This window comes from Rhinolophus ferrumequinum, chromosome 10 (assembly GCF_004115265.2).
Source record: "Rhinolophus ferrumequinum isolate MPI-CBG mRhiFer1 chromosome 10, mRhiFer1_v1.p, whole genome shotgun sequence".
Lineage (NCBI taxonomy): Eukaryota > Metazoa > Chordata > Mammalia > Chiroptera > Rhinolophidae > Rhinolophus > Rhinolophus ferrumequinum.
Genome location: NC_046293.1, coordinates 25,467,622 through 25,521,241, shown reverse-complemented (window position 1 = coordinate 25,521,241; position 53,620 = coordinate 25,467,622). Strand labels below are relative to the sequence as shown.

Below are 53,620 nucleotides of genomic sequence, written 5' to 3'. Positions count from 1 at the left end.
TAAAATCTGTTCACCTTTTACCTAGTACTTGTTTCTTAGTTTTTACCTAATGCCTTTTTTATTTAAAGATCCTATTCAGAATATCACAATACATTTAGTCTTCAGATCTCCTTAGAAAATTCTTTGCTGTGACACTTTCTCACTTTCCTTGTTTTTGGTGATCTTTGAAAGTGTTGAGGAGCGTTGGTCAGATATTTTGTGGAATATTCCCAAATTGGGAAGGTCTAAAGTTTTTCTCATTATACTTGGGTTATAGGTTTTTGGAGGAAGATGACAGAGATAAGTTGCCATTCTTATCACATCTTATGAAGGGTACTATAACATGGCTAATCACTGTAGATGTTAACTCTGATCACTTAACTGTGGTAGTGTTTGTCAGGTTTATTTATTGTAAAGTTACTCTTTTGTCCCTATTTCTATACTGTACTCTTTGGTAGGAAGTCAGTATGTGCAGCTCACCCTTAAGATGTTGAGAGTTATGTTCCACCTCTTTGAGGATAAAGTATCTACATAAATTATTTAGAATTCTCCTGCAGGGGGTATTTGTCTAGTCTCCCATTTATTTATTAAATCATCTTTGTCACTAAAAAACTCATTCACAATTATTTTATATTTTGAGTTATAATTCAATACTATTTTATTTATTTTGTTGCTCAGATTGTTCCAGTTGTGCCCACTGGGAATGTTTTCAGTTGGCTTGATGAGCTCATATTAATGTCTCCAACTCTAATACATTACAATATGGATCACGCTAGTCTCCTCCCTTGCGTTTCTATACCCTCCCACTCCAATAGTGAGAAACATGGTTACCACCATCACCACTCATTTACTTAATTGTTCAATTCCAGTATACATATTTAGTGGCTTCAGAATTGTATTCCATACCTTGTGGGAAATTACTTTATCCACTGCAATGCTTCTGTATTTTTCCTTTTGTCATTAGTCTTACAGTTAAGACTACTCGTTTCTAAGGTTGCTTAAATCAACAAAGTTTATCTCTGCATCCTTCAGTGAAGCTGTTTCATACATTTTCAATATAATCAGATTTTTCTGGCAGTTTCTACGTTCCATATTGGGGGCCTACAGCCTCCAAAATGTGTTTTATTTGCATATATTAAGATTCACTCTTTCTGCCATGAAGTTCTGTGGGTTTTGACTAAAGCATAATGTCGCAAATCCACCATTATAATATTACATAGAACAGGTTCACTGCCCTAAAAAAAAAATCCCCTATGCTTCCCTTTTCAACACTACTCCCAAACCCTGACAAGGTTTACTTTCTCTGCAGTTTTGCCTTATCCAGATGTCATATAAATGAAATTATATGGAACATAGCCTTTTCAGAATGGTTTTTATCAATATGAAATTTAAGATTCAAGATTTATCCACATATTTTTGTGGCTTGATAGCTTATTCCTTTTTTTGCTGTTTTCATCATATGAATGTATCACAGTTTGTTTATCCATTCACCTACAGAAGGACAACTTGGCTGCTTCCAGTTTGGGACAATTAGGAATAAATCTGCTCTAAACATTCATGTGAAGGTTTTTGTGTGGATATAAGTTTTCAAATCAGTTAGGTAAATAAGAGGATAGTTGCTACATCATATGGTAGACTATGTTCAGTGTTGTAAGAAACTGTCAAACTGCCTTTCAAAGTAGCCATACCATTTTGCATTCCCACCAACAATGAACGAATGAGAGTTCCTGCTGCTCCCCAGCCTCACCAGCAATTGGCCTTGTCAGTTTTTTGGATTTTGGCAATCTAATAGATGTCTAGTGATATTTCATTGTTTTAATTTGCATTTCCCTAAAGACAAATGATGTTGAGCATTTTTTCATGTGCTAAATGTCCACCTAAATATTTTCTTTGATAAAGTGTTTTTTCAGATCTTTTACCAAATTTTCCATTAACTTGTTTGTTTTCTTACTGTTAAGTATTGAGTTCTTTTGAGTACAAGTTCTTTTATCAGATACGTGTTTTCAAATATTTTCTAGTAGTGTCTGGCTTATTTTTTCATTCTCTTAAAAGTGTTTTTAGCAGAGCAAAGTTTTTAATTTAAATGAAGTCCACCATTTTATTTCATGGATTGTACTTTGGGTGTTGTATCTAAAAACTTCTCACCAAATCAAGGTTATGCAAATTTTCCTGTTTTATTCTAGAAGTTTTAGAGTTTTGCATTTATAAATTTAGTTCTATAATATTTTTTGAGTTATTTTTTATTGAAAATGTGAAGTGTATGTCTAGGTTCTTTTTTTTTTTAACAGATGGACATCCAATATTTCCAGCACCATTTGTGTATGTGTGTGTATATATATTATGTATATTATATATATCATATATACAGTATATGTATATATTATACATCTTTTCTCTATTTAATTGCCATTGTATCTTTCTCAAAAATGAGTTGACTATATTAAAATGGATCTACTTTTGGGGTCTCCATTTATTTATGTGTCTATTTGTTCACCAATACCATGCTGTCTTGATTACTGTAGCTTTATAATAAGTCTTAAAATCAGGTAGTGTGAGTCCTCCAACTTTGTTCTTCCTCAGCCTTGTGTTGACTGGCCTAGATCCCTTGACTTGCTGTATTTTTAGAACAGAGAACAGAAAGCAAGGAACTTGAGAGTGTGTACTTAGCCAAAGGTATTAATAAGTCTACTCTGAAGGGGAGAAGAACAACGGGATAGTAGCTAGAGAAATATGTATGGTCAGGGGAGACGATTTTTTTTGTCTATATGGTGGGTCCTAGGGCATTTTGATGGTAATGGAAATGAATCAGTGAAAAGGGAAAAATTGATACTACAAGAAAGTGGGAGAAGATTAATTGCTGAAATAGTGTTTGCATAGAAGATGGATTCCAGAGTATAAGTGGTTGGGTATTATTTCTACTGTGACAGTAGAAAAAACACATGTAGATAAAGAATTTAAATATCCTTGGTACATAGAATATGAATTATCTTATGTTTTGAATTCTAGGAACATTTGGTTCACTCTGCTAAGTTGTGCTCAGGTGCTCTGTTGTGCTCAGGTGCCTAAATAGTTTTTCTACATCAAAGAAAATTAACTGTGCAAAGTACCACAGTCTCTTCCTTTGCTGCCACCTTATTTCCTTCAGCAGTGGTTATGGCATTTCTTTAACATATTTTGAAGACTGTGGTCTACCGAAAACTTTATCATGTATGTCCTGTGGTTTCCTCATTTGTTTCAAATTCAGCACAAAAAAAATAATAATTTAGACCAGCATACATAAAAGTAAATATGAAGCAGCAAATCGACAGCTTGGGAGACAAGTATATTATCAGAAATATTGCTATGAAAAAGATGTTTGGAATTAAAAAAGGAGTTCCTTCAACAGCATGTATACATGAAGAGATAATTCTCCAAAGGGCTGGAAGGGAGTTGGGGGGAATAGAAGATAGAATATGGCAAATTAGTGAGGAAAAAAAATAGTGGCCTAAAAAGAAAGGAAATGATAACAATATTATTGCAATAGAATTTACAATAATGAAAAGATCAGAGTAAAAAGCTAAGGGTGATCTCAAGATTATTCAGTAATGTATGAAATTTTTTATCCTTGTACTTACCATATGGATATGGGAGTTAACCTGTGTAACTATCAAGGATAGTTTCATTTTCATCTTTGGATTTACATCACCTAACAGAATGCTGACAAATGTAGCGTTAAGAAAATATATGTGTAAAATAAACAAATACATAATGGTGTTGATAAACTCAGATGATGCAAAGTGTAGTTTGATTACATAAACACACTTATAATTGGAGCCAGGAAATGAAAAAGATGAGATAGATATTCACCTATTTAGAAATAATAAAAAATAAATGTTTTTATGATTTGTGTCATTTATTTAAATAATAAATACTTTTTAAATTGTGTTGAGTACTTATAATATTAAAGGGATACATGTTACTTCATTTACCATTCGAACCACTCTTTGAGGGCTATTATCCTCCTTTTATAGATGAAGAAACTGATTGGCAGAAAGAACAAGTTACTTAATGTAGCATTGGAACTAGAATTCGGATCTACGCAGTCTGATGCAGAGACTGGACTCTTAAAATATGTGGCTATATAACTTCTCAATTTTTTTCTCAAAGATATCCATTCTATACCACCTAATAGTCTTTAGTTAATTGCACTTTAATCCATGAGAAATTTTACCAAGTATTGTGTGGATAATCATCTTTTTAAACACCTACTGTGAATTTGATTCAACCAAGAAAAATATCCTCCTAATTACATATTACTGAGGAAACACTATTTTGAGAGGTAAAATAGTCAAAATAATAAAATAAATTAATATCAATATAAAGCTATTAACAAATGCTTTTTGAGATCATTGCAGTGTGGGAAAGATATATCTTTATTTGTGATGAGGAACGAACTGCACAGAGGAAGAGAAAACAAATACAGGAGAGAATAATCTGCTGCGCTTGAGACTAAAAAAGTGACTTATAAAGTGTAAGAATGTATAACCTAAGTACTTAGAGAAACTTTTTAGTTCTGAAGGAGAAATCAAAAGGTGTTACTAATGGTTTATGTAGAAGAAGTAATAGAATAGGAGCCCAGATCAATTAAAATGTGCTGAGCCCACGTAAATTTATCAAGAGACTCTCTGAATTTGTATTATATATCAGAATATACAGAGAAGGTAAAGATCCAATTGTTCCTCTTTATGACAGTTTATCTATAATTTGAGACCTGAAAAATTCATCATACTACTGTTTCAACATTGAAATAATGTTCCATTCATTTATTTATTTTACTTCACTTCTTAAAATTTTATTCAGATGATGGGAGAGTTTGATACCTGTTATATATTAAAATTGGTTTCATGCCCTATAAATAAGTTAGTTGGAATAAATGTCTTTCCTCTCATAAACTTATTAAAAATATCTGTTACCTATTTTTCTTCGATGAATACAAATTCACATCACACAGATAAAACGACTGTTTTTAATTATTGGTTTATAGTGAGGAAATATATAGGATAAGACAGAAATATACACACTTTTTTTTACTTTACCGAACATGTTTATTCAAATGTAGACACATAACAGCAATGTCTTATAGTTTTAAGAAAAATAAAATCTGTGGATATATAAGTCTCAGGTCAGACATGAGCAACAGACTTACTAATTTATGTATTTTTTTCTGAGTAAACAAGCACAGATAACTTCAGTTGGATTCTTTGGTCATTACTACATAGCCTGAATAATCTTACAAAAGATAATTATGTGGTCATTTTTGAAACAATACTAATTCTGAATGAAAGAATCAATTATTGCGGTATTAAGGAAAGGAAAAACTCATCAGAGATTAGGTACAATTTCTGTGAAAAGGAAAGATAACATCCCCTGTAACTTGATTTTATCTCTACCTGATCATCAGAGAAAAGCAGAGTTTAGTCAGAAGCTACACAGGATTTGGTCACTGCAATTAACCATACATTGTAAAAATTTCTTTTATTTGTTTGCTGTGTGTGTGTGTGTGTGTTGATGAAAAATTAATGCAATTGAAAATAAACCATAAACTAATAGAACTAAAACATTTTTAGGGTTTTGCCTCATAAACATACGTGCTAGAGCTAAAGAGGGAAAAATAATAAAACTTTAAGATTTTCACATAGCAAAACACAGTTTTTATCCATTCAAATAAATACTTACAATATTTAATCAGTATCTACTACGTGCCAGGCATTATCTTGGGAATTGAGGCTATAAAGCTCAAAAAAACTGAGCTCTTGTTTTAAAGGAATTCACATAGTAAATTGACAGAGAGAGAGGCTAAAAATAAACACCTCTCCAACTGAGAGTGATCTAGTGGTGGCATGAATTAAACATGATTGGAATATGTGAAAGTGTTCCTAAATCTGCTGCAGGGAAGCAGGAAGGGATTCCAGAGGAAATACTGCGGCTGAAACAAATAGTTTAAGGAATTTGCCAAATTAAAAAAAAAAAAAAAAGAAAAAGTAGGTAGATCATTTTCAATGTAAATGGTATTAAAAATATAAAATTCATAAGAATAAATCAGAAAATAAAAATACACATGCAAGAAGTAAATAGGGAAAATAATAAAAGTTTTAATGAGAGGCAGTGAAAATGCCTGCTGAAGTAGGCAAAACAATGCCCTCCCTGCAATGATGTCCACACCGTAATCCCTGGAACCTGTGAATATGTCATCTTCTGTGGTAAAAGGGACTTTGCAGATATGATTAACGTTAAGAGATTATCAGAGATCATCTGGACAGACCTAATCTAATTACTTGAGTCCTTGAAAGTGGGTGAGAATGAGAGAAAAGATAGAATGTGAAAAGGAGTCAAAGAACTCAACCCACCCTTTTCTGGCATTGATGATTGAGGAAGGGACCAGTAAGCCAAGGAAGGCAGCTGCTTCTAAAAGTTAGGAATGGCCCTCAACTCATAGAAAGTAAGAAAACAGAGACCTGGTCACCTAAATGGCAGCATAGGAGACCCTAGCCTCAGTCATCCCACAAAAATCAACAATCAGACAGCTATCATGTAACAAAAACAGCTCTGGGAAAGATCTGGGATTCACTTAAGAAACTTCTGTCACACAGTGGAGGAAAAAAATGAGAGAATGACTGCATTAAAAAAGGGAAAAAGAACACCTTCCTTTGATTGCATCATCCTGTTCCCTCAGGGTGACGTTATTAGCACCAAGAGGGAACCCCCTGCAAGAAAGAGTTCCCCTCACTGGGAAACAAAGAGTGTAGTGAGCGACGTCCTTTGGTTTCACCCTAGCAGAAACCAGCAAAGCTGAGAACTATTAAGTTGGCTAGGACAAGGAAGAAGACCAGTGGCTACTAGTATCAACCACACAGCAGAAGTGACTGCAATTCCCAGTGACCTGCTCTGCAGAGAACTCCAGCAGCCTTTGCCACTGAAACAAACAAGGGCCAGCTCAGCCACCACAGACCCACTGATTTTCATCCCACAGTTTTTCAGGTTCACACACCCTAGCCTCCTGAGTCCTCCCCGCCTTCCTCTTCCCTTTCTGACCTTGCTGGAGCTGAGGACCAACACAGGCAGCCAGCCCAGGCCTCTGTGGCTGCATGACTGCAAAGCCAGGCTAGATCCCCATGAATGTCTCCCACCAATGTGTGCACTCAGAGCTAACCCTTTCAGCTGTGCACCTGAGCACCACCGGCTCGACTCCCATCACTGGCTCCCATCACTGGCTTCCATCAATGTGTGCAATCTCATGGATGATCCTGCAGCCATGGAAGTGCACACGGACAACAAAGGCCCTCATACCTGCTTGTGGACACCAAAGGAGCAACTCTGGCTCCTGTTGCTCACCTGCACCACAGGGCTCCCCTGCAGCTAAGCCTCCAGCTGTATGTTTGCATGCCCCAGTCTGAATTTCAATACCAGCCTCCACTGCTGTGCTCCCAGCTAAGACCCAGCAGTGCATGCCAACAGCCAGGGCTCCCACTACTGCCAGTGTACCTGCATCTGGGCCCCACTCTTGCTGCTGGCATTGGCCCCCACTACTATGTACATGTCTGCAACTGGGCCCTGCCACTGCACAGGGGCCTGCAGATGGCCCCAGCAGCCAAGTGTGTGCACACCACTGTCTATAGCCACAATCTCTGCTTGCCCTGGTTCCTAGCTGCTGGATGCCTCTGAGAACCCCAACAGCTTTTGCAGCCGCTGAGGACCTTTACAGCACTCACCAGGGACTATGCAGTTGTCAGCGCTGTGTACCTCAGCAATCTGAGGTGTTCTACCAAACAGGTAAAAAAGAATCAATGCTAACTCTTCTCAAACTATTCCAAAAAATTGAAGAGGAAGGAATACTCCCAAACTCATTTTGTGAGGTCATCATTACCCCATATCAAAGTCATATAAGGACACTACAAGAAAAGAAAACTACAGGCCAGTATCCCTGGTGAATACAGGTGTAAAATCAGAAAATATATTTGTAACACTTACAATAGACAATGGACTAGTATCCAAATGTATTTTAAAAATTAAATAAACAAAATATAGGATATAGACTACCCACAAGCAAAATTGGGCAAGAAACTTGAAAAGGATTTCACAACAAGAGTATATCTAGATAACTAGTACCCACATAAAAAGGTGATCATTCTCAGTCACACTTAGAAAAAACAATGTGAACTTTAACCATCAAGAAATATAATTATATAGCTTTTAGATTGGCAAATATTAGAACATTCTGACATTACCAAATATCGAAGAAATTGTGGAGTAACAGCAACAATGATCCATTATGAGTGGAAATGTACAACCATTTTGAAAAACAGTTTGGTATTAACTGATAAAGTAGAAGATAAGCTTTCCCAAGGAACAAGAAATTCTACCTTTGGTCTTTTTCCTAGAGAAACTAGTGAAGGACTTGTAATTACATTCACCAGGATACAGGTAAATGGTACTCACTGTAGCTGTTTTCATTAAAACCCCCATCAACAGGAAATATTTCAAGTGTTCATCCAATGAAAATTAATTTAATTACTATTGTAATAATTAAAACTGATGATCTACATAGCTACATGTGACAACAAAATTGAACCTCGCCAATAATACTGTGTTAGAGAAGAATGTCACTATTTATACATATATTCTGAATTTTATTATAATTTTCCTGGCTTTTGTTTTTCTTGTGCATTTTGTGTTTTGACCACATATTATTCAAAAAGTTGTTTTGAACTTTATTTCTTTAACTATACATTCAGAATAGTGGTAAATGTGGGGGGAGGCACAGTTGATGCAAAGACACAGAGTCGAAAAATAAAGTATGTACCTAATCGTGTGAAATCATTTTAGCAATTTCCAAATCTGCTTTTATTTTTTTCTTAACTAAAGCAACATAATACGTACTAGAGGTCCTCAAAGTACGAGAATAATTGGTACCGGGAAAAGGCCACTTATATAAACTGACTTAAAGGAAGGACTCCATTTCATAATAAATGGTGGGGTGGGCGGGGCAGTTAAGTAGATTTCCTCTTGAAAAATAAAGCAAAATATTTTTGAAAATAAATGTAATCAAATACTTTAAAAATTTAAGCTACAATTGTGTGTTTTGAAGTTAGTTCTTAGGATGAGAAAAGAATCAAGTTTGAGGTTTTTGGAGAGCCACTACTTTTCAAAAAAAATTTTATAATAGCACAAAAGCACAACTGTACTTCATTTGATTTTTGTAACATGATAATATAAGGTCATATTTTTTTTAAAGAATACTTCCCAGATTTCAGTTTTACCAAGAGTGTCTCTTAACACTTTTTTCTTCAATTCATTCTCCTTTGATGCGTCTATCAATCTCTTTAGTATCTCTATTGGTTTTCTACATTTAAATCATAAACTTGTGCAACTGTGATGTTCTCCCATTTGTCAGTGACTATTTTGCTTTTGATTTAAACAAATCTCTATTACTTTCATGGCTATCATAAAATCCGAACTATTTTTAGAGCAATTTTGATTTGCATAGTACATTACATTTGTGCTATATTACCAAGTTTTAGCATCTGACAGCTGGTGAAAGACAGTTTACAATGTCCTTGATGTCATGACAGACATAGAGGCTACTGCCAGGTGGAAAGGGAAGATGAGTGGAAACCAATTTTGTGTCAGTTCATCAGTGAATAATTTTGCTTCCATTGCTTTTAACATTTATTGTTTTCTCACACAATCTAGTAACTGCTGTAATTCTGTGAATGAAAGTTTGGAGAATGAGGACTTCCTGTGTGATATGTTTAAGTTAAAGATGCTTTAACACAATTCTTAAGTGGTTTTCACAGCTCTCATGGGATGTGGTCAAAACAGACATTATTATTTCCACTCAATACTCGACCTAAAAATGTTTCATGGTTTGTTCAAAGTAACGGAATTTTTGAATTATATAGTTAAGACTTGTACCCAAATCTGTTCCTGTACCAAAGTCCTGTTTAATGTATGGTATTATGCTGCCTCCCAGTGGTACCAACTTATATTCACAGACATGTGTAAATAAACAGTTATATTTTTTCTCTTTCTTGTGGATTTGAGAAGATTGAAGATGTATTTACTTATTCATAATTAAAGTAATTTTTCTGCATACCAGGGGTGCTCTTTTTCAACATTCACATCTTTTTGAATTTGTATAATTTTATGCTTTGAACATGCAAGGAGGAGTTAATTATATGAAAAGTTAACATGTATAGTACTTATTTTATCCCAGGCTTTGTACTATGTACCCTAAAAGTTATGGAACTATTATTACTATTCCTACTTTAGTAGTAAAATAAATGAATCTCATAAAGTCTGCATAACTTGCTAATATCACACAGCTGATAGTGGCCAAGCCAAGGCTCACACTTGCTTGTTCCTCTCCAAAGCCATCCTTGCAAACATCACTTACACTTCCTGCTATAGTTTTTCCCTAACGAGAATATTTGTTCAGGCTCTGTTCTTTCACTATCTGTCTTCCACTTCTCCCATACAGTATCTTCTGACCGACCACAAGCACAGATATTTTGACATAAATGCTTTCATAATAATACCTTGCTTGGGTGCTAATTTGTGTGAGCATAACAAATAAACAAATATCTGATTGATGCTTATGATCTATAAATGTATCACTTTTTCACAAGAAGTAACCAAGAGTTTATTCTGAAATATTTGTTGATTTTGTCACTCTACAGATGACAAAGAAACTGACGATGAAAAACTCTTCTCTACATTCTTTAATGCCCAAATCCTAAACATACCTAAAGCTGCTGTCTAATATAGTAGCTATTAACCACATGTGACTATTTAAATTTTAATTAATTATAATTAAATAAATTTTTTAAAAAATTTAGCCACTCCAAGTGCTCAATAGCCACGTGTGGTTAATGGCTACAATTTTGGGTGCACTGATAACAAAATATTTCCATCATTGCAGAAAGTTGATTCAACGGTGCTGGTCTAGAATAAAGGTAACAGTTTTCTTCCAAATGTCGAACAAAGGAACTCCAGTTAATTTGTTTTCAAACAATGAACAATTTATAACTCAATACTTTTTATGGCGATTATAAACAGTAGCCCTCTTCAGTGTATGTGTTTGTAAGAAGTGTAGAGGTTACAATCCAGGTGAAGCAAGACTGTATATGGTGATGGTGTTTAAAGAGAACCTGAAAATAGGAGAGCAATGCTAGAAGAGTGAGATCATGTAGAGACCTTTAAAGCAAACAGTAGCACATGTCTAAAATTGGCAGAGACTTCTGGTGAAGGATTATTTTTTTTTCCCAACCTCTTGTTAACATACCCTGTGATACATATGAGTTGAGGAAAGACCAGAATGGTACCATAAATTAAATTTTCGAATGAATATGTCAGATTATCTACAACTATGGCAACCAATGGGATAGAATTAAACAAGTTCTTTAATGGCCAGTAGGAGTTTTCCCACCTGAGCCATGACAGAGAACAAAGAAGGGATTTGAAGAAAAAAAAAAGTAGGCTTTGAGCATTTCTAATGACAGTCTTTAAAACAGACGTGGAGAACTGAGGGTGAAACTGCACACATGAGAAAAGCTACACTAATGTAAGAAATGACATCAGGAAAAGTACAGGAGGCCAAGGCAGAGCCCCTGCTTGAGATGAAGAGTCTACTGACCTTTGCACGTTGACTACACCACCACTCTATAGAGGGCATAAATAGGTCACAGAATTCTCACTGTTGAGGATGGAAGGTAGCCCATACGTCCATTGAGAGAGCTGGAATACAGAGGTCAGCAAAAGACCCTTTGCATCACTGCTGGTTTGGAGCATCCGTCTTGTCTAGAGTCCTGCCAAGAGCAGTAACACAGGAGGCTCAGGCCTGTGTGCCCTGCATGCTTCCTCCTCTGAACCAAAAGCACACTTCATGGTCTTCCACTGGCCTCGAGAAGCCACTTGGCTTATCCATGGAGAAAAATAGCAGCATTTGGTGTAACTGTCAAGTACTAGGAATTATAATATCATTGTATGACCAAACTGTTGGCCAGTTTGATATTAGATATGTGTATGCTGAAAGTTGCCAACTCTTTAATGAAAACATCCAAAAACTGAGGGCAATCCTTTCAGATTTAATGGTATCTCATTTGATAGTAGGATATATATCTCCATTCAAGGATGAGGAAACAGAAAAATACGTATTTTATGAATACATCCTTTGTGCAGAAGAGAAACAATATTATATGAAGAAACAGAAGAAATGTATTGCTCTGAAAAATGTTTACTTCAGTTAACTCTCCAAATTTGAAAATATATTAAATAACATGTGCTCAGGATAGTTGAGATAAAGAGAATAAACAACAAAATTTCAAAGATAATTCTGAAAGGAGTAACAGAGTAGATTCGGTATTCTCATCAAATATTACACGTTTCAAAGCTTAAACATTTTTTTGTGTGAATTTGACATAAGAAACATATAAATGAAACAATATAGGTAATCTATAAATATATATTTTCATGTAAAAGTATTAAATCTGTTTTAAAGATGGCAAAATAAATCAATAGAGAATAAACATATTACTCAATAAATGTGTTGAGCCCAATGGGTGACAATTTTGAAAAAAAAATCTTTTATTTTATACTATACAGCAAAATAAATTCTAGATGAATGAAATATGTATGTGTTTATGAATCTAAATGGAATTTTCTATGACTACCAATGCAGTGTCCTTACAAGCTAAAAAAACAAATTGAAAATTGTATGATGAGAAAAATATTTATTTAACCTCAATATATTTAACTCTAGAAATGAAAAACTAAATTTTAAAATAAAATAATAAATATTGAAATATTTCAATGACTACTGCAAATAATACATTAATTATATGAACAACTTATACAGGATATGATGGGATTCTGGCTGTGACATCAGCTATGCATTGTTTGCTAAGATTCATTTTGGCCAATCTGGATGCCCAAACAATTGTTCTTTTTGTTTATCACTGCTTCATGACATCCCTCCCAAAGACTTATACTTGGTTGAAGAGGAAGTTTTTCTGAGTTGGAAAAAGTCCTTCTTTAATTTTAATGCTCTGCCTTTCCACATTAACATTCCCCTTCTGTACCGCAGAACAAGATTTTTAAGTAACAGACAAAAAGAAAAAGAAATCAATATCCCAATAGATTTGTGGTGAAGGACATCAGGAAATTATTAGTAAAACAGGAAATATAAATAATGATTGAATATATTTATATGGAATGTTATTCAATCTAAATAATAGATTAATAATCAAATCAATAAGCTAGCAAATTAGGCTTTGTTTCTCTTAACAGTTCTAGCTTTAATATACATATGTTCTAGAAACCGTAGCTTTAATTCTAATAAAATGATAAATTAAATTACTATGCAGTTTCAGATGCTACTATTCCAAATTTTATATAAAACCTTTTTCTCTTTATCCTTCATTCATCATGACTAGGTTTGTGATATTTGCCAGAAATCTTGGCTGACATCCATTGTGAAATTATGTAATGGTTTTATCATTTTACTATAATTAAAATCAGCATTTCTGGAACGCCCAATAGTTTTCAATTTTTTTTGTAAACAATTTATTTTATTAGTTTCAGGTGTACAAAGCAATGCAATAAATGTTTGAACCCCTCCTAAAGTGATAACCCACCCCCCAAGCTACTACCCCTCTGATATCTTATATAGCTGTTACAATACCATTGACTATATTCCCTATGTTGTACTTCACATCCCTGTATATACCTATATATTTAGTTATAGTTGACATTCAATATTATTCTACTTCAGGTGTATAGCGCATTGGTCAGGCATCTACACAGTCTATGACGTGATCACCCTGATAAGTCCAGTGCCCATCTGGCACCTGACATTATCTTTACAACATTGTTGATTATATTCCCCATACTGTATTAACTATCAATTTATATTTCTTAATGCCTTCATCTTTTTCACCCTGATCCCAACCCCATTCCCATCTATCACGCTGATAGATCTAAAAACCTATCTGCCACCATACCTAGTTATTAAAATATTGTTGGCTGTATTCCTTATGAAAGGAATTAAAATATTGTTGAGTGTATTCCTATATAACCTACATCCCCATGACTACTGTATAACACCCAATTTATTCTTCTTAACTCCTTCCCCTTTCACCCATCCTTAACCCCCCACCCATCTTAAGGAAGTCCTTCAAAGAGTCCTTGTAATACTGGTTTGGTGGTGATGAACTCCTTTAGTTTATTCTTGTCTAGGAAGCTCCTTATCTGTCCTTCAATTCTAAATGACGGCCTTGCTGGCTAGAGCAATCTTGATTGTATGTCGTTGTTTTTCATCACTTGGAATATTTCCTGCCACTCCCTTCTTTCCTGAGAAATCAGCTGACAGTCTTATGGGGGCTCCCTTGTAGGTAACTAACTGCTTTTCTTTTGCTGCTTTTAAGATTATCTCTTTGTATTTAACCTTTGGCATTTTAATTATGATGTGTCTTGGTGTGGGCCTCTTTGGGTTTATCTTATTTGGGACTCTCTGTGCTTCCTGGGCTTGTATGTCCATTTCCTTTACCAGGTTAGGGAAGTTTTCTGTCATTATTTCTTCAAATAGGTTTTCAATTCCTTGCTCTCTCTCTTCTCCCTCTGGTACCCCTATAATGTGAAGGTTGGTATGCTTGATATTGTCCTGGAGGCCCCTTAAACTCTCCTCAGTTTTTTGGATTCTTTTTTCTTTTTGCTATTCTGGTTGGGTGTTTTCTGCTACCTTATTTTCTACATCGTTGGTTGGATCCTCTGCTTCATTCAATCTTCTGTTGATTCCCTGTAATATATTTTTCGTTTCCATTATTGTATCCTTTATTTCTGGCTAGTTCTTTTTCATGGTTTCCATCTCCATTTTTATGAGATCATTCAGCATGCTTATAATCAGTGTTTGGAACTCTCCATCTGATAGATTGCTTGTCTCTGTTTTGCTAGTTCTTTTCCTGGGGCTCTGTTCTGTTCTTTCATTTGGGACATGTTTCTTTTTTTCCCCATTTTGGCTTCCTCCCTGTGTTTGTTTCTATGTATTAGATAGGGCTGCTATGTCTTCCGGTCTTACTAGAGTAGTCTTATGTAGTAGGTATGCTGTGGGGTTCAGTGGTGCAGTCTTTCCTGTCACCTGAGTCAGGCACTCCAGGTGCATCCCTTGTGTAGGTTGTGTGTGCCCTCCTCTTGTAGTTGAGCCTTGGTTGATAATTGTACATAAATGTGAGGGACTGACCCTTGGGCTCACTGGTTGTGAGGACTGGCCTTGACTACAGTGGAAGGGTTGTTGTGCAGGGGCTGATCCTATAGAGCAGGATCAGCTTCAGCAGGACCCTGGTGCCCAATCTGCCCCTTGGGTGTGTTGTACTTGGAGACAGCTAGGTGATGTTCCAACTCATTTTGAAGCTGGCCACTGGGGGTGCCAGCTGCAGGACCACCTTGGAGGGTATCTGCTGTAGGTCTAATTCAGCCACAGCCTGTGCCTGACTCAGGGCCACCTAGCAGGAGCCAGGAAGAGATTCACAGATGTCTGCCACCTGTGCTGTGTTTGGAAGTGCCTCTAAGAGGCCAAGCCACGAACCAAGGCCAGCTGCCACTAGTGCTGGCTTAAGGCTGCTCAGCCAGAGGCACGTGACATGCTCAAGCCAGATGCTGCTTGTCTGGGTTCCATGAACCTTAGAGAGACTCTAGGAAAGTGTGTCTTGAGCCAAGGCAAGCAGCCACGGAAAGCAGCCTGGGTGTGCCCGAAAGTTGGGCAGGACCAGGTCTCAAATCTCTAGGGCGGGGCAAACAAACGGTGGAGACAGAAATGGCGGCCACCTGTGTTTGTGCACCAGGAAGTAGGCGGGCTTAACAAAGAAACAATGGTCTCCACCAGTTCCTCCGTCCATGAGAAAGCTGCCTCTCCAGCCCCCATCCCAAGCCAGACAACTCAGTTCCCTACCATATGTCCCTGTCTTCTTTCCAGTTGCTGCCCCAGTGCTGGAGCTCGGAGTGAGTGATTCCACTGTTGGGTAAGTCTGCACGCAGTCCCTTTAAGAGGAGCGCCTGTGAGTGCAGCCGCACTGTCTCACTCAGTTACAATCTCTGCTGTTTTTCACAACCAAAATTATGGGGACTCCTCTCCCCAGCACTGGAACCCTGGGCTGGGGTGGGGCTGGTATCTCTCACTCCTTTAGGGGGTGAGGGGGGTCCCCCACAGCTGAAATAGCCCTCCTGATCTTTAATGGTCACATACAGGTGTGGGATCAGCCCATTCAGCATCTCTGACCTTCCTACCAGTCTGGAGGTGGTTTCTTCCTCAAGTCCTTAGTTGAAAGGCTTCAGTTCAGCTTGATTTTAGGTGATTCTCAACAATGGTTGTTTTGTAGATTGGTTGTAATTTTTTTTGAGGTTGTGAGAGAAGGTAAACACAGTGTTTACCTACTGTGCCAACTTGGTTTTCTCTCTAAAATGTTCCAGTTTTCAATTTTTTTTCCAAATAGACATAAACTGACACTTATTCCATTCTACATATCAACTGTGAAATAACTGTCACAATGTAGCACCATTTTCATAGGAAGTTCTTTAAGTCTTCTGGCACATAGAATCATAGAATATGTAATATTTGTGAAACAATAATGGCATAATTGTATACGTAAAATATTTATTTGAAATTCTTGTGCAATTTAAGTTCTAAAGATATAAAAACCCAAGTGTCACATGTTAACAAAATATTAAAATAATATGAGCATCCCATTAGCTTGACACTGATTTTGTAATTATATAAAAAATATAAGATGTCTTACATCCTAAGTGATTTACATTGAAAATCAGAGTTAAACTAAACACATTTTGACTCACTAGTTTTCTTGATCCTTCTTTTAGCATAACGTATGTACCTCACAAACATTTAACATAACTTATAAACATTTCTGATTACAGAGTAGCACTGAGGTAGTAAATATTAGATATATGTTCACCTAGTTACTAATATACCATACAAATATAAGCCAAATTTATCCTTTTGTCAAAGTCACCATGTAGAGTATGCAACTTAATCAAAAAAAATCAGCCAGGGAAGTCAACAATGTCTGCATCAGTCATTTCTGGGCAATCAGATAGAAGTCTCACCTGTCAGTATGGGGGCAAGGCCCTGTTCATGACTGGGGAACCCAGGGCCAAAGCAGGCATCTGGGTTGGGTAGCTTTTCAGCAGTTTGCTTCTGAGTGCTGTTTGTATCAATAGCTTCTACTAACTGCAGAGCATTCCTGGCTTTTCTCCAGGCTTTGATATGGGAACTATTTCAGAGGATGGAGATGATGCTTTTTGCTTTGTTCTTCTCAAAGATGCATTTTCTAAGGATGGGGAGGAGCTTTCAGGAGCTCCTCATTCCATTCTCACTATACTTGCTTCAGAGAGACCTAATTTGTTTCATCAATACTCAGAATTCACTACACAAAAATCTGGTCTCCTTTGGATGTGGCTAAGTTCCTGTGGGGCAACCAGAGACTCCAGCATTGGAGGCAATGGATCTCATGTCTTTTCAGGTGCATCTGATGGCAGGAGTTTCAAATACAGAGTTTGAAAATTATATCGAGCCTCATCAAAGTCAGACAAGACTTACTTATGAGAAGAATTGAAGGGGCCCTTGCAGATTGCTTCTGCGTTTTCTTCTTTGGCAAAAGCTGAAAACACCTTTATTTTCTTCCTCCTTCGTATTGTTTAGGTTTTGTGATATCTGGCACAACTCTTTGCTAATATCTATTACATACCATTCTTTTGGTCCCAGATCATTAAGAGGTTTGAGTAGAGAGGTTCCTGAGATTGATAATCCCTCAACAGCAGGGTGTGTTGACCAAATTACCATTTGCTGCATATGACAGGGACATGTTATATTATCACTATTGTCATCTGGGTTTTCTTTTTACTTTCTTTTCTTTTTCTTTTAAACCTTTGTAAATAACTATATCACCATGAAAATAGAAAAATAAGTTGTGAATTTGGAAAGGAAGCGGGCAGTAAAAATCAGATATCATTTTAAAATGTTTCACTTATGTTTACTAAAGAATACAGTATTAGATTGGTAACAGTTATACATAACTTAAAAAGAAAAAGGGCTCCATTATAGATCCAGAAAAATCAAACATTAAAACAACACCTACAGTATTCCAAACCACCACAGTAAAATTGACCTCATTAGTTCATTTACTCATGCCATTAATTCTTATTCCATTTGGGTTAGCAGTCTCATGAAGTTGTCTTGTTTCTCAACTGAAAAGTGTTCTGAAAATTCTGATCAGCACCCTGGAAAGGTCTGAACATCGTCCAAGCAAAGCCCCTGAAGTTTATCCCCAGCACTTTGAGGTCCTTGGTGCCATCGTTTTCTATGAGGTTCTGAGGTGGTCCTTCATTGAAGACACAAATCCTGACCTCTAAGTGGTTGCAGACCCTTCAGACAAACTTCAGAGTAAAAGAAAACTATCTGTAGATGACAGCTACACAATTCCCCCTCCCCCATTATACAGAAGATAAAATTGAAGTACAAAGAAGTTCAGTAGCTTGACCAGGCTCACTGAGGAAATAAGCAATGTCAAGGATGCTCACCAGGAAGCCTGGTTCTTGCGCCTGGTTCCAGGGCCTATCTGCTGGTGATGTTGGCAAGGTAACTTGCCTTCTGAACAAAGTCAGAGGAGTCTTCCCAGTACTACAAGCTGAGATTCCATAATCAACCCCCTGCCTCTTAAGTTTTGAGGTGTGACTGTTGAGGTGTGTTCTTTCAAGTAAGCCACCAGGAAGCCCACAGTTTGAAGCTGTCTTGCCAGACATGAGTGGAGAGAATTTAAGTCTGAGATCAATCCCTGTGAACTCTGAGGGGCTGAGACAGACCACTGCTAACCATGTGGTCGTGCCCTTTGTACACATGAGGAAAAGCACTGGGATGTTGGCAGTGGTGGGGGAGGGAGAGGGAGTGAGGAACTTTTATATAAAGGTATCTCTTCTGAGCTAAAGAATTACAAAAGGTGCCCCTTCTGGACTGAGGCAGCGCTACCTCAACCCACCCAGATACAGGACTTCTGGGTTTTCTTAAATTTATCACTCCTTTCAGTTTTCCCTATTATAGGTGTAGGTCTTTTATAATCCAAAACTTATTTTTAAATAATATTCTCCACCTCCAACATCCCAATTGGAGTATTTAGCTTAGAGATAATGAGATTCTTTACAACTGGCTGCAATCGACTGTGTAGCTTGAAGATTTAATGATATTGTGCATATGGGAACATCAACAAGTCCATTATAGGTTTACTGAGAGGAGACTACGTGATAGATCTGATAATATTCCCAGTAGAGAGATTAATGTCTTTATGATGTTTTCTTCTTTCATGATGAAAGGAGAGAATTCTACAGAACTGTCAACAAAAGAATGCATTTGATCTCAGATGGAGGAAGTAGTGCACCAGCTTTAGGTTTGTTTTGTTTTCTCCTCTACGATGGCAGGAGGGAAGTAGGGTGGTAGGGAGAGGAAGTGCGGTAGGGGTGGATGGGTGGGTGGGAACATCCTGTCCATCGTCCTGTGGGGCTCTGAATCCACTTTCCTGCTGCTTCTCCCATTTGTCCCTCCTGGTGTCTGTACCTAAGTGGAGGAAGTGACAGCTTCTCTGTAATAGCATAGCCCAGTGCCTCCTCTGCCTGTGGGCAGGATTCCCACAGAGCTCTCTAGGAACTGGGAAGCCTTTACCTACCCTGAATCATTTTCCTGCCTGGAGCTCAGGACCTGGTCCCACCTCCTCACAACCACCATCCAGAAGTGGGGAGAAGGTAGCTACATGTGGGTGAGGGAAATACTCTGTATTTCCGTGAAATGGAGGTTACTGTTTATCTTATCAGAAACAGATTTGGTGAAGTGTGTGTGTGTGTGTGTGTGTGTGTGAGAGAGAGAGAGAGAGAGAGAGAGAGAGAGAGAGATCCTAATGTGTTCAAGGGATCCCTTTTCTAGGTTCTGCTTTATGCCAACTTATTTAGGAGTTAAATCAGTTAGCTTGAGACCATTGATTGGTTTATTCTTGCCCAAGAGCCAAGCTCCTAGGGAATAGGGCATAAGACAAGTGAGTTTGAATGGACTGGCTAATGATAGAGAAAAATCATACACAGACATTGTTGAAAAGGGTGGGTCACGTAGAGGACAGCAGAGGCAGGATTGGAGCATCAGTTTCAAAGTGAGTACTAGAAACTGGGAAGAATACTGAAGGGTCAGTGTTGAAGAGCAATTGAAAAGTATGCATTCTTCACAATTTTGCTCAAGGCACACCATACTGACAATCTTCTCATCTTTTTTATATTTTGTCACCAGATGTCTCTGCAACTCAATACTGCTCAACAGAGAGGAAGCCTTACCAGGAAACGTGCTAATAATAGTGTCAAAGAAAGGTGAAAGATGACTAAAGAGCAGAACAATCTGTAAAGAAAAACATACTGTGATGGTCACAGTCCAGGATCCAAATGAACTGGTAAGGACTTGAATACATGACTAAAAATGTCCGTAGTCTATTTAACTAATTAGAAAAGGATTTTCCTTGCAATTATATTTTATGTTACTCCTTTTTGTGACATAACAAAAACAAAGAACAATCCATTGCAAGAAGGGTATTCTTAGTCATTCATTGAACCTTTACATGCTTGTTACATTTTTCCCTGCTGTGTGACAAAACAGACAGATCTCTCCATTCTAATGTAAATCAGGTCTCTAAACTAGAGGGTCAGCATGAGTTTGTTTACCAGAGGAGGTAGAGTCTAAAATGAATTTGAAATGAATAGGAGGTAACCAGCAAACATAATCTGTGAGTGGGTTGAGGGTGGAGAGGAAGTAGAGTAGGGCTTTCTCAGTAGTGGAAACTGTCTGTCTGATCGTTCACAGGCTGGTTCTGAGTAGCTATTGTTTTATTATAATGGAAGAAAACTGGAAAGCAAGTTTGGAAGTTTTTGTTGTTTTTTGTTTTCAGGGAGAAGGAAGTCAAGTAATTTCCAAGTAATCTCCTTTCCAAATAATCTTACCCCATTATTTCCCTGACACAAAATTCGCTGCCTTCCTCTTCCACAGCTCCTTCCACAGAAATACCTTCTTTCCTTTTTCTTTTTTCCTTTTTTCCCCCAGGAAATCCAATACATTCAGGATCTGAATGGAACACTCTTCTAGATAATACTTATTAGCTTTATTCTGTGCACATTTTTTCAGTAGACTTTTATAAAATTAGTAAAGTATTTATGTATTTACTTATTAATTCATATATTTTATTTTAAACTCAATTAAAAATTTTTTTCCTCAGATAAAATTTAATTAGCCCGATGTTTTAATTTTGTAATAGTATACACGTAATCCCTCATGACTAAATGCAGATTTCCTAATGTATAAAAGCAGAGTGTGTCAAAGACTTCCTGTGAAAGACTCAGTTAACATGGTTCTATCTTTTCCCTCTTACAAACAATGCCGCAAGGTACATTACTGCCCAGGTGCTTATTCAAGAATTTCTATCCACTAGGAAACTACAAGTAGAACTGCAGCAATATAATAGCATGTGTACATTCTTTAACTTGTATTAGATATTGGCAGTTTTCTTAAAAGTATCTGTAACAATTTGTAGTTTCATTAGCCAATAGTGAGAATTCTAGAAAACTTCATTTTGTCCTTGACTCATCAAATATTGTCTCTCTCTTACTTTTTAATTTCATTTATTTCTTCTGAAATTCTTTTTAAATGTTTTCTGGAATCTTCTCATTCTATCATCCAAGTTGTTTTAGTGTCTTATATATTTTTCAATCTCTTTATTTCTTCAGGTTTAAGTTCTCGTACATTAATTATTCCTTTAGTTTAATTGAATGAGTTGTTTATCCAATTCATTAAATACTTTAATTATTATATTTTTTCCTTCTAAAAGATCTGTTTAGTTATTTTCAAATTTTGTCTGTTTTTGTTTTCATAGTCTTATTCTTTCCCTATGATTGTCTTCGCTTCATAATACACTGTTTCAGGTTTTTATTTACATGGTCTTGGATTCTCCTGATTCAAATCCTCCCAGATAGTGTTTTCTTGTTTTCTGTTGTGAGCTCACCATTAACGTGAATTTTTTCACACGTGGAAGTGCCAGAAAAGATTTTTCTTAATTGAGGTAAAATTGTCACAGAGTAAAATTAACATTTAAAGTGAATAATTCAGTAGTATTTCGTACTTCACAATGTTGTGCAACTACCACCTCTATCTAGGTCCAAAACACTTTCATCATCTCAAGAGGAAACCGCATACCCTTGAAGCCTTTGCTCCCCATTCTCACCATCACACCCAGCCCTGTTAACTGTCTTTATCTCATCTATCACACCCAATCTTATCTGTCTCTTATGTTTTTACCTATTCTGGATATTTCATATACATAGAATCATACATTATGTGACCCTTTTGTGTGTGGATTCTTTCACTTAGCATATGTTTTCAAGGGTTATCCACATTGTAGCAGGTATCAGCACTTCATTCTTTATTATGGCTAAATAATATTCCAACTCCAGAATAGTTCTACAGTTGTTTCTGCGTATTACCACAGGGTTATTGATGGTTTATCTCTAGCTTTCATGTCAATTTCATTGCCATGGTGTAGCCCAAAAAGAGAAAACAAAATGTAATATCAGAGGTGGGAGGAGAAGCCACTTCTTCCCAAGCTTAACATCAGCTCACTGCAAGGAAAAAAGCTTCAACTCTAGCCCATTAATGCAGAACAGATAATGAAAGCAAGGATTGTCGCTGAGACACATTTAACCGAAACCTGGCACAGACTAAGAGTGACTGCCTTCTATTCGGGAGAATAACCTCTTTGAAGAGAAAACATTTTAATTATGAGATGAAAGAGTAAGGACATCTAGTTTTGCATATCACCTGAACCCAGTGATGATACAGATGGCTTAGATGTACCACTTTATATAGTATTGAAAAATCCAGTTTTAGTTTAAATGTGAATTTAACTGTTTTTATTATTTAGGAATAGCTGTTGTTTAAAAATGCTAATATGTAGAAAAATGCTAATAATTTCAAGTCCACCAGGGATTGCTCAAGATCCTTGCTAGAATCTCAGTCCCTTTCTCTATCATTATAGTCAACCATAAAAAGTAAAACTGCATGTTTTTAAGCTGGTAAAGCCATAGGAGCTATCTCTTTTCTTAGTCACCAACATTGCATAGGATGAAGCTGATGATTTTGCATTTTATTCTACACATTATTTTATTCCGTTTCTACATTGAATCCCCTACTGTGAACAGGAATTATTATTTCACCATGTTTCAGTTTGCACATAACAGTAGTTTTTATAGCAGCAGTTAAGACCAACCACTGTAAACACCTTTTCTCCTTTATTTATTTTTGTTTTCTTCTCTTTTCCAAAATAGTCTCCTAAGGATCACAACAAATATATTTCCTGTGCTTGTGGTATGATGTCCTCAACACTGGCCAAAAAAAAAAACAAACAAACAAACAAACAAACAAACAAACAAAAAGCCATGGTTCAGGCCCTGGTATTACATGCACCTTGTAAGTTCTTCAGATATTTCCTCTTCTCTCCTTTCTTTCTTATGCCCTTCCATCACTCCTAGTAGATGAATGTTTGAGTTTCTCCATCAAGCACCTATGTCTCTTAATTTTTTCACATTTGTCAATTCTTTATCTCTTCATTCTGCATTCTCAGTGATATCTTCCACTCAACCTGCTACTTCACTATTATATTTAGCTTTTCTCTTGAGGATATTTCAACAATAACATTTCATTGTTTTCAATCAAGACTTTTTTCCTACTGTTTTTTGCCTATTTTATGTCCTACTCTTTATCTCCTCAAGAATAATAAGTATAATCATTTTCAAAGGTTTTTTTGGGGAGGGTGGTATAGTGTTTGGGGGCCAAATAAAATCTCACTAACATGGGGTAATTAGGAGGAAAAAAGGTCAAAATGAGTTAGTAATTCTTCTCTTCCTTTCAGACCCATTGCTCCACATAGCTGCTACCAGACTAATCTTCCTAAAATGATTATTTTGTTAGATTACATATATGTCTACTTTATAAATTCTGTTCTGCACATATGCACTGTTGAAGACTAACTTCAACTGAAATGTAGTGTATTTCATATCCCCATGACTATATTATGGCTACTAATTTGCACTTTATAATCCCTTCACTTTCTTCCCCATCCTTACCTCCTCCCATCTAGCATTCATCAGTTTTTTCTCTGTATCTCTGAGTCTATTTCTGTTTAGTTTGCTCATTTATTCTGTTCTTTAGATTCCACATATAAGATCATATGGTATCTGATAAGTCAGACGATAAAGGAACGTGCACGGTCAGGGAAGTTAAGAAAGTTTATTGTGACAAAGTCTGTCGTGCTGAGCAACAGTGGTTACAGTTGGGGCTGAGCGTCTAAAGGAGACTGCTATCTGCAGGTGCAGACCAACAGACATTCTGTCTGTTGTTTTCTTGCAGACATGGCTCTATCTGTAAGTCAAGGTCTATCGCATCCTGCGTGACAAGAGTTGTGGGGAGCGTGAAGGGCAGTGCAGGGTTAAGAAATACAGTAGCCAAGAATAGAGTGCAAACGGGACCAAAGGACTCCAGCCTCAAAGGACTGAGCCCTGAATTGGGCCAACGCATAGCTTTTATTGATTAACAAATGAATAAGTAAAGCTTGTTAATCTCAAGATCTTTCATACATTATAATAGGAAACTGATTTAAACCAATCAGCCTTGCCTGCAGACAGTAGAACCATAAATCTCAGGATGTATGTACCTCCCCAAGGGACAAAACCTTTATGCAAATGAATAGATGGAGAACTGATGTTACCACATCATTGAGTCACTTCTCCTGTAGGTTGTGGAAAGGAATGCAGCCACAGAGGCAGAAGCTCTCCTTAGAGGCAGAAGCTCTCCTTAGCCAGAAGATGGGGGTTTGTGCCCACCTCTGTTGACCCTGCGAGTTCTCCAGATGGTCGCTACGTGACTGTGCCTGGCTTAGGTTGCTCCCCCTGTGGGGAAGCTTACCCGTCATTGGCTAACCAGCCATCCTTTGGGGCCAAACAGGGAGACATAAGGTGTAAGCACAAAGGTGAAGCAAAGTCCCTGAAAGGATCTCTCTCACAGACTCTCCTTTCTTTAGGGGAAGATACGAGGAGAAGACAGGTAGGCTGCTGCGTGGTAACAAAGGTCTCTGAGACCAAACAGTATTTTTTTTTCTTTTTTTTAAATTTAATTTATTGGGGTGGCAACTGTTAGTAAAATTACATAGATTTCAGGTACATAGATTTAATACAGAATTGTATTAAATCTATGTACCTGAAATCTATGTAATTTAAATCTATGTAATTTAAATCTATGTAATTTAGCTTGCATTTATATAACATTTAAAAGTTTAAAAAGTACAGTCATGTATATGAAAGCCTCTGATCTTCAATACAATTCTGTATTAAATCAGCGAAAAGTCCCATTGTGTGTTCATCACCCAGAGTCAGTTCTCCTTCCATCATCATATATTTGATCTCCAAACAGTATTTTTTAAAGTACATCTGAAGATCAGCTGGAGCTTTGCCTCCTTATCTGGGTATATCTGTCTGGTCTGGAACAAATCCACTTCCTCTCCGTGTAACGCCTGGCACTACTGGCACCTTTGTCATTCAAATAGGCACACTCACCTCCTCCTTTAATAGGAAAACTGAAACAGAAAAAACAGAATCAATTAGTTGTCCACTAAATGTAGGGTGCATTACACATATCTCTTTAATATTAAAAATTACCCATATATATTATGATCTCTTTTTATAGCCAAACTGAATTCCCCATGATTCTATAACAAGTAGAACTAAGATTCATACATAGATGGATGAAACTACAGGGCCTAGGCTATTTTCACCTTCTTCATTTTGTGCAAGAGGAGAGTGAAGAAATGCTGCTGTGTTACAGGTAATTTTCTGTTGTTCTTCATAGGCCCTGATTTTCTCCTGGCCTATGTATAGACCACTAACAAGTTATTGGGCTTTGATTAGCTGGAGATACAGTAAATCAGGTACGGGGACAGTGAATCAAACCTATCTTATGTCGATAAGCGCAGTATTCTTTCAACTACATCCAAAGCCACACTTGGCTGGTGGGAGAGGTTCTGACACTTATTTTCTCTCCAGTTTCAGCAATATTCTGTTTCCTTTAATAACTGAAGACCTCAGCAGCTTTTTCTACATCATCATAGTTCTCCTACTTCCCTACATGTTTTAATACTGAAACTACAGTGCTATTCAGCTGAATTTAAGTGTCCTTACACAGATATTTGAGTCAGCTTTCAGATTATAAATGTTTCCTCTTTACCCTGAAATCACTATAGTCTGATATGACCTCCCTGTGAGATGAATAGGGCAAGTACACTTGATTTTGTTGAAACATGCTAGGCTTTAATGATATATTTTTCATTTCTAGAGTGATGAACAGTTTTCAACAACTGGAGAGTTAACAATATATTTGATCCTTAAAACATTTTGAGAATGAGAAAGAGTAAATATTACTATTTTGGTATTGTAAAGGAAGAATTAGAGGTTAATTTTAAGTATTTATGAAGTATCCACAACATACTAGGCACTGCAGATGCAACAGTGTATAAATATAAGTTCTCTTTGATTCCTAAAACTTACCATCTGTCCAAGATCAAAAGGCTAATGAGTAAGAATTAGTTTTCAAACTTACCAATGCCCTGTGCAGTGCCCTTTCCAATAAATACAGTTATATTTCCAATGTTGACTATTTTATCATCATAGAGCAGCTTTTTAAAAGCTTCTCATCTCCTCAGGCAAGCAAACATTTAGTGAAATTGTCTGAATCCAAGTTTTCCCGCATTATCCAAAATTGTTTCAGTAACATAAAGATTCTATAAATATACAGTTGAGATTAAATTCAACAAAACAAAGTTTACTTGTCTAAACATCATAACTGTGATCTTATTTTATAGGCACTATTACCATCACTCATAATCCTTCTGTAAATGGCTGAAGATTGATGCAATGGTAGCTTTATATAGTAATTTAGCTTGCATTTATATAACATTTAAAAGTTTAAAAAGTACAGTCATGTATATGAAAGCCTCTGATCTTCACATCAACCGTGACCTCAACAGAGTGAATACACTTGATTTTGTTGAAGAGGTAAGAAACAGACATGAATATATTATGCGGTTTTTCTCAAAGTGAAAGAGCTGGTAAATGACATAGATGAGGCTGGAATCAACTTCACAGTCATTCTACCTCACCATGCCACCTATGATAGACTTTGGATTGATTTAAGGAGCTTGCAAAAGCTTTGCAAAATACAACTTGCACTATCTTCCTTTATGATTAGTCTTAAAATAAGTTTTAGAGCATGTAACTAAAGAACACTTTAGGTTTCATACAAAGAGAATTCAAATATAAATATTACTGCCATATTTTTCAAAACTTACCATCTGCTCCATTCAGTGCCATTTATCCATTTCCAGGGTTGGTCTTGTTCTCTGCTCAGCCCAATCCAGTGGTCAGAGGGGCCTTTGTACCTCAATAGGAAATCCTTTCAGAAAACACAGAGATGATGTTCACCAATCTGTCATTACCCAGCCTCTCCCAGAAGAAATCTTGCTTCTGTGCTATATTCTTAACTGTGCTTGCAATTTTCTTCTGTTTAATTTTGTATTGTTTAACAATATATAGGGCACAGATATGCTTTATTATTATACATACATAGAGAAGATTAAACTGAGGGAAAATTGTTGCTAACTTGTTTGCTTTTACTTCAGAATAGTACCCCTTTGTATTACTATTCCATAATTTATCTATTCTACAATTTGTTGACACTCGAGTTAATTGAAGTTTGAAGTTATTATGAATGCTATTACAATATTCTTGGCAACTGTCCTGGAATGGAATTATTAGGACACAGTGGGTGTCTCTTATCAACGTTACTAAATGACACCAAAATCTTTTCTAATATAATTGTACCAAATTATATTCATAGCAGCAGTGTGGGCCAGTTTCCTTTGCTACACATCCTTGTCAACACTTATAGTGTCTTTATGATTACAAGTATTGACTTTAAAATAACTAAATGTATACTTTTCCTTTATGATTAGTAGACTTAATGACTTCTTAGGGAAATCTTTACTCTTTTTGAAGTCATAAGGATGACCTTTATTTTGTTATTCTTTTTTTAGTTCCTTGAAGTATATAGTTAGATTACTGATTTGAGGTGTTTCTTCTCTTTTAAGGTATGCATTTACAGATATAAATTTCCCTCTTAGTACCACTTCCACTGTATACGAGAAGTTTTGGTGTGTTGTATTTTTATTTCATGCATCTCAAGGTATTTTCTAATTTCCCTTGTGATTTTTTTTTCACTTATAGTGAAAAAATTCCCGTGTGTTTTTTTCATTTATATTACATTGTTTTATATTAGTTTCAGGTGTACAGCACAGTCGTTAGACATTTGTATAACCTATGAAGTGATCCCCCTGATAAGTCTAGTACCCACTTGGCACTATACATACGTAGTTATTACAATATTATTGACTATATGCCCTATGCTATACTTTACATCCCTGTGACTATTTTGTAACTACTAATTTGTATTTCTTAATCTCTTCCTTTTTTACCCCCAGCCCCCAAGTCCCCTCCTATCTGGACACCATCAGTTTGTTCTCTGAATCTATGAATCTGTTTCTGTTTTGTTTCGCTTTGTTTATTTTGTTCTTTAAATTCCACATATAAGTGAGATCACGTGGTATTTGTCTCTCTCTGTCTGGCTTATTTCACTTAGCGTGATACCCTCGAGGGCCATCCATGTTGTTGCAAATGGTAAGATTTCATTTTTTTATGGCTGAGTAATATTCCATTGTAGATATGTACCACATCTTTTTCATCCAGTCGTCTATTGATGGGCATTTAGGTTGCTTTCATATCTTGGCTATTATAAATAGAACTGCTGTGAACATAAGTGTGCATTAATCTTTTTGAATTAGTGTTATGGATTTCTTCAGATAAATAGTCACAAATGGAATTGCTGGGTAATAAGCTAGTTCTATTTTTAATTTTGTGAGTAACCTCCAAACTGATTTCCATAGTGGCTGCACCAATTTGCAGTCTCACCAACAGTGCACAAGGGTTCCCTGTTCTTCACATCCTTGCCAACACTTGTTTTTTTATTTTTTTTTTGTTGATAGCCATTCTGACAGGTGTAATATGATATCTCATTGTGGTTTTAATTTTCATTTCTCTGATAATTAATGATGTTCAGCATCTTTTCATATGTCTATTGGTCATCTGTATGTCCTCTTTTGAGAAATGTCTATTCAGGTCCTCTGCCCATTTTTTAATTAGATTGTTTGGTTTCTTGGTATTGAGTTGTATGAGTTCTTTATAAATTTTGGATATTAACCCCTTACCAGATGTATCATGGCTAACATCCTCTCCCATTCAGTAGGCTGTCTTTTCATTTTGTTGATGGTTTCCTTTGCTCTGCAAACGCTTTTTAGTTTAATGTAGTCCCTTTGTTTATTTATTTATTTTGTTTCCCTTGCCCAAAGAGATATAGAAACAAATATTACTAAGAGCAATGTCAGAGAGTTTACTACCTATGTTTTCTTCTAGGAGTTTTATAGTTTCAGCTCTTACATTTAAGTCTTTAATCTATTTTGAGTTTATTCTTGTGTATGGAGTAAGAAGGTGATCCAGTTTCATATTGCATATATCTGTCCAGTTTTCCCAGCACCATTTATTGAAGAGACTGTCTTGACCCCATTGTATATTCTTGCCTCCAGTGTCATAGATTAAATGTCCATATGGGCGTGGGTTTATTTCTTCGCTCTCTATTCTGTTCCATTGATCCATGTGTCTGTTTTTATGCCATACCATGCTGTTTTGTTCCCTCTCTTCCCACATTGCTGAGAGGTTTTATCATACATGGATGCTGCATTTTGTTAAATGCTTTTTCTTTATCTATTGATATGATCATATGATTTTTATTTTTTATGTTGTTTATGTGGTGTATCATGTTAATTGATTTGCTGATACTGAACCAACTTTGCATCTCAGGAATAAATCTCGTTTGATCATGGTATATGATCTTAATGTATTGCTGCATTCGGTTCACTAATATTTTGTTGAATATTTTTGCATCTATATTTATCAGGGATATCAGCCTATAGTTTTATTTTGTTTTGTTTTGTTTTGTTTTTGTAATGTCTGGTTTTGGAATCAGGGTAATGGTGGCCTCATTTAAGGAGCTTGGGAGCCTCCTCTGCTCTTGAATTTTTTGAAATAGTTTGAGAGGAATATGTGTTAATTGTTTGAATGTTTGGTAAAATTCACCTGTAAAGCCTTCCAGTCCAGTACTTTTGTTTGTTGGGAGTTTTTGATTACTGATTCAATTTCATTAGTAATAAACGATCAGTTCAGATTTTCTGTTTCTTTTTTGTTCAGCTTTGGACGATTGCATTTTGGGGGGAATTTTTCCACTTCTTACAGACTGTCCAATTTGTTGGCACATAGCTGCTCATTGTATTTTCTTCAAATTTTTTATATTTCTGTGATGTCTGTTTTTGCTTTTCCCCTTTCATTTCTGATTTTATTTATAATAATTGGGTCCTTCTCTCTCTCTCTCTTTTTTTTTTATGAGTCTGGTTAAGGGCTTATCAATTTTGTTTAAGATGCGTTGTTTAATTTCCACATATTTGTGAATTTTTTAGTTTTCCTTTTGTTACTGATTTCTACTTTCATTCCATTGTGATTCTAAAAGGGATTTTTTGTGATTTCAATCTTTTCAAATTTATTGACATATTTGTGGTCTATCATGTGGTCTATCAGAATGTTCCATGTGCACCTGAGAAGAATTCTGCTATTGTTGGTTGTAGTGTTCTGCATATGTCTGTTCAGTCTAATTGGTTTACAATATTGTACAAGAGCTTGTTTTCTTATTGTTGTTCTTGCCATTATTGAAAGTGGAGTATTGAAGTCTCTAACTATTATTGTAGAACTGTTTTTCATTTCAATTCTGTTCCTTCATGTATTTTGGAGCTTTGTGATTAGGTACATATATGTTTATGATTATTAGATCTTTTTGCTATATCAAAACTTTTATTAAGCTACAATGTCCTTCCTTCCATGCCTCTTGTAAACTTTCTTTTTTTTTTAGTCTATTTTGTCTGACAGGAATATACCTACCTAGCTCTCTTTTGGTTACTATTTACCTGGAATATTTTTTGTCATCCTTTTAGTTTCAACTTCTTTGTGTACTTATATCTAAGGTGAATCTCTTGTAGAGAGCATGTTGATGAATCTTGTGGTTTTTTTTTTTCTTTAATCTGCCTGTCCCTGTCTTTTCATAGGATACTTTCATCCATTTACATTTAATGTGACTTCTGTTAAAGAAAGACTTACTTCTGCCATTTATCTATTTGTTTTCTATATGTCTTCTATTTTTTTTTAATTCTTTACTTCAGCTATAACTGTATCTTTTGTGTTTAGTTGATTTTTTTGTAGTGTACCATTTTGATTCCCTTCTTTCCTTTTCTGTATAGTTTTTAGTAATTTTATATATTGTTGCCTTGGGGATTGCTAACATGTTAAAGTTACAATAACTTAGTTTATAATATAAAATTGGTTTCAATAGTATACGAACATATTGCCTCTATATGTCTCCAACCCTCTCTGTTTGCATTATTGTCATAGATTACACATTTATGTACTGTATGCCCCCTAACATTGATTTATAATTTTTTATGAATTTACCTGTTAAGTCATATATGGAAAGAGAAAAGTTACAAAGTAAACCAAAAGTACAGTAATTCTGGCTTTTATATTTATATGTGTGTTTACCCATATGAGTTTTCTTTATTATTTTGGCTGAGTTACTAAGTACTTTAATTTCAGCCTTTATTATTACTTGCAGGATAGATCTACTAGTCTACTCAGTTGTTGATTATCTAGAAATACCTTAATTTCTTTTTCATTCTGAAGGGTAGTTTTGCCAGATACAGAATTCTTGGTTGGCAATTTGTGTGTGTGTGTGTGTGTGTGTGTGTGTGTGTGTGTTGTTGTTTTTTTCAGAACTTTAAATATGTCATTCCACAGCTTTTTGGCTTCCACTGTCTTTCAGAATAAATCAACTGTTAATCTTTTTAGGGATCCTATGTGCATAGCTAGTTGTTTCTCTCTTGCTGCTTTCAAACTTCTCTCTTTGGGTTTCAACAACTTGACCATAATTTGTTTCAATTTGTTTCTCTTTGAGTTCATCCCATTTGGAGTTCATTGAGCCTCTTAGACATGTATATTCATCTCTTTCATCAAATTTGGGAAGTTTTCAGCCATTATTTCTTTAAATTTTTTTTTCTACGTCTGTTTCTCTTTTCCTTCTGTGATTCCAATAATATATATATATTTGTCTCCATATGTTGGTCAGTTTTTTTGTCTATGGTTTCCTTTGGCTCACTAAACATATTCAATATAGTAGATTTTACATCTTTAACTCATAATTCCAATGTCTGGATTCCACAAGGATGGTTTCTGTCAGATTTTTTTTCCTGTGAATGGGCTATACTTTCCTATTTCTTGTATGTTTGTAATTTTTAGTTTAGAACTTGACAGTACGAGTATTCTGTTGTAATAATTTTGGGAATCTAATTCTCTTGCTCTTCAGGGACTGTTGAAATTTGATTATTGAAATTTGGAGCCATTGGTTTGTCACTTTTCCAAACATTTTTTGCAAAATGTGTATTCCCTGTTGTGTGCAGTCATGGAAATTTCTGTTCCATTATTTCCATTGTTAGCTAGTTACCTGCTAAAGATTTGTTAAATGACTGGCTCCCAAAAGGGAGGACAAAATACAAGTACTATTTCTTTAAATCACCTGAAAGCCATTCAGTTGGTGGCAGCCCGCCTCTGCATCTGCCCCTCAGCAATAACAAATAACAACACATTGCCCCAATATTTGGAGAGAAAGGTTTTTGCCCACCACAACTCCGACAACATGAAGCTTATGCTGAACATGGACAGCAGTCCCTATGGCTCTCTGCTATGATAGGGTGTGAGGAATGGTAGCCATTATTGAGTGGGAAGGCTGAAATTCACTGAAACAAACTGAAATTCATCAACATACTCATCAGGTTCTTGTTTGAATGCTGCAGGTGTTCAATTAGACTCCAGAGCTCCAAATTAGTTACTTTACAGAGTTTCTGTCAATTCTCTAAAGGTCCAGATTCCAGGAGCTTTCTATTCCACCATCTTCTCTTACATCACTCCTGTTTGAATTATTTTGAAGCGATATTATTAACTTCATAGAAATTTAAAATTATATTTCTGCCTCTAATATTATAATTCCTATATTCATAGTTCTTACTCATAACTCAAAGAAGGCACTGTCCATCTTTCTGCTGTGAATGTTAAGGTAATTATAGATGGCCCACTGCAAAATATAGCACCCGCTGGTTTCCTCTATCCTTATGCAGAAAAATCAATATCTAGGCAGGTTCTAAACCTGTATCTTAGACACTCTCACATGGAATGACATTGTGTATTGGTAGGGCCATTTTTTTTTTTTTTAATTGTAGCCAGAACTATTTTCTTACCAGTTCCTGAAGGGTTTCAACCTGAACAAGATCAGCATCTTGCGAGTCACAAAATCTCTTGCTGAATGTCCAATTCTTGGTATCATCAGAAAAATAGAAGCACTTTCTTTGGAAACCAATCCAGTTGTCTGGGCATGCAGCTTCAAAACATTCCAATGGCTTTTGATGGAATTCAGCTCTAGTTACTGAAAATAAAATCAACTTACTCTTATGTTTTCCTGTATATCTTACCTAGTACTTTCTAATCTATTTCCCAGTAATCTTGTGAAATACTAAATGTATTATGATCATTTTTCAAATGAGGTATATGATGCTGAAAGCCATTGAATACTTCACACTGCAAATGGCAAAGCTGAGATTCAAGTAGTGGTCCCCTTGGATTTCAACAATGTTACTTTTCCTTAAAATATCAGATACATCAATATCAACATTTGATTAGCCTCATAGAACAGATAGTTGTTCAAATACTCTAGTTGCCTTAGTAAATACAATGAGAGACAGAGTATAGATATAATAACTTCTATGAGTAGTTTCTTGAAATGATATGGTCAGATACATGTCTAAGTGGTAGCATGAGAATGAAAGAAGTAGTTATATCCTGAGCTTCCTTCCCCTAAGGAGCTTCCTTTGATTAAGAAAATTTTATGAGGATGTCTGTATTTTGAAGCTAACAACACTCCGTTGTCAGGCTTTTTTGATACACTTCCCATATATCCAGGGGTGATGATCTCTTCAAGTGGGCTTAATTTAAAAACAAGAAAAGACTCTCCAGATGGTCTTCACTGAGCTGCTGGTAGCTGACTATTCAGCTTCTATGACCATCTTCTCCTGTCAACTTGACAGCTCTGAAAGTGTCTGTAGCAGGTCAGGAAGTTGTGTCCTCATAGCATAATTTCCATGGAGGCCCGTTAGGTTTGCCTCTTGTGAAAAACAACTCCTAGCTATGGATAATCACTGAAGTATTCTGAATGTCTAATCACATAACACCAGGAAAGTATGCATTCTAAGGTACTCACCACAACAGATATCGTATAATGGAGGAAGTGTGTATTTCTGGGACTATATCTGAAAGCAGCTTGCCTTTCTTCAAATCTGTATATATCTATTGTACTTTCACTGCTCCTACCTCAACCGTTTTAAAGATGAGGTCCAGATTAGAGGATGAGTAGCTATTGGCTCCTCGTGAGTAATCTTTTTCCAGTTAAAGTGCTAGTTGAAGAGAAAAGTATGGGTAATGAAGGCAGTCAGAATACCAAGTAAGATCTTATGATTATTTAAAGAAATGAGGGCTATAAATTTAAAATGTATTTCAAAAACATTTTCTTGATTAATATTGAGGTATTTACAACAAAAAGATTTCCTCCTTCCAGTTCCTCCTTTTTTCTCTATTAAATAGGTACTGTTAATTTAAAATCTTTACAATATTAATTTATATTTGCTTCATCAGTATATAACATTTTATTTTTGGTTACAGAATGGCAAGAATAGATCATCCTCTGTGGAATCATAAAAGTACTAAAGAGAGAAGTATAAAGAAAATCATATAAGTCTTACCTAAAACATGGAATATTCCAAGTATTCCTGACTTTAAGATTTGTAAACAACATTTGAAGGGCCTAGTATGATAGTGCCTGTGATTGCAGTAACAGGGAGTAAACTTTACATTACTACTCAGGTTGGGGTGGGATTGAGAGGAATCTTCTTGTAGTTTTCTATATCTTGGTTTATGTTAGATGCAGTGCAAGCATGTTTCCAGCTATAAGGTCATTTTTGTAGGTAAGCTGCTTCCAGGGTATGCGATCCAAGAAGGAAGCTTTGTTTAGGAAAACTGGCTATATCTGCCAAATAAAAATAAAAGCTGGAACATGCTAGAATGTCTGGAAGAGAAGACTATAATATATTTGTGCTTACAGAGCCACTTAGTAGCTTTGGTATTTTCTCTCTCTGTTTCTCTCTCTCTCTTTCCCTTTCACCATCTGATCTGGTATTATTCATGCAGCATGTGTGTCATAGAAGTAAAATAAAATCTTTGTCCCTAGCTATGACAGAATAGACTGTCTGTCAAGAGATTGTTGCACATACCCAATGACAAACATATTGACCAAATTCAAACTCGTCTTCCCTCTTCACAATTTTTGCTTTGCAAAGTTCAAGTTTAGGTAGAGAAAGTAATGAGTAATCACTCTGCTCAGGGTTTCTGTCCATAGGTAACCCTGAACAAATATCACACTGAGAAATCTTTAAACTTAGAGTGACCATCATAAGTTAATTATTACCTCTTGTATAATTTCTTTATCTGTAACCTTATAACATGTCCATTAAGGATGATAATAATGGTGATGATGTTGATTGTGGTGATACAAATAGCAGCAAACAATTTTTGAAGGTGTTATTTTTTATCAGGTGTGAACTAATTATTATATGTGCAATGAATTGTTTAATCTTAATAACATTTTAATATGCTATATTTACCACCAATTATTCCATTACCTTTACACTACAGAGCTAAGTGTGAGTTTTGTATCTCTTGTCCACTAATGGTCTTTGATGACTCAGATACTACAAAGCTGACTTTATTCCAATTGAAATACCCTCTACAATCTCTTACTGACACCAGAGGGCAGAGTCACAGATTTCAAAATTTATGGTATGAATAAATAAGGGCAAAACTAAGGACTATTGGATGTTTTTTTACATGACACATCATGCTGAGTGGTTTGTACTATGAATCCCAAAATAAGTTTTCTGTCAAAATAATATGAAAAATTAAGAATAGATAAATAAATTAATTAATTAAATTGTACAGTCTACAGCGGATTAGAAAATTAGCTCTTCAGACATCAGCCATAATGGTCTTTCAGAATATGCAGAAAATAACAAAAAAAAATTGTCTTTTAAGTATATTATTATATACCAATCACTGGTCTATGTACTTTATTTATATTAGCTAATTTAATATCAAGGCTACCCTATGAAGTGGGTTTATCATGCCCATTTTACAGATGAAGAAATTAGAAAGAGGAGGTAAAGTAATTTCCCCAAATTTCCACGGCTTATGCTCACACATATGGGATTTAAACCCAGATAGTTTGGTTGTGTAATGTGTATGTGCTCAACAACTGGACTACAGTCCCTTTCCAACTTTTAGACAGAAAAGCCTGTTTCCATAATATTAATTTGGATAGTACTGTTAGACAACTTGGAAAATTGGAAAATAAATCCCAGATATTTAAAATTGTATTTGAAAAGATAATATATTAGAAACTTTTTCAATCAGAGATCATTTATTGAACACTTACCCTGTACCAGGTACTGAGTTAAGGGCTAAGAATATAGAAAAAAATAGTATTTTTCCTCAAGTTGCTCACATAAACATAAATGTACACATACACACACACACACACACACACACAAATGAATAATTACACATATGCTATGAAAAATCAGACGATACAATTACTATTAATTAATGTATTATTCCTCAAAAACAGAAGCACTTTATAAATTTGTGTGAAAATATATTTGCTTTAAAAAGGAGTAAACTTTAGCAGATACAGAATAATAGGTCAGAATCTTGTCTCTACCATATATAAAATATGTAATTTTGGATTAATTATTCAACTAGTTCTGATTTTCACCAAATTTCATTATATTATGAATTCATATGATTTTAGGAAATTTTGACATTTCTAGCAATGTGTTTATAGCTATAATATTGCGTTTCAACTAAAAACAATTTGAGTTTTCTAACAAATAGTAATATTCACTATAAACTTACTATGCTCCCAGCATTGTCCAAGTTCAATCGTATACAAATTGATTTAATCATTACAACACTGAGTTAACTAAAGCACAGAGATGTTTATTAGAGTTGTTCAAAGCTTTACAATTAAAAAGCTGGAATTTAAGCCCAAGCAGTCCAAATCCAGAATCTGCACTCGTATCTGTGCTCTTAAACTCTATAATTTATAATTTGGCTGGCAACTTGGAAAAAACTTAATAAAGGATGAACAAGTATGTGTTTAGGTCTGGTGCAGATACGAAAGGACATAAAAGGAGGAAGGATGTGAGCATATTATTTCAATAAGTTATTACCTGTGTTTGAATTAAATAATGGATTTTGTTTAAAATTACTCAAAGTTACACCTTTTTGTATTATTCTGCCAAGACCAAAGCTATCATGGAGCCAGACCTAATGTGAACTACCACTGTCTCCTGGGATATTGCCAAGATTGCCAAGGCTATGCCTCAGCAGCAGACCTTTTCCTGGCAAAACTATATATTAATCTAATAAACTAGTCTTTTATCACAGTACTTCTTCATATTCTTTGAAATAAAAAGGAGAAACCGTTGCAGGTACCCCCCGCCCAGCCCCAGAATTACAAGTCAGAAAAATGGAGGCTCCAAGCTCTCATCCTCCACAGAAATGTTTCTAAGAAAGAAGAAATTGGCTGACATAATCTTATAAAACCTCTGGAAAACAGTCAAAGGTTTATAAAAATAAGCAGATACCCAATCAAGAAAAGGCCATCTTCAAGTGTTAAGAAAATTCTGTGATGTTATTACTCACTCAGGCAATACCCTCTGAGTGGTGCAGCAGCAGTCTTGGTATGAATACGGAGACAAACTAGCTCCCTGTTCCCTTTCTTAAAATGGATGTAGCAGAGCAGACCTTTCTTGCAATGTTCTAACCAGTCTGGGGCTGCCTGTATGACTGTCCTCTGTTTTGCCCAACTTGCATATCAAGCAGAAAAAACATCAGGCACTGCTTGCGAAAACTGCAAGGGAACTATATACCTTGAAATGCCTGGGGCAAGAGATTACAGGTGGAGAAATAAAAAAAAAAAAAAACACATATAAGGTCCAGAGGAGACAATGAGTTACCTACAAGGGAACTCCTATAAGACTGTCAGTTGATTTCTCAACAGAAACTTTACAGGCAAGAAGGGATTGTCAAGAAATATTCAGTGATGAGAAGCAATGATCTACAATCAAGATTACCCAGTAAAGCTATCATTTAAAATTGAAAGACAGATAAAGAGCTTCCCAGACAAGAAAAAGCTAAAGGATTTCATCACCACCAAACCAGTATTACAAAAAATGTTAAAGGAACTTCTTTAAGAAGGAGAAGAAAATGATTTAAAAATCTGAATAATAAAATAGCCATAACCACATATCTACCAACAATGGCTTTAAATATAAATGGATTAAAAACTCCAATCAAAAGACATAGGAGGGCTGAATGGATAAGAAAACAAAACTCTTATGTGCGCTGCCTATAAGAGACTCAGTCAGTAGGATTGTAATAACTAAGTACGGTGACAGATAGGTTCTGAACTTATTGAGGTGATCGCTTTGTAATTTACATAAATGTCTAACCACTTAAAACTAATATAATGTTGTATGTCAACTCTAATTGAAAAATTTTTAAATTATTTTAACAAAATAGAAATTGTCCTGTAAAATTGAAAGAGAAATTAAGACTTTCCCAGATAAACAAAAAATGAGTTGATTATCATTAGACCTGCCTTAAAAGAAATGCTAAAGGGTATCCTTTAAACTAAAATAAAATAACACTAGGCAATAACTAGAATCCATATGAAAATATGAAGATCTCCAGCAAATGAGTGAGCAGTTATAAAATTCAGTTTTATTGGAATTTTGGTTAGTAACTCCACATCTTATTTTCTACAGGATTTAAAAGATAAATGCATAGACATTTATAAATCTAAGTAAGTCAGAATACAATGTGTAAAATGTAATTTATAATTTCCATAATATAAATTGTGGTAAGAGAATAGAGCTGTATAGAAGTACAGGTTTTGTAAGTTATTGAGCTAAGTTACTATCAAGTTAAGTTAGATTGTTATAAACTTAAAATATTGTATGTAACCAGCATGTTAACCAAAAGAAAATATCTATAGAATATACACATAAGGGAATTAGAAGGGAAGTATTAAGAATTAGAAAGTAGTATTAAGAGAGAAATTCATAGTTTTAAATACTTACATTTAAAAAGAATAAAGATCTTAAACAAATAGCCTTATTTTATACCTTAAGGAATTATTAAAAGAAGGGCAAACTATATCCAAAATTAGCAGACGGAAGGAAATAATAGTTAAGATGTCAGATAAAAAGAAACAGAGAATAGGGCTGGCCCGGTGGCTCAGGCAGTTGGAGCTCTGTGCTCCTAACGCCAAAAGCTGCCAGTTCGATTCCCACATGGGCCAGTGGGCTCTCAACCACAAGTTTGCCGGTTAGACTTCCACAAATGATGGTGGGCTGCGCCCCCTGCAACTAACAACGGCAACTGGACCTGGAGCTGAGCTGTGCCCTCCACAACAACTTGACTTGGAAAAAATCCTGGTACACAGGGAGTACACAGTGTTCCCCAATAAAGTCCTGTTCCCCTTCCCCAATAAAATCTTAAAAAAAGAAAAAAAAAAGAAAAAGAAAGAAAGAAAGAGAGAATAGACAAGCAAAAGTGAAAATCAACAAAGGCAAAAGTTGCTTTTTTGAGTTCAGCAACATTGACAAAACTTTAATGAGACAGACCGAAAAAAACAGAGAAAAGTCTCAAATTACTAAAATCAGAAATAAGAGTAGAGAAATTGCTACCAAGTCTTCAGATATAAAAAAATAATACTATAAGAGAATGCTATGAACAATTGTACACAAACAAATTGGATAATCTAGATGAAATGGACAAATGCATGGAAAAACATGACCAACCAAGGCTGAATCATGAAAAAAAAAAAATCTGAGAAGACTAATAACAAATAATTACATTGATTCAGGAATTAAAAAAAAAAAAAAAAAAAAAAAACCTCTCAAGACAGGAAGATGACTTCTCTGGAGAATTCTGCCAAATATTCAAACAAAATTAATGTCAGTCCTTCGTAAACTCTTCCAGGCACAAGAAGAAAATAGAACACTTTCAAGCTCATTTGATGAGACCAGTATCACCCTGATATCAAAGCCTGAGAGACATCACAAGAAAAAAACTACACACCAATATCCATGTTGAATATAAGTGCAAAATTCCTCAACAAAAGACTGACAACCTGAATTCAACAGCACATTAAAAGGATTTAATACCATACCAAGACGATTTATCCCTAGTTTGCAAGAATGGTTCAATACATGTAAATCAATGTGATATACCACATTAACAGACTGAAAGAAGAAGAAAAAATGTGATCATCTCAATAGATGCAGAAAAAGTATTTGACAAAATTCAACACTCATTGCATGATAAAAACTCTCAACAAAATAGATATAGGAGGATCTTAGTTTGATATAATAAGTGCTGTATATGAAAAACCCACACAGTTAGCATCATCATTAATGGGAAAAATCTGAGAAAGCTTTCCCTGTAAGATTTGGTGCAAAGCAAAGATGCCCACTCTTGCCACTTCTATTTAACATAGTACTGGAAGTCACAATCAGAACAATTACACAAGAAAAAGAAAGATCATCTAAATCAAAAAGGATGAAGTAAAATTATCTCTATTTGCAGATGACATGATCATATACATAGAAAATCCTAAAATAATTTTTTAAAAAAATAGAACTAGTAAGCAAATCCAGCAAAGGTGCGGGATACAAAAAGCATACAAAAAATCAGTCACATTTGTATACATGAACAACAAACTATCCAAAAAGGAAATTTTCAGAATAATTTTAACCAAAGAGGTGAAAGGCGTGTACACTGAAAGTTATAAAATGTTGATGAAGGAAATTAAAGAAAACACATAAATGGAAAGACATCCCATGTTCATCAATTGGAAGAAGTTACATTGTTAAAATATCCAAAGTAACACTTGCTGATTTCAAAATACATTACAAAGCTACAGTAATCAAAGCATATGGTGTTGGCATAAAAACAGACATATAAGCCAATGGAACAAATAGAGGGAAATGGAACAAATTTATTTCTAGAAATAAATACACACATCTATGGTCAACTGATCTTCAACAAGGTGCCAAGAACTTACATGGGGAAAGAATTTCTTCAATAAATAGTGTTTTGAAAACTGGATAGCCACAAGCAGAAAAATGAAAGTGGACCCTTGTCTCACACCACATAAAAGTCACCTCAAAATGGATTAAAGACAAACATAAGACCTGAAATCATGAAACTGCTGAAAGAAAACATCAGGGGAAAGCTTCTTGACATTGATATGTGAAATGTTTTGGATATGGCACCAAAAGAACAGGCACCAAAAGCAAAACTAGTGGGATTACATCAAACTAATAGCTTAGTGGGATGGCATCAAACTGAAGTTTCTTCACAGCAGAGGGAAAAACAGAATGAAATGGCAACCTATGCAATGGAAGAAAATGTTTGCAAACCATATATCTGATAAAGCATTAATATCCAAAATATGTAAAGAACTTATATAACTCACTGCCAAACCAAACAAACAAAACCCCACAAAACCCTATATAAAAATGGGCAAAGGAACTAAATGGACATTTCTCCAAAGAAGACACAAATGGCCAACCGGCATATGAAAAGATACTCAACATCACTAATTATCAATGAAACACAAACCAAAATCACAATGAGATATAACCTCACACCTGTTAGAATGTCACTTATCATAAAGAAAAGAGTTGTTGTAGGGAACAGTACAGGTGTTTATTGGGGAAAAAAATCCACATATCGGTAGACCCACACAGTTCAAATCCATGTTGTTCAAGGGTCAACTGTATAAATGAGGTCATGCAATACTTGTCTTTCTATGTCTGCTTATTTGACTCAGCACAATTTCCTTCAGGTTCATCCAGATTGTTCATCCAAAAACAAGTGTTGGTCAGGATGCGGAGAAAAGGGAACCCTTGTACACAATCGATAGAAATGTAGATTATTGTAGCCATTGTGGAAAACAGAATGGAGGTACTTCAAAAATTTAAAAATAGAACTACTTTATGATGTAGTAACTCTGTGTCTGGGTATATATCCAAAGGAAATAAAAGCACTATCTTGAAGAGATAACTGCATTCCCCAGTTCATTACAGCATTATACACAATCACTAACATATGGCAAAACTTAATTGTCCATGGATGCATGGGTGGGTAAAGAAAATATACCATACCAAGAATGATTTATCTCTAGCTATATACATACAATGGAATATTCAGCCTTAAAAAAGGAGGAAATCCTGCCATTTGTGACAATCTGGATGAACCTGAAGGAAATTGTGCTAAGTCAAATAAGCAGACATAGAAAGACAAGTACTGCATGACCTCATTTATACAGTTGACCCTTGAACAACATGGGTTTGAACTGTGTGGTTCTACCTATATGTGGATATTTTTTCAATAAACACCTATACTGTTCCCTACAGCTAAACCTAAACTTACTAAACACTATAGTTACCAAAAAAAAAAAAAAAAAAAAAAAGCATGGCATTGACATAGACATAGGCATATGAACCAATGGAATAAATAGAGATTTCAGAAAAAAAACCTTGCATATATGGTCAAATGATTTTCGACAAGCGTACTAATACCTTTAGTTAGGGGAAAGTATAATATTTTCAACAAACAATGCTGGGAAAACTGGATATCCACATTCAAAAGAAAGAAGTTAGACCCTTACATTAATTAATACATGTAAAACTAACTTAAAATAGATCAAAGAACGTAAATTTAAGAGCTAGAATTATAAAAACTCTTAGAAGAAATGATAGGGAAAAAATCTACATTACATTCAGTTTTGAAATGATTTCTTGACTATGACAGCAAAAACACAGGCAACTAAAGAAAATATAGATAAATCAGACTACATCAAATTAACAAGGTTTGTGCCTCGCAGGACACCATCAAGACAGTGAAAAGACAACCCATGTCATGGGAGAAAGTATTTTAAAATCGTATTTGAAAAAATAAAAAAATAAATCATATTTGATAAGGAATTATACAGAGTACAATTAAACAACGAAAAAACGAACAATCCAATTTAAAAAATGGGCAAAGGACTTGAAACAGTCATTTCTCTAAAGAAGATATAAAAATGGCTAAAAATTACAAGAAAAGATGCTCAGCCTCACTAATCAAAACTACAATGAGATATAACTTCATCCCCATTAGGAGGGTGGCTATCAAGAAAACAAAAAGGAAAATAAAATTGACAAGGATGTGGAGAAGATGGAACACTTACGCATTGTTAGTGGGAATGTAAAGTGATGCAATGACTGTGAAAACAATTTGGCAGTTCTTCAAAAAGTTAAATATGTATTCCAATGTTTATCTTCTAGGTATATACCCAAAAGAATTAAAAGCAGACTCAGATACATGTACACCAATGTTCATAGCAGCATTATTGAAACAACACAAAAGGTGAAACAACACAAATATCCATCAATAAATAAATAGATAAATAAGATATAATATAGGCATACAATGGAATATTATTCAGCCTTAAAAAGGAATGAAAATCAAATATATGCTACAAAATGGAGGAAAGTTGAAAACATTATGCTAAATGAAACAAGCCAAACGTAAAAGGACAGAGACTGTGTGATTCCACTCATATGAGTTATATAGAAAAGAAGTAGAATAATGGTTACCAGGGACTGAGGCAAGGAATAAATGGGAATTTATTGTTTACTAGGTTGAGAGTTTCTGCTGCGATGATGAAAAAGTTCTGAAACATAGTGGTTATGGTTGGATAATATTGTGACTATACTAAAAGCAACTAAATTGCACGTTTAAAAAATGGTTAAAATGGTAACTTTTATGTTATGTATATTTTGTCACAATAAAAAACAACAAAACAAAGAGTTTAAAACATGGAAGGATGATCTGGAAGAATATACTTAGTATGGTAAATCATGGACGATTTTGTAATTTGTTATTACAGGTTTTTATTTCCCGCACATTTTAAACCAAGAACATTACATTCATAATCAATGTTGGTAAGTTCTTGACCTAACTGCTTCTGAAAATCTTTTCTTAATAAATACTTTTGTCTCTATGTAGTAGAATGGAATGAGAGAAAGAGAAATGAGACCATAATCACTGGATGGTTAGTTAGTGAAGATTACTTTTCCTTATTTCAAAGAGCAGGTTTTATTTTCTCCTGGGAATTTGTGAAGCATTTAAACAGGATTATAAATTAAAATTATATGTAATTTTGGAAGAGACTGTAAATTGTTTACCAAAATCTGTTTTCTTCTTCTATAATAATTTAGTAGAATCAGGGCAAATTCACATTTCCCAGACTCCTTGTTATGTATAAGTGCCTTTGTTACTAGGTTTCCACAAATAAACTTGGGTGGAAGAGATGTATGACACCTTCATTCTAGACCTTAAAAGACTGAGCATCCCTCCTCAATGCACTCTTTCCCTGTCCTTCAGGAAGCATAGACTTGATGGTCAGATCCTGAAGATGCCAGTGATATCTGAGAGAATAATGGAAGATAGGAACCTACAGATCTCAGGATTACTGAGAGGTCAAAGCAGACCATATTTTGTAAGCCAACATGCTTTTGTTTTTGTTTTTCCTTTGTTTTTCCTTTTTCCTTTCTCTTTTCTCTTTAATATCATCTTAGCCTATATCCTAATTAATACATTGTTTAAAGAATACATACTGAATTCTTAGCCAATATTCAAGCATTGAAAACAATTTCATGCACATAGGCTGCGACTGCTCTGTTTTTACACATCCTCCATCAAGACCTTTGCACAATGACTTTGAAGTAATACTAATTGAAGATGCAATTTCTATGATATATATATATATATATATATATATATACACACAAATATATGTGTGTACGTGTAAATACATCATATATATGTGTGTGTGTGTGTGTGTGTGTGTATCCAAAAAAATATATACAAGTGGACACTTTGGTCAACATTGGTCAAGCAGTAGTTCGCCATAATCAGAAGTGTCTGGACACTGATGATAACCACTTTTGTAAGTGCAGAAGTCAAATGTGACTTGTATTCATCTTTTGTTATTGGTATATATTGAGTATTACAATTTTAATAGTTTTTTTCTTTCTTAAAATGTGTATACATTTTTTGGCACTGTGTGTGTGGGGGGGGGGTGTCACATGATAACAGATCTAGCTATGATGTAAATTAAAGCATAATATGACTGGTAATTGTGTTCTTCCTTCTGAAGTCTCTGGTCATTTCATTAAACTTGCAATAATGTGACCCCTATCTTACACAATTAAATTTTTAGATCTTACTTTATAAGGCTATTGGAGTTTAACTCAATTGGTAAAATAAAAAAAAAATTATTAGGAACCGTAAAAAACAGAAAAATTATCAAGAAGTCTTCTCTTGGTAATTCTTAGATGAACAAAGATTAAAATTCACTTACCTGACAAAAGAGTAATACTTCCAAACACTGTGATTACCAGACATGCTATGAAGATAACCATGACTGAATGCTTTTTTGAAGGCAGATGACCTGTAACAATTATGGGAAAGCATATTTTTACTTTAAATGTAGCTAACAAACTACTAGAAACATTACCCATCAAAATGTTACTTCAACTTAATTTCTTCCCTTTTCACTAGATGGGGCAATTGGCCTGTCATTTTATGAATTTACAAAGTTGTCTCCAGAATTTAATTGTTCACAGAAGTTAAAATTGATTTTGAATACACAACCCATGAAGTAGCCTTGCACCCTTCCCCAAAAATAAACACAAATCTGATTAAACCTCCAGATGCAGCTACCAATTTATTAGAAATAAAAGAGAGAATTGTGTGTGTTGATTTTATTCCTGTAGTTTGACATGATTTTCTCTTTTATTTCCAATAAATTGGTAGCTGCATCTGGAGGTTTAATCATAATGGTTTTAAGTCCATTTTAGGATGTAAAAGGCATTTGTTTTTAAAGGCAAAACTAAAGTGAGGAAATGATTATTAAAAACGTAAAATTAGTGTTATTCTTGGGAGAAAAGGATTGCATATGGTAACGAACAAATGAAGGGTTTCTAAGCTGGATAGCAAGCTTCTTTCTCTAACAGAGATAGTAGTAATAATTAACAAGGTTGTTCATCTCAATAACTTATTAAGTTATATATTTGTTTTATACAATTTTCTATATTTTTATTGTATCTCAAAACATCTTATCTAAAACCTCTTATAAATTTTATTGGTGGAATTCTCTTCCGACTCCATCTCTTAGCTACAGTACATTGTAACTAATTCATCTAGACACGTTCTTGGCTAAACAGTGTTATTTGTCTCCAGCATTCCATTCACACTAGAGACATAGCTTAGATTTTCATTGATGCTACTATAGACATTTTTCTTAATTAATAGACTTTATTTTTTGAACAATTTTAGGTTTACAGAAATATTTAATGGGAAGTATAGATACCATATACCCTCTCCTCCACCCCTACCCCCATTTCTGCTATAATTAACATCTTGAACATGGAACTTTTGTCACAATTGATAAGATAATATTGATACATTATGATTAACCGAAGTTCTTAGTTTGCATTAGAGTTCCCTTTTGTACATTTTATGTGTTGATATGTATACACCATTATAATATTATACAGAATAGTTCCACTGCCCCGAAAATCTGCTGTGCTCCAGCTATTCATTCTTCCTCCTTGCCCACCCCAAAACCCGGACAACCACTAATATTTTTACTGTCTCGTTTGCCTTTTCCAAACTGTCATATAGTTGGAATCATACAACATGTAGCCTCTTCAGTTGGCTTCTTTCTCTTAGCAATAAGCATTTAAGGAAAGTTTCTTCTTTTTTTTTCTTTTCTTTTTTTTTTGGTAGCTTAATAGCTCATTTCCTTTTATCACTTAATAATACTCCATAGTATGGATGTATCAGTTTATGAATTCACCTATTCGAGGGCATTTTGATTGCTTCCAGGTTTTGGCAATTGTGAATAAAATTGCTACAAACATTCATGCTCAAATTTTTGTGTGGATGTAGGCTTTTAATTCACATGGGTAAATACCAAAGAGTGTGATTGCTGGATAATATGGTAAGAGTATGTTTGGTTTTGTAAAACTGTCAAACTGTCTTCCAAAATGGCTGTGCTATTTTGTGCTTTACCAGTGATGAATGAGAGTTCCTGTTACTCCTCTATATCATCACCAGCATTTGGTGTTTTCAGTGTTATGGATTTCAGCCATTCTAATAGGAATGTAGTGGAATTGCATTTTTGTTTGAATTTGCAATCTCCTAATGATGTACGATATTGAGCATGATATGCTTATTTACATTCTGTATATTTTCTTTGCTGAAGTGTCAGTTCAGATCTTTGCCCATTTTTAATTGTTTTTTTTTGTTCTGTTACTGTTGAATTTAAGAGTTCTTTATAATTTTTAGATAACAGTCCTTCATCAGATATGTGTTTTGCAAAGATTTTGTGTAGTACTTTTATTCTTTTAATGGTGTCTTTCATAGAGCAAGTGTTTTTAATTTTACTGAAGTTCAATTTATTAAGTTTTTCTTTCATGGATCATACTTTAACATTGTATTTAAAAAGTCATTCCAAGCCCAAGATCATCTAAAATTTCTGTGTTATCTTCTAGGAGTTTTATAGTGTTGTATTTCACATTTAGGTCTTTGATCCATTTGAATTTCGTGAAAAGTGTAAGGTCTGGGTCTAGATTTATTTTTTACATTTGGATGCCAATTGTTTCATAACCATTTGTTGAAAAGACTATCCTTTTCCCATTGTCTTTGCTCTTTTGTCAAAATCAGTTGACTATGGATGGGTCTTTTTCTGGGCTCTCTTTTCTCTTCCATTGATTACTTGTCTATTCAATCTTAATTACTACAGCTTTAGAGTAAGTCTTGAAGTCAGGTAGTATCAATATTCTGACTCTGTTCTTCAATATAGTGTTGTCTATTCTGAGTCTTTTGCCTTTCTATATAAACTTTAGAACCGTGTTGTAGAGATCTACAAAATAACTTGCTGGGAGTTTGATTGGCATATTAGTCATAGTTGTTTTAAATTCCTAGTCTGATAATTCCCACATTTCACCATTAATGAGTCAGTTCTGATATTTGCTCTGTGTTTTCCAACTGCATCTTGTTGTTGTTGTTGTCTTTTAGTATCGCTTATAATTTTTGTTGTTACTGAAAGCTTGCATTATAATAAATATCTGATCGTTAACCTTAATTCCTGACAAACAGCTTCAAAAACCGTTGGAATTTCCTGAGTGATAAGAGTATTTTTGTTATGCTAATGTGATTTTGTTATGCTAATGTGATTTACTGTGGGGGTCCTACCTAGCTCTAGAATGGGTATTACCAGAAAAACCAACCACCATGTGATTAGAGATCAGAGATTTTCAACCACCTGACTTCTGACCTGCGAGGAGAGAGGGAGGCAGAACACTGAATTTAATCATATGGCCAATGATTTAATCAATTATGCCTCTGTAATAATACCTGGACTGAAAACTCTGGACACAAGACTCCAAAGCTCCATAGAGGTTTCAGGTTGGTGAATGTATTGACATGCAGAGATAATTCATTGGAGTTCCACCAGGGGGCGATTTGAGTTCTGTGCTCTCACTCCCACCTCAGCATTGCCTCCTCTTCCATTTAGCTGTTCCTGAGTTGTATCCTTCAATAAAATCATACACGCAGTGCCTTCAGTGAGTTCAGTGAGTTGTTCCAGTGAATTACCAAGGCTGAGGGAATTGCAGAAAGCCTCAAATGTATAGCCAGCCAGGCAGAAGTGTGGGTAGTTAGTGTGAAAATGGAATTGAATCATAGGACACTCAGCTGCTGTCAGAAAATTGATGTCAGAACACAAATCCAGACAAGATATATTGGGTAAAAGGGAACCGATATATTGGGTAACTGATATATTGTGTAAAACACCATTGGCTTCTGTGGAGTTTTCTGTTCCTGGGCTTCTGTTCTGTTTTCTGTTCTGGGCTTCTGTAAGTTACTGTTTTCTGCATCCATCTGTGTCTCTCTTCAGCCTGGGGGCACTGGTTTTACATGTAACCTCAGTTCTCTGATGGATCTAAGAAGAGATAATTTTCAGTTTTTCAGGGATTTTTGTTTGTTTGTTTCATTTTTTCTTAGTTTTTTTTCTTGTGTCGATTGAGCAATGACTCCTAGTCTCCTTACGTGCTAGATCACAACTATGAAGTCCTTTAGAAGATAGTTTTCTCTGTTAGGCCCTGATGTTAAATTGATATACCTTGCAGTAGGACAGAACAAAGGTCTCAAGTGAGCCCTAAACTATACAATTTAGCCATCTACAAGCATTTGTGTGCAAGAGGACAGACCAGTCAAGGGGCCTCAAATGGGAGGTGGGAGCTGAGTTGCAAAAGCATGGACCAAAGGCAAAATAAGCTGGAGTAAAAAGGAAAGATGATTATTAAAATACTTTTGTCATTTTATTGTAAGCTCCATGAGGAACAAACCTTGTCTTTTTGCTTGCCATTGTGTCTCTATCATCTAAGTCAGTGCCTATAAAATAGAACACTCAATGTGTGAATGATTCTGGTTCCAGATAAGTGGAGTTAGCATACCACATCCTCTCACTGAATGCAACTATAAAACCTAAATAGAATGCATAGAAGAGCTATTAAGGACTGAAAACTATATATACTGTAGTAGCAACAATGTTATCAAGAGCACCAGAATTTGAGGTACCACCAAAACAGTCTTGAATTTACCTTTCCCCTAACCCAGTGTCAGTGCCCTGAACTTCATGTACCCAGAAGGCTTGAATTGAGTATCTATTGGGGGCACAAATGTAGAGAGCTCCAGGAGAAGCACTCTAGCTCTGGTTAAAGGAGTAGAAAAAAAGAACTAACACACAGACTATGAAAATAACCCATGTTTCTCTTTCTTTTGTCCATTCTTGTGTGCCTCAAACTTCAGGCAGTAGTATCATGATGGCAGTTGCAGTAGGAATTATGACTACATCTAATAGCCGGAGGGAAGAGATCTTCTTCTTCTTTCAGTAGAGCTATTGCTCCAAGAGGGTGGTGCCAACCTATCCCCCACTTCTGTTTTCTCTTCTTTCGTCCTGTCATACGGGCTGACAGATGCAGCCACATTTGCAGAAGTGCATGATAGAGCAGGGTAACTAGAGTCACAAATCTCTGGCTGTAGAACAGAAAAGAGCAGCCCCTGGGAACCTTGGGCAAATGGTGAAGAAGGAAGAACTTTGGCAATGGACCTCTGAATCCTATTTGTAAACTCCTCGACTCACCCCCCTACAAACTGTGTATGCCTAAACCTGACCCTAATTAATGTACTAAAGACACTGAGACCTGAACTAATGAATAGAACATTGCCCAGGTTCCAGGTTCACCACTGGTTGACACAAAAGCAAGAAAGAACTGAGTACACTACAAAGACTCTGAAAACTGATCTGAGACTGGAACCAGAGCCCACAGAAGGTCTGAACCTTGACAGACTGATTGTCTGCCAAAACCAAAAATATCAATATACTCCAAAAATTTAAACAAAGTCAAGATTCTCATAACAAAAATATATATTTAAAATTTCTGGAGTACAATCCAAAATTATTCAGCATATGAATAACCATGAAAATTTCAACCTGTATGGGAAAAGACAATCAACAGAAGCCAATGTTGAGATGACATAGATGTTGGAATTATCTGATAAATATTTTAAAGTAGCTGTTTAAAAATACTCAAAGTACCTAGTTAATGAGGAAATAAATGAAGTCATTTAACAAGAACTAGAAATCATCTCCTCCTCATCTGAATTGCCTTCTCTCTAAATTGATTACTACTTTTATCAAGGACAAAAAACATTTTTATTCCTAAATTATGACACCTTAGTTTTCCCCAAATGGCACAAAATCACTTTTTTTCACTTATTAAATCATCATATAAAGCCTCAAACATATTTTTTTTAATTTCAAGCTTCATATAAATACGTACTATATTTGATATGTATGTACATATATATTTTTTCTCTTTACAGTACATCCAATGTAAACTAATTCCATCTAATGCTCTACTAAGGTTTTTCCTTGGACTTCTGTTTACTTTATTTGTAAATGTCCTTTACTTACTTTTTAGTTTTTTTTCTCTCCTATGAGCTTTCATGATAAGTTTTCCATCTTACTTAATAATGCCAATACCTTGCATTTATATAATGCTTTAGTTTGTATTGCTCTTTTCAGTGAAATTAACCACTTTTATTCTCAATCATAAAATTTAGCCTGATCTCATTCTCTTACATCTTTCTCTAATAGTTCCCTTCCCTTACTTGGTAGGACAAATATTTCCGTATCTGCCTATTTTACACAAATTATAAATCAACTATGACCTCTAGCCAGTCTGTCTCTCACTCCTAAAAGCTCTTTCCTGTTAACCATTGCCACTAGTGTACAAACTGGATCCCGTCACTACTACTATTTTGTTTCTTACCTGGAGATTGCAGCAATTCAGTTGGTACACCCTCTTTCTCCTCATAATTGGTGTCATGCATTTTGTCTCCAGTTTTGGAGTGAGCTAAACCCCAGTCAACTGTCTCAACCCAAGAATAATTCAGATAAAAACGTGTTTTCAGAGTACTTCCTCAGGAACCGAAATGCCACAGTGCTAACTACAGCTCATGATGAAAGAGAAACACAGTGAAGCATGTTTAGTTAGAAGAAAACTTGCCGACAGTAAATTAGATGGTATTTGTAAGAAGTTTTTCCAAACTTTGAAGCTAATTCACTATAGTGCTTTGATTCCAAGACAAATGGATATGTGTTATTTTGAATTAAAAAAATAGAAATTTACTGACAGGAAGTGAATATGAGGCAAGTAAAAATAACAACCCTAATCTCAAAGGAAAATCTATTCTCAAGAGCTCACTTTCATAAAAAAACAAGAAGGGTTTTAAGTGTTTAACTGTTATGTTGTTTTGTACACCTGAAACTAATATAAAATAAAAAATTTTAAAAAACCTTATTTTCAAGTGGTACACACATTAGCTTCACAGAAAAATTTAAAATGCAACATAAAAATGGGAACAAATCATAAGTGAAAAACACGTTTTTAAAAAGTTAACACGCAATGTAACAAGTGCTCAGATCAAGATATAAAATAATACCAGCATCCAATATATCCTACTCATGCCCTGTCACACGCATTACCCCCAAATATAATCACTATTCTAAATTCTAACACATTTTTTTAATCCATTCATCTGTCAGTGCACACTTAGGTTGTTTCCATGTCTTAGCTATTGTAAATAATGCTGCAATGAACATTATTCTTTATGAATTAATGGGTACATATATCTTTATGAATTAATGGTTTCATATTTTTCAGGTAAATACCCAGAAGAGGAATTGCTGAATTATATGGTAGTTCTAGTCATTTTTTTAAAGAAACTCCATAATGTTCTCCATAGTGACTGTACCAATCTACATTCTCACTAACAGTGTACAAAGGTTCCCTTTTCTCCACATCCTTACCAACTCTTGTCACTACTTGTCTTTTTGATAATAGCCATTCTAACATGTGTGAGGTATCATCTCATTGTGGTTTTGATTTGCATTTCCCTAATCACTAGTGATGTTAAAGATCTTTTCATTTACCTATTGGCCATCTATATGGTTTCCTTGGAAAAATTTCTATTCAGATCCTCTGCCCCTTTTTAATTGGATTATTTGTTTTGTTGTTGTTGTTGTTATTATTGTGTTGTATGAGTTCTTTATATATTTTGAATATTAACCCCTTATTAGAAATATTATTTGCAAATATCTTCTCCCTTTTGGTTAGTTGCATTTTTATTTTATTGTCGATTTCTTTTGCTGTGCAGAAACTTTTTAGTTTGATGTAGCCTCATTCATTTATTCTTGCTATTGTTTCCCATTATTTGGAGTCAAATTCACATAAATGCCTCTGAGATCAGTGTCAGAAGTTTTGTGCCTATGTTTTCTTCTATGTATTTTATTGTTTTAGGTATTACATTCAAGTCTTTAATCCATTTTGAGTTAATTTTGTGTATGGTATAAGAAAGTGGT

The 53,620-nt window shown here is 35.1% G+C and overlaps 1 protein-coding gene across 3 annotated transcripts; it reads right to left on the bottom strand.

The window, feature by feature from the left end:
- Positions 1 to 24,626: 24,626 nt before the first annotated feature.
- Positions 24,627 to 52,206, bottom strand: LOC117029266 (C-type lectin domain family 2 member D). Of its 3 annotated transcripts, none has more exons than XM_033118434.1 (6): positions 52,029 to 52,171; positions 49,048 to 49,633; positions 45,986 to 46,075; positions 33,639 to 33,823; positions 27,489 to 27,592; positions 24,627 to 25,721 (listed from the first exon to the last, which is right to left on the bottom strand). In XM_033118434.1, the coding sequence occupies exons 2-6, from the start codon at positions 49,085 to 49,087 to the stop codon at positions 25,583 to 25,585; spliced, it is 558 nt and encodes a 185-aa protein (XP_032974325.1). In that variant the 5' UTR covers positions 49,088 to 49,633; positions 52,029 to 52,171; the 3' UTR covers positions 24,627 to 25,582. The 3 variants fall into 3 exon arrangements, with proteins under 3 accessions (XP_032974325.1, XP_032974326.1, XP_032974324.1); XM_033118435.1 differs by having other exon boundaries at positions 49,048 to 49,225; positions 52,029 to 52,139; XM_033118433.1 differs by lacking the exon at positions 49,048 to 49,633 and having other exon boundaries at positions 52,029 to 52,206.
- Between the last annotated feature and the right edge of the window lie 1,414 nt (positions 52,207 to 53,620).

Bases quoted from the DNA above. Each gene is read 5' to 3' on its own strand.
- LOC117029266 (XM_033118433.1), bottom strand. From the start codon at position 52,089: ATGCATGACACCAATTATGAGGAGAAAGAGGGTGTACCAACTGAATTG. The intron at 27,593-33,638 runs GTAAGAAAATAG...GTTTTCTGAAAG, and splicing joins TTGAAACCCTTCAGGAACTG to GATTTCCTATTGAGGTACAA. The intron at 25,722-27,488 runs GTAAGTTTTGAA...TTTCTGTTTCAG, and splicing joins GGCACTGAATGGAGCAGATG to TTTTCCTATTAAAGGAGGAG.